This window comes from Solanum dulcamara, chromosome 12, assembly GCF_947179165.1.
Source record: "Solanum dulcamara chromosome 12, daSolDulc1.2, whole genome shotgun sequence".
Taxonomy (NCBI): domain Eukaryota; kingdom Viridiplantae; phylum Streptophyta; class Magnoliopsida; order Solanales; family Solanaceae; genus Solanum; species Solanum dulcamara.
In genome coordinates, this window is record NC_077248.1 from 53,272,949 (window position 1) to 53,345,037 (window position 72,089).

Genomic DNA, 72,089 nt, shown 5'->3' on the forward strand with positions numbered 1-72,089 from the left:
GTTGGAGCGGAAGTTAGGCTTGGTGACCAGGCCATCTAAAAGAAAAGTAGTTTCAAGTACCTTGGGTCTATCATGCAAGGCAGCGGGGAGATTGATGAGAATGTCACACATCGTATTGGGGCAGGGTGGATGAAATGGAGGCTCGCTTCCGGTGTGCTATGTGACAAGAAGGTGCCACCAAAATTTAAGTGCAAGCTTTACAAAATGGTGGTTAGACCGGCTATGTTATATGGGGAAGAGTGTTGGCCAGTTAAGGTCTCTCACATTCAAAAGATAAAAGTAGCCGAGATGAGAATATTGAGATGGATGTGTGGGCATACCAGGAGTGATCGGACTAGAAATGAGGCTATTCGGTACAATGTAGGACTGGCCTCACTGGAAGACAAGATGTAGGAAATGCGACTGAGATGGTTTAGGCATGTGAAGAGGAGAGACACAAATGCCCCAGTACGGAGGTGTGAAAGGTTGTCCATGGATGGTTTTAGAAGAGGTAGAGGTAGGCCAAAGAAATATTACGGAGAAGTGATTAGACAGGACATGGCACAGTTACATCTTAACGAAGACATGACCTTATATAGGAGGGTACGGAGGACCCATATTAGGGTGGAAGGTTAGCGCACTATAATTTCTTATGCTCTGACTTCTGTTATTATCTCTCTATTACTTTCTGTACTTTGATTACTCTATTTTATCTGTGTCGCTTTCTTTATTTGCATTATTTGTTATTTGCTTTCCTATATCGTTTTGAACTTCTTAGCCTTATCTGATCTCTTTTTATGCTTCTTTTGAGCCGAGGGTCTTTCAGAAACAGCCGTCCTACCTTGGTAGAAGTAAGGTCTGCATACACTTTACCCTCCTCAGATCCCACATTGTAGAATTGCACTGGGTTGTTGTTGTTGTTATTGTACCTTTGTAATTTCTACCTAACTAAATCATATATAAATAATAGGCTAAATACATAAACAGACCCCTAAACTTGTTTGCATATTTCACTTGAACACCTCAATTAAGACTTGTACCTATTGAACACCTATACAACAAAAATTTGTACCTGTTAAACCTTTTTTGCTGACATGTCAAAGTATGTGTAATACACACCAGAGAGGCGTGGAAAGGGCATTATTTAGCCAAAAAAGGTTTTATCACTTCTTCTTCTTTGTTTGAACCAATTCTCACACCACCATTTTACCATCGTAATCATTGACGCCATCACCATCCACTACTCATTTCCCTTTTTTCTCAATTTCCAGCCATTCTTCTTCTCCACACCACCTTATTTTTTCCACCAGATCTGTCATCATTATCGATAAGTCTACCATCATCAAGATCTTCTTCCTTAGCCTTTCAAACGACCAATGAGAATATTTAAATCTGCCATCTCTGATTTTTCATCGGAAAAAATGGTATCACCGCTGCCCCCATACATCTCTCCCTTCTTCATCTCTTTTGTCAAATCAAACACAAACACAAGTTAAATCTAATTCTGAAAACAAAAAAATGCAAAAAAGAAAAAGAAAAAAATGGGAAGAAGATGAAGTGGGGGATGTCTTTCGTTGACATGGAATATTAAGCACAAATCCTAACATAGAGGTATAAAAAATTTTAAATAACAAGAAACCAGTGATCGATCGTCCCTTCACTTTGGTGTTCATTATTTATGGTGAAACTCTATTTTTTCCGACAAGACTAATACGAATATGAAAATTTTCTTTAAAATTGTTGATGTATTCCAACTATAAAGAGCTCACAATACAAGAAGAAGAAAAGATATCAATAAATCTAATATGTTTGAGGAAGAGAGTAACATTGGACAAAAATGGAAATAGTGCGTGTGGTGTTTGAGGCGAGGGAAGGATTCTGACGAAAGACGAAAAAGGGGAAAGAGGGTTTTTTTCTCTTTGTAAAAACATAATTTTTCTTTTTAATTTATTTTTTAATTGTTATTCTGGGTTCAATGCCACATGACTTCTTTTGATTAGTTACTATGCCACATCATTCGCTAGTGTATGACACACACTCTCATTTTAGCTGATTAACCAAAAAGTATTCGATATGTATACTTTTTGACTTGTGTGGGTGTTCAATTGGAACAAGTCTACATTATGGTGTTTAAATAAAATATGTGGACAACTTTAAGGGTCTGTTTATGTATTCTGCCTAAATAATAATTACATAACTAATACTTGCATAACTAATATACCTGCATAAGTAATACTTACATAACTAATACTTGTATAAATCTAACTAGTAACCAAACGACCCCTAAGGAGTTGTTATAGGGTGTGTTTGGTATAAATTTTTTTCCTTTTTCACATGTTCATTAGTTAAAAATTAAAATTTTTAAATAAATTTAATTAATTAGTGGATTGCCCATTTACTTAATACATGAATTGCTTATATTTATGTATACATATTTTATAGGTTTTATCAATCATTTTGGATAAAATGTATCTATTAATTTAGACATTTAACATATTAGCTATCTTTTGATCTGTTCAAGTTATTAGATGAGGGTTGATAACCTTAAATCTCATTGTTAATCCTTTTGCCCCTCTGTTACCTTCTTGATCCGGTAAGTCAGGATAAGGCAAATTCTAATGCAGTTCCTCATTAGAAAGCAATCAAAAGTGAAAGGAAAAAAATGCATGCATGCACACTATTCAAGAATTACGTTTTATTAGTTGTACATCGTTAATTATTCATGGTTCCACAATCTTAGTTGTGAATTTAGCTACTCATAATCACGTAATAACAATTCATAATAATGTAGTTCAAATAATTCATGTGCGTACAATAAAGAGCAAGAAAATCTAAAGTCTTCAATTGAATCAAAAGTAAAGGTCGATAATAAAAATCCACAAATTCAGGAATTAAAGCCAAAAGTAGTTTAAGCTTAATTCCTAAACTCAAAAACGTGCATGATACCATAAAAAATCAAGGAATCTATTTATAGATAATTAATCCTAAATAAACCAAAACTGGAAAAATTAGAAAAATTAGGTCGGTTATATTCTACTACCTATGAGTCATAGGTGTTTGCACTGCTCGTGTGACACCACTCATCAAACCCAGCGACTAGTTTATCTTCAGGACTCCTTCTACGAACAGAACTTACGGGTCATAAGTCCATCTACAACTCGTCCTGCTAACTCACAGGTTCAGTCTTCAAATTTCAGCTTTTCTGAATCTCAATGCATGAACTCAGTCTACAGCTCGTAGACACACCTACGACTCATCCTGCCAACTCGTAAGTTCAGACTGATTCTCAATTCCTCACACCCTTACCTACGAGCTCAACCTACGGCTCGTGGAAAGACCCATGGCTCGTATGATAGACTCGTAGGTTGTCAAGAACTTATTATCACAATTTCTTTGTCTATTTCTACTACTGAAACCTATTTTCCTGCAAATCAAACACAAACAACATCAAATCTACTAACATATTCTTAAAAGACATGCAATTTCTTAAGTTTGAAGCATTAAAAGTACGGTATTTTTACGGTACATTACCTTTCAGAGAAAGTTATCCAACAAATTTGATTATGGTCCTTTCCCTTCACAATAATAGCCTTGATGGAACAATTAATTGTGAAAAAATTGAAACATTTGCGATCTGTTTCCCTTGCTTCTAACATGATTCAAGGAAGTTTTTTTAAAGATTTACTTGTCTCAAGAAACCAACTCTCAAACCTACACATCGATTTGTAAGTTTTATCATCTTCAAATTCTCTTGATCTTCGTTTTAACAACAATTTTGGAGGTGAAATTCCAGAATATCAGTGATAATGAATTTGCAATTCGAAGAAACGTTCAAGAAAGGAAATGATGTACAAGTTCTTTTGCGATTGTAGGAGGCTACAACTTCTGGAATAACAACATAGTAGACTCATTGACAAGTTCGGAATTACAAGTTCTTATGCTCAATTACATAATAGTTAAATAATTAGATCTATATCAATGTAATAATAATAATAATAATAATAATAATAACAATAACAATAATAACAATAACAATAACAACAAGAACAACAACAAGAAGAAGAACAACAACAAGAACAACAACAACAAGAACAACAACAACAAGAACAATACTACTACTACTGCTGCTGCTGCAGAAGAACAACAATAACAAGAACAACTACAACAATAACAATACTACTACTACTGTTGTTGCTGCTGCTGCTGCTAAATAATGAATATCATGAAAATTTTGTGGGTTCCATATATCGTGATGTAACTAAGACGACAACAACAACAACAACAACAACAACAACTAAACAATGAATATCATGAAAAATTTGTGGGTTCCATATATCATGATGTAACTAAGCAGAAGGATACAATAATTAAACTAATCAAAATGACTAAAATGACATCAATAAATAGGACAATGATAATAAGCACACATGTTGATATCATAATCCTAACTCACACTTCACTCTTATGACAAGAACCTTACTTCAATGATTCAAAATAAAACTCATGAGGAAAGAAAATATAAGGCATAAGTTTATTCAACGGAGGATCAAATGAATCATATTATTGATGACTTGAATATGCTAAAAATATTTATAAAAAGAAAAAAATTATTATCCGTTAGATGTAGGGAGAAATTTATTTATATTTAATAGCAATAAATTTCTTACAATGAGAATAAAATTAAAAGTTCTATTCTCACATGTTTTGATTCCAAATTTTGTACTCCAATGACTTTATTGAAAGAATTTATTTAATTTTTCAGAAGTTGATATTTATAAAATGATAGATTTGAAATTTTTATTAGTTTTTTAAAATTTTTTAAAATAGATCGATTTTATTATTCTGTTCATTTTATTTTACGTAGAGAAACTTGAGTAATAAGATAAAATCTCTTAATTTTCTTTTGTATGAAAAATAAAATAAAAAGAATTTGTGATGATTAACTGCTAAAGAAGGGAACATAGCATATTCAAGTCATTAGCAACAATAATATGCTTCATTTTATTCTCCATTGAATAAAATTAGGACTTATATATATTTTTTCCTCATTAATTTAATTTTGAATCATTGAGGTTATTGTTCTTTTCATATGAGTAATTTGAAGAAAACGTAACGGCGAGAGAGAAACAACTGAAAGATGGGTTAAATATTTTTTCTCTTTATAACAAACTCTTTTTTCTTTAGATACCTTTGTTCTCTTGAAGAAATTGACTCTACATCGCATTTTTTTTGAAAAAAAAAAGAAAAAAGAAAAAAGAAATTTACATCACATCTCCTAGGGTTTTACCATCTTATAGAAAGGGAAAAAAAGAAGAAAAAAGCAACCTTTGATTGTCTTAAACAATTGAAATTTTACTTGATTTAGTGATTCCATAAAAGGACATCCTTAACACACCCATGTCTCAACTTCAAGAACAAGAAGAAGAAGAAAAAAGGGGTTACTTTGATTTTTGACCTTGTAGAAACAAATGAGCTAATGGGTATTTTTTGTTTTGTGCAAGAATTGTGTCAGTTAGATGTCTATATTGCTAATCTTGCAGATTAATCAAGAGTGCTTAGTTATGTTATTTATTTTTTCTGTTTTTTGCAGTCTTAAGGTTATTATGTATATTGGACAACTTCGGTCATTGATGATTTTTGGACTCTAGGCTAGAATAACATAGGGTGTTACATGTTTTCAGCTTATACGTTGCTTAAAATAAGCTAAGCCAAAGAGATACTTAAAAGACAGTGTTCCTGTTTGCTTAATTCTCATGGTAGCTCACTCATAGCATTGTTTATATGTGCAATTTCCTTACTTTCCTTGAATCTGTATATGAGTTGTGTCTCTTCATCTACCTGAGTTTGTTCGTGCAGTTTGTGCTGATTTCGAGTTTATTTTGGAATCTTCTGGCTATTCAACATTGGATCACCTTTAGTTTTTACTTTTCAGGAATATATTTCAATGGCAAGTTGATTCCTTTGTGTTCCATATGCATTTTCTCTTATAATTACATCCTTGTGTTATCTATTCTAGGTTATCCATTATTTCTATGGTCTTCGGGGTTCAAATCAAGTGTCAAAGCTTTTGATCCGCCAATGTGTTAGAGTCAACTTTGAGAAACGGCTACCTCGAGAGAGATCTTCATAGCAAGTTAGAAAATTTAGGGATACTTTGATACTTCGATAAAGCATTTGTGCATTGTGATTGTAGAATTTGAAAATTTACCCCACCAATTTTTGGCATAGAAAATTAATTCAAGACTGGTGTGGATAGGGTGAGATTGTCTTCAATCAACTTCAAGAAACTCATTCGATAAGGTCTTTCAAAATTATCAAGATTCCATGAGAAGTGAAATTAGTTTTTTTTTTCAACTTAGAGTGAAAGAACATGTATGAGATAATTTGGTAGGATCATCTTCACCATGATATGAAGAGAACCAAAATTCTACGAAGTGGGATTAGATTTATGGAATTACAGTGAACAACATCAATTTTCATAAACATTATTTTTTTCTTTGTGTAAAATTATATATGAAAATGTCCTTCCTTTCAAAAATTGGAGTGCCTGATTAAGAAAAAAAATATGATTTTAGAAATCTTTTTATATAGCTGAAAGGACAAATTATATAGTATTGGAGCGAAATTGACCTGATTGAATTGATATATACAAAGGATTCACGTAGTCGACTCGGACTGATTTGGAGATGAGCCTAGTTTTTGCCCACTCTGTTGATAAGATCAATTCCTAGAAGAATGGTATGCTGTAAATGTTATACTTATTAAGGACAATGGGCTTCTTTGAGAAAATTGGGAAATAGTAATATAGTAGAATTGTTTTTTCCCAAGGGGTTTACTGTTGACTCAAGTTCAACATATATTTGTTGGATTTATAAGGTTGTTACTTGGGAGGAAATATGGATTTTCTGGGAAGTTTTCAGCAAGAAGTTGTGTTGCAATTTGGATAGTTCTGCTAGAACTTGTAAACCATTTTTCAAGAGATGCGTTTGTTGCTTTCATACAATGTCGAGTTGCATGTAGAGGGAGTAAAACATTTTCCTCAGTTACTATTAAAGAGTAAACAGTACAAATTATGTTTGAATTTTGAAGGGTCTCATCTCCCAACATTGTAGTCTTTCAAGATTTGATGGAAATGTGTTTTTCTTGTCAAATTGGGTTGCTAGACAAGGTTTATTAGGAAAAAACTAAATTATAAGATGGAGTAATGTTCCATAAAAAACTATTTTTTATATGAAGGATCATATTATTTTGAATTATAATATTACTTCGTCTAAAAAGATCATATTTTTTTGGAATAAACTTTGATAGTGTCTTTTGGAGATTTATAAGATGTTTCTTTTTCAAAATATACTACGAAATCATAAAATTTCATCATTTGTTATCAGATTTAATATAAAATTAAAATTCTTCGGTATTTAAGGCAAATATCTTTTTATTGAAATTTCAAACTAATTTCAAGGTACTCTAATTAGAAAAATAATTACTCCCTCCATTTTAATTTATTTATCTGATTTTGATTTGACACGGAATTTAAAAAAGTAAAAAAAAAATTTGAATCTTGTGGTCTTAAACTAAAGATATGTAGAATATACCAAAATATCCTTTAATTTTGTGGTCTTTAAACATGTCATATGAAAAGTTGAAATTAAAGAGTTGTCAAAAAGAATAGATATTTTATTTGAAAGGATTAAAAAGAAAAGTAAGACAAACAAATTGAAAATGAGAGAGTATAAGACATAAAATATAACATAAAAAAGATGAAAAACATAGCCAAAGCCATTGTGTAATCGGAAAAGGGTCATATTTGCCCCTGTACTCTCTAAAAAGGGTTATATTTGCCTTAGTCATACTTTTTTGATATATTTGCCCCTGCCATTCAACTTTAGGCACATATTTGCTCCTGGACCGTTAAGTCTATGTCCTATTTTTATTATATCCTATGTGACGCCTACGTGGTGTGCCTACATAGTTGTAATTGCTTCTTCTCTTAACATTAATTTAGCAGATAATACAAACACACAACGTGTAATCCTGTTTCTTTCTCTTCTCCTAATCCACCCCAACCAAATAATATTAAGTTGTGTATAATAATTAAATTAGGAAAAAAATTAAATGGAACAAATATATATATCCATGTGGGCACGCCACGTAGGCGCCATATAGGATATAATAAAAGTGGGATATAGACTTAATGATCTAAGGAGTAAAATTGGATGACACAAGCAAATATATTTAAAAAGTATGACAAAGGGCAAATATAACTCTTTTCAGAGAGTACAAGAGCAAATATGACCCTCTTTCATTGTGTAATTGTCACCAACATATGCTACTTTAGTTAAATGAGTACAACTTTTCAGAATTTATCCTTGAATGTAAAATGTTAGTAGTTAACCCAATAAATAAGACTACAAATTGAAAAAAATATCTACTGGCGTCAATGAGAAAAATGTACCAACTATTAGGTCTTCCTTTCTTTATCAATGAAAAGGTAGAGGCCTTTTACCTAATCCTTCACCCCTAAGGTGGATTTTACTAAAAAAATAGGCCCCTTTTTAGTTCTACCTTAGAGATATCAATGCCCTATTGCCCTGTCCTTTGTTGTTTTTTATGATCTCTTTGAAAGTTGATTTGTTGCTCCTGTCAATATCTATAGTTTGTTTGGAAATTCGGAATTAACAATTTATTAGTACTTCATGATTTTACAGATGTGTTTGGACAAAGACGGAGAAAACCACTAATAACTCCAGAAAAGTGTGGTGACAGAATATAGTGAGTTAGTGAATGATTGAATGTGTTTTCTACCAATATGTAGCAGAGTTAGTATGAATGTAAATAATACTTTCGTATATGAAAGAAGGGTAATTAGTAGTTTTGGTCCTTGGATTATTGGCTTATCCAACTTAGATCTCTCTGAGGGATTGTTTGGTAGAGTGTATTAGCAAAATTAATGCATGTATTAATTAGGTGTATTACTACTAGTATCTTGTTTGATACACTTTTTCATGTTATGTATAAATAATGCCTGTATTAGTTATACACTCTATTGTGTATTAAGATGTGTATTATTAATACCATGGAATTTTAGGTATTAGTAATGCAAAGGGATTTAATGCATGCATTAACATGATTAAAGACCTAATTACCCCTCAAAATCCTTTACATCTTTTCCACCATAATTGTTGAAGATATTTTCGTAAATAAATATTTTTATGTAATGCATGCTATTTTTAATACGTTAAACCAAACAATGCATAATAAATATTTTATCTATAATCAATGCAAGCATAAGTGCATAACTAATACAAGTATTACTAATGCAAGCATCACTAATACGCTCTACCAAATAATCTTTTAATATTATGCATTAATATTTCTTCTCTACAATTTCATATAAGAATAAAATTAAGCTTTTATAATATAATATTGGCCTGTGCTAGCAAGGCAATCACCATTTAGTCTTACATATATAAGGGAATATAGTGAAGAGAGAGTTTGGATTGAAATAGATGGGTTTTGAGATTTAATTTGATATAAATATTATTTACTTTAGTAGATTGGGTTTGAGTTAAAGAGGAAAATGGACAATTTTAATTTAAATTAGATAATTTTGATTGATTTGGAAATAATTTTTCAATTAAAGGATATATTTGTTAAATTTAATAACGACAAAAGTATAAATAATCGGATAGTATAATGAAGAATAAATTTAACTAATAAATGAATTTAAAAATATTTTTGATCCTTTTCCCTATTTATTAATTTTACATATTTTTTTTCCATTGGAATAAACATTGAGCCATGCGAAAAAGTTCTTCCGAGCACGAGTGGAGAGTTGAACCGCTAGACAAGCTTTTCACTTTCATGTTCCTATTTCTCGGCATTTTTGGAATGCTGTTTAAATTTGGAGGTTGCCCACTGTGCCATATTCTCCTACTATCACCGAAGCGCAAAAATTATCAATCCTTTTCGATACCTATCAGCACATCTCCACCCTTAGGCTGCCGCTGAAATCTTCGAAAAGTCCATCTATGCTTATTGCTACCTTATATTTTCCACCGCATTACACAAGCCACGTCTAAATTTTCACCATAGAAGACCTACCACTCACAATTACAACATTCTCATTAGTTTTCTTTTTTAATCTAACAACTCAAATCGACATGGAATTGTATACGGAAAATGGGTATCTGAAACTTTGGAGTTTTTTCGATCAGATTAGAGGTCGTGGTTCGAGTTCCGCTCTACGATTTTGGTCTCATTGGAGAAAAGCAAAAAATCAAGTGAGAAGAATACTTTATTTGAAGGTGCAGTTTTATACTGTTAATTCAGTTGATTATTGTGTATATGAATTCATGATTTTGAGTTATAAACTCTTATGGAAAAATTAAATTGCTCTGACTCTGATTTTTCGGGTTTTGATTTGATATTTTTTGCTTAAATTAGCAAGTCGTATAGTATTTACTTTAAATATATCCTTAAATGGTTAGAAGTAGGTAGACTGTTAATTAGAAAGAAGATAGAGATGAGCGGAACTTCAAGTCTCCTCCAGCTATGGCAAGTTCCGTCCTCATCACTGTTTTTCGGACGTTCCAAGCTTTCTAAAGGTACTGTTTTGTGTTTCTTAATGTAATTGAACTTTTTTTTTTGTTTGTCTATTTCTACAATAACAAATGCGTTGTTGCTGGGTGCAGGTCTGTATTTGGTTCCTGTGCGTGTTATGTATCCAATGTCATGTTTCTGTAAGCAAATGCAGACTACTACTTATGAAATTGTTAAGGGAAGCTATGTATCAAATCCACAGAACCAAAAAGAAAACGAAGTATAGCTACTCCTTTAATCTCATTTTTGGATTTCTATTACCATCATAATTAATTTTTATAGTTGGATACTTACCGTGAATTACCTCTATCCTGTTCTATGAATGCATGCATTATTCTTTTATTGTTCACATGAAAATTGAATGCGACTTCTCATTTTCTTGTAGGAAAAATTGACACTTAAGGTAGAAAATGTAGGTGCATTTCAAATATTACCCATGGTAATGCCTGTCTATAGATATTCTACATTCAGCACTGAGAAAAGCAAAGAAGGTCTCCCCAACAAAGGGTAATCTCTCGCTCTGCATCTATTTACCACCTCATCATTGTAGTATCAATTATTGTACTTGACTCAAGCATGCACGAATGAAAGGAATTATTGCATTTAGTTAAAATGTTTAACAGGCATTGCTAATGCTGCAAAACGTGAGAGAAATAAAGGCGCAAAACAACTTGACGCATTAATGAAGGTGAGATTCTTGAACAGACTAATGCTTCTCATTGGAGGAAACATCTATAATTTTTGATTTTCTCATACAAAACAGAATTTACATTTATCATTCATCTTATATATGCAGGAGTTGGCTGTGCCCTTGAGGACATACAAAGAGAACTTCCCAAACAAAAAATATTTGCGCCCTTATGAACGATCTTTGATTGAGTTAATTGGAGACGGAAACTATGAAGATGTAGATTTCAATCACTGGTATCTTGTTCCAAATGATGGTTGTTCAGGGAAATTGAGGTCATCACTAACTTTTCCTACAGGGAAATAGCTTTTAACTTTGAAAAATGATTTTTTGACTCTTCAGAGAAGTACGTATAGTTAAATTGGAAGTTTTAAATGTCTCTCTGTCCTGAAAAATTAAAAGATAGTAAAGAAGAAAAAAAGGATCAATTCTAGGAGCATATATCTTGATAGTGTTTTATGGACAGTAGTTTTTATCTAATCTAAGTAAAGCTCATTTCGCACGTCTGTTTGACATGAAATGATTCTGTTGGGCCCTTTAGTTGGATGGACTGATTTTAAGGTGCTGGATTTATGTTTCAATATTCATCGAAATTAGCATTTTGGATATCCTCAACCTCTCTCAGGAGGTTTATGGTCTTCATTTCTTGCGTGTGTTAATAAAAGGTTCAACTGTTGTAACTCTAAATTTATCTGAAGTTCTTTATCTTTATTACATTTTGTTCAGCATATGGGACATAATGCTGGCACCATGCTAGTTTTGAGTTAATGATTGAAGAAGACAAACTAATGTATGTAACTTAGTGGTTTTTTTTGGTGAATTGAGTTGTCAACATTTAGTGGTACATCAATTTTTTCTCCGTTCTTGTATGATATTATTTCCTATCAATAGAGCTATCTTCTGTTTTCCTTCTCAAAAAAGACAAAAAACAAGAACATGCGTATCTGTTTTTCCCTTTTTCTTCTCTACCCTAGGTATTTATTTCAATATTTTTGGTTTGTCCCCGTCACGTCTTCCATCTAAGTTACTACTGCAGGTATTGGGAAAGCTAGAAGCTTCAAGGAAAAAAGTGGTATCAGTTGGAAAGGAACATGCATCATTATGTGCTAAGGTTGGAAAACTAGTTGCATAAAATAGTAACCTACTTTCTAACAGTATGCTGCTATCCTTCTCACCTCTCCCCGTTCTCTGGTTTTTTATTTTGAAACATTCTTAGGTAAAATAGCCTTCTGGGTGACATTCTTCTTTTTGCCCTGATAAGTATTCTATGTTATTAGAAATCATCCATAGGAGCTATCGGTATACTTTGACTTGCATAAAAGATTAGGTTCCCATCCTGCCACCCTTTCTAAATTAAACAGAAGTATCTATTCCTAGGCAGGTCAGATTTCTGTCTAATCTCCTTAATTTATGCATGTGGCTGGCTTCTTTTCTTTCAGTCTGACCCATTCACATCTGTACCCTGCAGTGGCCTTATTCAACCTCTGTCCACTTTAGCCAACATTTTTAAATCAGACAGATGCAACAAATAAAATAGACCTCTACTGTTTCAATTGTGGTGGAATATTGAGGAGAGGAATTAGGCAAACTAGTCAAGGATGTTGGAAGTATTTTCAATTTGTTATCTCATTTATGGTAACATCTATTGCATGAGCAATAGCAGCACAATTTCTTAATTTCAACTTGACTAGGTCTTATATTGGTTTGGACTAATGATAAAAAAATGAAGGCTATGTCAAGTATGCAAGAATAGATGAACAGGAATTGCCCAGAGAGAATTCTGAAGCTCCATCCTCTCCTGATTGCTTATTTTCAAGGAAGGTAATAAGAGGAAAGACCTGTATTAAGTTTTTGTTGAATGAGCTAGAAGATTTGATCATAATCTGCTCCAGAAATGAGCTGACTGACTTGATTGTAATCTGCTCCACTAAATATGGGATAGCATATTCAGGAAAAGCTGTTAGGAGTTGTTCTAGGAAAAATCCTTTAGATGAAATCCCTTGATTCAAGGATCTCCTAAGAATTTAGGGCTGGTTAGTCTATTTTGGTCATACTTGTTCTCTTATAAAAACCATATAATTCTATGAATAAAGTAACGCTGTTCTGTATCTAAAACTTTCATGGTATCAGAGTGAGATTTCCCCCCTAATACTGAATGGTTAAAACAGCCTTTCATGGAGAGCATCATTCTGGAACATCAACAGAAGACAAAAGTTCTTCTCTTGAAGCTTCGATAAAATCTGATGACACAAGGAGTTGATGCCTGTCACATGCCCTTCCAGCTAACTTCTGATCGATTAAACGGGAAGAACTATCCGGAATGATGGGCATAGTCTGTAAAGCTTGCAATCGATTGCCGTGGAAATTTGGGACATTTAATTGGAGAGACAAGAAAGCTTCAAGTCAGAGACCTAGAGATGAACACCATGAGATCAGAGAAATCACTCGTGATTGCCTGGCTAATAAGTTCCAGGGAACTAGTCATATAGGTAAACCTTATCTATTTTTTACCCACTACTAAGGATGTGATGTGAAACTGTTAGGGAGACATACTCTGATGTAGAAAATGCCTCGGAAATTTTTGAGTTAAAAAATTAAAATACGGCCAGCTAAGTAGGGTGAGAGGGAAGTTACTGCTTATTATGATGAACTGGTGTCTCTATGGTAGGAGTTAGACTAGTGTTACAATGATGAATGGGTCCTATGGATAGTGTGAAAGCAAAAAAAAAAATGGGAAGAAAATGAGAGAGTTTACCTGTTTTTAGTAGGATTAAATGGGGAGTTTGATGAGGTTAGGTCACGAATCCTAAGAAAAAACACTTTGTCTTCACTTCATGAAACCTTTTATAAAGTTAGGAAAGAGGAAATTAGGACGAAAGTTATGTTAAAACATGGTTTAAACCTTGAACTAAAACTGGCTATAGCTTTTAGTTTGTATAGTGAAATATAAAGATGACAAAAAAAAGAAGAAAAAGTCATGGTGCAATCATAGCAAACAACACCGACATACTTGTAAAACATGATGGAAGATCTATGTGAAATTACCAAACCGGAAAGAGAAAGGAGTTGGTAATTGTGGCTTTAATCTCAACATAGTCAGGCCCTTCAATCTATTTATTTTGATCAGAGGCAACAACCTTCTCAAGAAATGCCTCCATTCACAAGGGAACACAATTGGAAATTCTGCACAAACTCCTTCAATCTCCATAATTTCTACCTAATGTATCACATCGTTCTAATTCCTCTTGTTCTTTTGTTGAAATAGGTAGTGTACCGTCTACTTTCTTAGCGTTGACGTCAACCAAATAGAATCCCGGGTCATAGATTTAGGAGTCAATGATTACACGACAGAAAGTTCCCATATTTCTCTACTTGCACCTTTGTGTATCTTGTGGAGGGAATAAAAATATCAAGATAGCTGATTGTTTTTTCTCTGCAATCACTAGAAAAGGAACTGTTTAACCATCATCATCTCTCAAACTTTATGATATTCTTCAAGTTTCAAAACTCTCATGCAGTTTGATTTCTATTAATAAATTAACACGTTCTCTTAATTGCTGTGCTATTTTTTACTTTGATTTTTGTGAAATAGGAAGAGAAAGAGGGACTTACGTATGGTGTTCATCGACCTAAGAAAAGTCTGAAAAGTCCCAAGTGAAATTCTATAGAGATGCTTGAATGCTAGAGTGTATCCGTAGCATACAGCATGGAGATCAAAGACATGTACAATGAAGTCAAGACTCGAGAAAGGATAGTGGGAGGAGACTCAGAACACTTCCTTGTCATGATGGGGTTGCACCAGGGATTGGCTTTTAGTCTGTTTCTGTTTGCTTTGGTGCTGGATGAATTAACACGACATATTCAAGGTGAGGTGTCTTGGTGTATGTTATTTGCGGATGACATAGTACTGATTGATGAGACTTGAGATAGAGTTAATATTAGGTTGGAAGTTTGAAGGCAGACCTTTGAGGCTAAAGGATTCAGGTTGAGCAAGACCAAAACTGAGTACATGGTGTGCAAGTTCAACAATGTAACGAATGACGTTGGTGTAGAAGTGAAGCTTGATACACAGATCATCCGCAAAATAGAAAGTTTTAAGTATCCAAGGTCTTTAATCCAAGGAGATGGGGAGATTGATGATGATTTTGCACGTCGTAGTGGTGTGGGGTAGATGAAATGGAGACTCATCTCTAGCGTCTTGTCTGATAAGAATATACCAGTAAAACTTGAAGATAAGTTCTAAAAAGTAGTAGTTAGGCCGACTCTGTTGTATGCGGCGGGTGTTGACCATGGATGGCGGAGCAACTTCAGTTAGAAGTTTCGCTTAAGTGGAATGGTTGTTGGTACTCTCTTTCATATACTCCTCCACTTGGTGATTGACCTCTTCCTTTCTATTTAGAAAGTGGAACAAAATTAAGAACCCTCATGTCCAGAAGATTGGAGTTGAAAAAATGAGGTTGCTGAGATGGATGTATGGAGATACTTGGAGAGATAAGATCAGGAATGGAGATGCTGGGCAAAGTAAGAGTGGCCTCTGTGGTGAACAAGATGAGGGGGGTGAGACTGAAATTGTTTAGACATGTGAAGAAGAGATGCGCAGATGCTCCAATGAGAAGATGTCAGAGGTTGGCAGGTAGGGGTGGGTGTAAAGAAGGGTAACGGTAGGCCAGAAAAAGGATTGGGTAGAGCTGATAAGCTAGGTCATGCGCATCTTCAGCTTATCAAGGACATGACCTTAGATAGGAAGATGTGGATGTTGCGAATCTGTGTAGAAGGTAGTTAAGCGTTGTCTCGCGCTCCTCCGGGGTAGGCTTAGTAGGTTGGTAGATAGTGTTAGTATTATTTTCCTAATTTCTTGTTCTTCGAAAACTGCTACTACCTGTTGTTTCTTGTGCTTCCTTTATCACATGATTTTTCTTTGTATGGTATGTTGCACTTTCTCTATTATTTGTTCAGCCTTGATTTACCTCTGTTTGGTCTTTTTCAAGCTGCCTTGTTATCTGTTACTTGAGTTGAGGGTATTTCAAAAACAACCTCTCTATCTCCACTAGGTAGGGGTAAGGTCTGCGTATACTCTACCATCCTCCCCATACCCCACGTGTGGGAATACGCTCGGTATGTTGTTGTTGTGTGAATTTCAAGACAAGGTCTTAGGGAAGACGATCAACAATGCTAGAGAATCTGGAGGGTTTGTTTTCTTGAAAATGGGAAGAACTCACTACAACTAAACTATTTGTTTGAACTTTACTTCTTTTTTGAGTGAAGTCATGTTTTGGCACTATAGGCTTGGACATCCCATATTTTATTAGTATTTAGGACATTTCTTATCTCAACTATTTAGAAATAAAAAATCCGTCCTTGTTCCAATGTGAATTCTATGAAATGGCTAAGCATCACCGATCTTTTTTCCCTCTCAAAAGTATGAGGCTTCAAAACCTTTGATGGTGATTCATAGTGATGTTTGGGGATCGTCCAAGATTTCAACCATGTTTGGAAAGCGGTGGTTTGTAACTTCCATTGACAATGTTACTAGATGGAGTTGGGTTTATTTGTTTAAGGACAAATTTGAGGTTAAAAATGTGTTTGGAACTTTCTATGTCATGGTAGAAACATAGTTTAATGAGAAAGTCTAGATATTCCAAAGTGACAATGGTTGTGAATTTTTTATGAACAATTAGGAATCGTGGATCGGGTAGAAGGCTTGGTGGTCACACTTGGACCTTCCTTTAGCAGTAATATCAACACTATTCTCGTAGTTTCTTAATCTTCAATATGAGTTTTTCCGTCCTCTGATATTGCAAGTATTTTATTGTCATTACTATTCTTTCTCCTTGTGGTGTATTACTCTCCATTTCACATTATTTTATTGTTGTTATTGCTCCCATGTCTGTATTTCCTTTTCAAACTGCTTGGCAGGCTTTATTTAAGCTGAGGGTCTATCGGAAACAACCTCTCTATCTGTGTGACAGTATGAGGTAAGGGATCACACTGGGTATGTTGTAATTAGGATGGTTTTTAGAAAAAATGGGGTAGTACACCAAAGCTCTTGTCTGGATACACCTCGACAAAATGATAACACAACAAGGAATAATAGACATCTTTTAGAGGTAACTAGGGATATAATGTTTGCTAATCAAGTTTTACCGTTTCAGAGAGGTTCTCTTGACTGGTATTTACCTTATTTTGATAGGATGCCATCTCAAATTCTGAAGTTTAGAGCACCTTTCAATGTTTTCTGAAAGACGTTTCCTAGTCTAGGTTAACTACAATATTCATAGTTCTAGGTTAACTACGGATCAATCCTTAAAGGGTTTTGAGTGTACGACATTTGTTCATGTTTATCCTCATAATCGTAGTAAACTTGAACCGCAAGCTAGAAGTATGTTTTTGTAGGATATGGTCCAAGTCAATTGGGTTCTAAGAGTGTAAGTATTATAATCCACATGCTAGGAGGATAATTTTCACAATGGATCTAACTTTCTTTGAGTCTAATAAAGAAATGGACCTTGGGACTAACTCAACCCCTCCATGCCGAAGCCTGGACATCTGAAGTGTGGACAATATAAGATGGAATCCAATAGCGGAAACAATGAATTGGGATGGGCCTGACTATGATACCATGTTAAAGGAATGGATCTTGAGCCTAACTCAACCCCAAAAGCTTGCTCAAGCTGAGGATTGCTTAATCTATATTAGAGAGACCACCCATCCCTTAGAAGAGGCGATGTGGGACTCTTCACACCCCCTCGCCTAGGGCTGGACATCTAGTGCATGGACAATTTAATATGGGGGCCCAACATCAGAAACAATGAATTGGAAGTCCTAGCTTTGATACCATATTAAAGAAACAGACTTTGTGCTTAATTCAACCCAAAAACTAGCTTATGAGGGATGGATTGTTCAAGCCCATATAAAAAGTTCATGTTCCCTTCCCAAAGATGATGCGGGACTCCAATAAGTCTCAACTCAGAAAAGTTTACTACTCATTCAGGGGAGTATTATGTCTGTGAAAATTCATCTTTTTGGGATATTGAGTTTACCAAACATCTCACGAATAAGTAGCTAGATTTTACAACTAATACTGATGTGAGGGGTCTCGGATAAAATATAAATTAGTGTGATCCAATAGATGAAAGGGACTGTGATTCGAGAGATGACAGGGACCTAAGTGACTTAAATGATAAAAATTAGGATGTCCAAGCCTATAGTACCAAAGCATGACTTTATTCAAAACAGTTGTAGAGATCAAACAAATAGAATGTAATTGTAATGAGTTGTTCCCCTTGTCAAGAAAATAAATTCCTCTAGATTCTCTAGCATTGTCGTAAATCATTGAGATATCGATCGTATTGAGCCTTTAAATGACAAAATTAAAAATGGGAACGGAGATCAAACAAAAGATATAAAGGTGTATTCGAAACTGAATTGAAAGCAAAAAGACTGAAGATTCTCTACACTGTCAAAAATCAGTTTGCAAGAACTTACTGGAACGTAATCTTCCAACAAAGTCTAATTCTTACTAATTCTTATTCCTTCTCAGATCTGGTCATACTATTACAAAATGTTGTTAGAAATGCTCCTAAATAGCCTATTTTTATGTTTGTGTTCTATAACAAGTTATATCTTAGTTATTCAGCCTTTACTTTACAACTTTCTAGTGCGGAAATTCCAAAAAATGTGCAGGATGCTCTATGAGTTTCTGAGTGAAAAGAGGCTATTTTTGGAGGAAATGCTCTTGAAAAAATGGGACATGGAAGTTGGTGGATATACAAAAGGGAAAAAACCAGTGGGCTGCAAACGGGTGTTCACCACCAAATTCATATAAGTCGGATCCTTGGAGAGGTATAAGGCTTCCCTAATAGCTAAGGGATTTATGCAGATATATGACATTGTCTATCTCGAGACGTTTGCTCGACTAGCTAATATAATTCAATTAGATTTCTCTTGAAAATATCGGTAAATCTTTATTGATCTCTTAAACAATTGGATGTAAAGAGTGCTTTCTTGAATGGGAAACTAGAGGAAGAAGTCTATATGGATCCTCCACAAGGTTTTGAAGAGAAGTACAAGTCAAGGGATTTATAAGTCGGATCCTTGGAGAGGTATAAGGCTCCCCTAATAGCTACAGGGCATATGCAGATATATGACATTGTCTATCTCGAGACGTTTGCTCGAGTAGCTAATATAAATTCAATTAGATTTCTCTTGAAAATATCAGTAAATCTTGATTGATCTCTTCAACAATTGGATGTAAAGAATGCTTTCTTGAATGGGAAACTAGAGGAAGAAGTCTATATGGATCCTCCACAAGGTTTTGAAGAGAAGTATAAGTCAAGGGATTTATAAGTCGGATCCTTGGAGAGGTATAAGGCTCCCCTAATAGCTAAGGGATTTATGCAGATATATGACATTGTCTATCTAGAGACATTTGCTCGAGTAGCTAATATAAATTCAATTAGATTTCTCTTGAAAATATCGGTAAATCTTTATTGATCTCTTAAACAATTGGATGTACAGAATGCTTTCTTGAATGGGAAACTAGAGGAAGAAGTCTATATGGATCCTCCACAAGGTTTTGAAGAGAAGTACAAGTCAAGGGATTTATAAGTCGGATCCTTGGAGAGGTATAAGGCTCCCCTAATAGCTACAGGGCATATGCAGATATATGACATTGTCTATCTCGAGATGTTTGCTCGAGTAGCTAATATAAATTCAATTAGATTTCTCTTGAAAATATCGGTAAATCTTGATTGATCTCTTCAACAATTGGATGTAAAGAATGCTTTCTTGAATGGGAAACTAGAGGAAAAAGTCTATATGGATCCTCCACAAGGTTCTGAAGAGAAGTACAAGTCAAAGATATGTAGACTCAAAAGATTTCGTTATAGTATAAAATAGTCTCCAAGGGATTGGTAAAAAAGGTTTACTCGATTCATGAAGAAGCAGGGGTATGTGCAAGGACAAGCATATCACACAATGTTTACTCAACATTCACTAGAAGGGAAAACAACAGTTCTTATGGTATATGTCATCTATATCATCCTCACAGGAAATAACGTGGTTGAAATAAAAAACCTATAAGAATGTCTTACCTCAGAATTTGAGATAAAAGACTTAGCGCGTGCTGAGGTATTTTCTTGGCATGAGGATTGCACGATCAAGGAAAGGAAAGTGTCACAACGGAAGTATGTTCTTGATCTGTTAAAAGTAACAGGAGTGAGCGGTTGTAGACCAGCTGAAACTCCAATTGACCCAAATCTAAATTTTGGAATGGAAGGAAAGTTGATTGATAGGGGCCAATATCAGAGATTGGTAGGCGTTGATTTACTTGTCTCATACTAGACCTGATATAGCCTTTGCGATATGCCTAGTAAGTCAATTCATGCATTCTCCACGAGAAGTACATGAAGAAGTTGTATCGAATCCTAAGGCATCTAAAGAATTATCTTGGGTTGTTCTTTAGAAAGAATGAGCAATGGAGTTGAGGTTTACGGATGTGAAAGGTAGATTTGATCATAATTCCTCCGCGAATGAGCCGACAGATTTGATTTTAATCTACTCCTGTAGATATGAGATAACAGATATTTTTAGGAAAAGTTGTTAGGAGTTATTCTAGGAAAAATTAGTTTAGATGAAATCCCTTGATTCATGGATCTCCTAAATATTAGAGATTGGTTAGCCTATTTTGATCGTACTTATCCTCTCATAAGTACTCTACAATTCCATGAATAAAATTAGGTTTTTCTGTATCCAAAACTTCCAGTTTAAGCGAAGTGACAATAGAGGATAACAACACTATTGCTTTCCCACCCTTTCTGAATTGATGCTCATCGTCGATTGGTGGTTAGGGTTCCACAATCTCTCCTGCTTTCAGTCAGCAGTGTTCAGTTAGATGCAGCCTTATTGCAAACCCCCCCTCCCCCCCCCCCCCCCAGGAAAAAACTGATTAGCAGAAACCATTACTCTCAACGGAACATACAATTGAATGAGTCTTCTTATAGGGAAAAAGGTGCCCCCGTCAAGTTAGCCGTTCCTTGCTGCAAGCGTATCCTCCATTCTCTTCACTACCGTCATAACAATTAACACCACATTTCCATTACCAGTTTTATGTAACTAATGGACATGGTCACAATCTTTTCTTTCGAATACATTTAACGGATACAAAGGTCTCAACAGTGCATCTGGATCCCTTGGGCTGTGTTTACAACCAATACAAATTTGGAGTAGAGAAATCTTTGGATTTCAATGCAATAAATTCCAAATCCTTTTTTTGTATCTATATATTACATCAACCAAGATAAGAAGATAATTCAAGATTAAATAGTGAATTCAGTGAAAGAGTTGATTCGTATTTTGTACAGACAACAGAGTCCTATAGATATGAAATGGTATACTTGAGAGCAACACAAATTTTCAATCAATGCAGAATGGACTTTGCATCCATCAAGCACTAAAAAAGAAAGCAACAAATAAAAATGAAAATGAGACCAGACCATACACGATCTTGAGAATATGGCATGCTGACAACTCATGTTTGTTACAGATGTTAATATGTTCTATTTTCTCATTATTGATTTGATGAATATTTAATAAGTGGTTACTTTCTACCTTTATAATTCATATATCTATTTAAGATGCGAATCAATTAATTGATGCAATTTCTGCCAGTTATTATCTAAACGAGAAGCAGAGGAGCGACTGAATGAGGTAGTCTGATAGTTTCATTTTTACTGAATTCTATATTTATCTGATATAATCCATAAGTTGATCAGTGAGAGAGCATCTTTGTAGGGATTGAAAAGAGTTGAGGAAATATTTGATCGTGATGGAAAAGCCCGTTGATGAACTATTGAACATTGCCAAGGTAAGGCCAGTTAGGGACAGCCAACCTAGACAGTATGAGTCTTGTAGATGAACTAAAAGTAGAAAAACACGTGGTTAGATCTATGCTGACATTAGTATACTGAAAACTGGAATGAAGTTTCAAACAATTATCATTGCATACCTTCAATTTACACATCAGAAGGATGTCCCAGAAAAAGGGACATGATGCAATTAAGGTCTGTTGGGGCTTTAAGCGCGAATAAAGTGTGGATTTTAATGAAAAAAGGTGCAACTGGAGAAAACATACAAATATATATATGTTTAGTCCAAGAATAATAATTATAAGCATGAACAAAAAATATATGGACAAAGAAATTGAATTTTTGTAAAGGATAAATTGAAATATCAATTGTTTAGTGTCGCCTCTTTGGGAAAGTTTGTCTTAGAGACTTGGTGACGACACTAAAGCACACATTAAGCGAAGCAAAGCGCTCAACATGTTTTGAGTCTCGCTTCAACTTAAGCACGCTCCTTTCACAACACTAATTACATCAAAAATCTGTGTCTATGGTTTTACAACAAAATAAAGTAACATTACATGTCACGATAGCTAGATTCCTGATTGTGTGGTTTTAGTTGGACTTCCTAATAGATGATTATTAAACAATGATTTTTGCTTTCGTAATTAAAGAAAGTTTTAGGGGTTTCTGTCAGTCTCTGACAAATTTTACTGGTGGCAGACATTACGGGCAATGCCAGTTGTCGATCTTGAAACACCAACTCTATGTCTTGTTTGTGCTCTCAATGTCGGAAAATCATCTTTGGTTAGCGTACTTTCGACAGGGAAGCCTGAGGTATGTACTAAGTTGGTTAGCTTTCATTCCATTTTTACTTGTTAATTTTTATCTGGGATAAGGGATTTCATTCATCATTCTTTACATAGTTACACATAATAATATGTATGCTCTTGTGGAAGGCAAATTTTCCAGAATTGCCATCCATTGAGAAAAAACTAGTGCTAGTTTTTAAAACCGTGGTTTTAACTTAGGTGCGAAGAAACTTCTTATTCTGAAACTTGGCTTGCCTTCAAATGCTTTTCTAAAATCTGACCCTTAGTTTTGCTAACTCAAGTCTCAAATGTTAGTATCTGTAAAAGTAATAGTTAGGAAAAAGTGAGGTGGAAGATAAACAATGAAATGGAAGCTTATGAAATGACCAGATATGATCATAAACTAACAATTACTACCAACCAATTTAGTTTCCTCTTTATCTAATCACTATTTTGTCAGTTATTTTATCTGGCTTATGATAAAGATGTTTCTTATACTAGTTTGGCAATATCATAGGCATGGATGCATTGGCAGACAGGTGAATTTTGAGACTTGTCTACAGCTTTACGAAGGAGTAAAAGGAATTTGGTTTGATGTTTTGACTAGAACTAAATCCTAACTATACATACTTTCTTGCATGCCCCTGCCAATAGAAAGTTTTCGATGTACTTTCTCCAGTTGATTGCATCTTTTCGTCACATACTTTTTTTTCCTCGATTGAGTTCCCAGTAATGTCACTGAATATTATCAGATCTGCAACTATCCCTTCACAACTAGAGGAATTCTGATGGGTCATATTAATTTGAGCTACCAGAATTTTCAGGTTAGTCTTTATTTCAAAGTGAAAATTTTATCTCAAATGTTTCTTACATCTTTTTTTCTTCTGCTATTTTACTGATTAAGCATTTTTATCTTCAGTTTACTGGTACCCCTGGTATCTTAAGGAGATCTGATGGTAAAAATTTCTTCTTGATTACCATTTGAATAACGTGGATAATTTTTCTCTGAATGCATTTACTTTCTCATACATAATATAAAGAAGCTGATGACACATCGTCACTTTTGTTAGTGGAATAGATTGTTGTAGGATACGAGATGTACAGATTCTCTTGGTTTATTTGTGTATAATAACATGTGTTTATGGGGAAGTGAGTTAGTTGGACTAGAACTTGGTATACTATTGACAAAAATTTAACCTTCCTTGCGTGCAAAAATCTTTTGGTTAAGTGTACTACTTAGACGAAAAATTATTATACTTACAGCTGCAATTTTGCTTGTCCAAGTAACAGGCTAGTTCTTCAAAAACTAAATAAAATTGGCGTGTTTGAGATTAGAAGGTATTGCTCAATTTCTTCATTAGAATGAATCTAATGATGGAAAGTTGTCTGGAATGGGTGTAAATATAAATTCCCACGTTTTGACATAAAAGAAAAATAATGAAACTATAGTCTTCTTTTTGCTAGCTGCTTAGCAAACAGTGATAAGATTACTCATATTTCTCTAAATTTCTTCTTATAATCTGGACTTTTGTGTTCTGTTGTCATGGATTACATCTCTTATCGTTTTGTATTTGTTTTTAACAATTTTTCCTTATTTTGATTGAACCTGCAGAGGACAGGAATAACTTGGAAAAGTTAACACTTGCTGTTCTCACTCATTTGCCAACTGCAGTACTTTATGTTCCTGATTTATCTGGAGAATGTGGGATGTCACCTTCTGATCAGGTATCTCAATGATTTCTATGTTTCGGTTTTTCCTGGAACTTTGATCTTCGCGTCCACTAGTGGAGAGATGGATTCTTTATTGTTTTATACCGGAATGGTTTAACCTGGAGGTGGGATCTATTATATATCTGAAGTATAATTGTGCACGTGTTAGAACTTGCATATTCATGATTTTGATAAACTATTTGATTTGATTCTCCAAATAATGAGAAGATGGATAAAGTGAGAACGGTCATGAACTAGTAGTGTATATGGACAAAACGTTGACGTACTAGAACTTGCATATTAGTGATTTAGGAAAGCTATTCTCTCCAAATAATGAGAAGATGGATCATATGAGAATGTCACGAGCTAGTAAAGTGTACATATTATATCTATCTGGAGCTAGTAAAGTGTACATGTTTTATATCAGGAGCTAGTAAAGTATAATAGTAGGCAGTAGCTGTGCTATTTAAGAGATTAAGAGATTCCTGTGAATACCTACCGTCACTTTCAAACTGTTTTATTGATTATAAAACTGTTTTCTTGTTTCTTCTATCTTACTTGGGGATTGGCTGTTCCTACATAAGAGCTTCTGTCTGCTATACAAGAAAGTGTTTTCTTGTTTCTTCTGTTTGATTTGGGGATTGGCTGTCCCTCCCCAAGCATGCAAGAGTTGTAAATGTTCATCAGTAATCTGGAAAGTTTAGGAGAATGTCAATACACTTTGTGATACTGGTTTTTGCTACAACCAATTTTTAGTCTTCTCTATCTTTTCTCATAGTATAGAAAATGGTGATTGCTGAGTATGGTTTATGAAGTTTGTGATCTATAAGGAAATCAGAGAGAGATTCAGCAGCCATATTTGGCTTGATGTCATGTCCAAATGTGACTTACTGCAAGCATCTCCTGTCATCTTTGCAACAGATGATTGTAATGCTGACAACTTTGAGCTGGTGAGATATAGGAAGATGGGACCTGATGGATCCTTAAATGTGACGGTAAAGAATGAGATTGGTCTTCATGAGGTACCTTTCTGTTCCCCTTTATGCTATGATTATAAAGGAATGAGCAGAGAGCTTAACTTAAACCTGCATGAGTTTCCTAAGTGTCACGAAATGCAAGTGTCAGAACTTAATACAGAATTTGGGAATTCATTTCGCAGTTGAGATAATTATTGCTTCTTACTGGTGATAATTTGGCCATCTATGATCCTCCGGGAGATTCAAATTGCCCCTCTAGATCATTCTCTATGTCATTTGATATTGAATGACACATCTAAGAGATTTGACAAGTTCACAGTTGGTTTATGTACCTGTTGAGTGCTGTTGTTTAAAAATTACATGTATTCAAGAACATCTCACTAATTATATACCTCACAAGGGCTTGGAGTTTTCTCCCTCTTAAAAAAAATGTTCTCATGCACTTGCTTCGAGGTACATTTCTGACTGATGTTTTTTGACTTCACTTGGTGGTTTTCCGGCAAAGCTTTCACTGCGGTGATTTTCATCAATCACTGCTTAGTGATTGCTGGAAAGCTTTGGCTGAAGGCATCAAAATAGTTAACACAATTTATCTTATTCTGGGGGTTAAGTAGATATAACCGAACGTCACACCAAATCCGAACAGTGGTTTGAATAGGTAGAACCTAGTAAGAACCTGATGAGAAGGATGATGATTAGCAGGAAGATTCTCTTACGGATATGTCAATGCGTAAAGTGTCAGAAAATCAAGGTAACATTTTTAAGAGGTGGAGAAATAAGGACCACTTAACGAATTTCTTCTGCTCTCTGAAGTTCAATAACTATGGTTGATTTATTAGTCTGATGGCGTTCAAGGACACATGATGGCCGTTATTATTTTACGAGAGACATCATTTAATGCTGGATGGAGTGACGCAGCAGCGAAAATAGGAGGACCCATCAACAAGATAATAGCTATTACAAGTGAAAAACATGATGCAAAGGCTGAAGGCACTTATGTTGAGTGTTGACGCATTAGCAAGGAGTAAATGGTTTGAAAGGACGCAGGTGAAGCCTATAACAGGGAATTACATTAGAGTTGAGGGAGATCCATATCCTTCGAGCTCAGATCTTCTGAATAGATGTATGGTTGGCAAGTTCATCGGAGATTATGAGAACCCAAATCGCAATGAAGTATGTCGATGTATTTACTGCACATGGAAAGTTGCCAATGGATCCACCACTGCGACCCATCTGCGATCACTGCGACTCATCGTAGGTCACTGTGTGCCTCCATTTGCAACTGTCGGCTACTCATCCTCGATCACTGCTCGTCATTTTTCTCCTCCCCAATTTGCTAGGGTTTTCACTACAATTTTTCGCATCCACTACACACGCACCATCGATTCTAACTGACCACCATTGCTGGTCGCACACCAGCAATTCTCACCGACCATCACCTCTATTCTAGAGCCTCAGATCTGTTGCTATCGTCAGAGCTTGCTCTGAGGCGATCTACTCTCTAACGACTTTCTTTTTTCTTGGTTCTGTTGCGTTATCGTGCTTCCTCGTTCTCTCACTGGCAAAGCCCTGTCTGCCCGAAAGACTGCCCACCGCCATTCATTCTCACCGACAACCACCAGTTGCACTTGTTCCCTCTTGTTTAGCTATTTGTTTCACATTTCTTGACTGTTTTTTTTCTTTATTCGTTTGCTATTCATGTTTCGTTGTCTCTCCTAGCTAAAATTTGGTCAATCTCTGTTCCATTTCTTTATTTTGCTTTTATGAGTCCCCTTACTGTTTGCTGTTTGTTGTTCATTTTCTTGTTTCATTTGCTGTTCGTGTATCGCTGTTCCTCCTAGCATATATTTTAGTCAATCTCTGTTCTATTGTTCTTGTTGGGTGGTTTGTTTTGAATTTCTTTATTGTTTGTTGTTCATTTTCGTTATTTCGTTTGTTGTTTGTGTTTTTGTTGTTTCATTGGATTGTATGCCTTATTGATTCTCGTCTTTAGTTGTACTTGTATTTTAGACTCTTTGCTTGTTTTAGTGTAAACCTTTGTCTAGTTTTTATTTGCTTTAGTGGCTCTAGCGATAGATGGTCATGTTCTCAGGTGGGATCAGAGGTGTGGGTATGGAGTGGTAAGTGGGTTAAGGGAGTTTTAAGGCTAAGAGTAGGATCCTGAAACATAGGAATGTTAACGGGGAGGTCCATAAAACTAGTGAATATTCTCAAGAAGAGGAAGATTAATATAGCGTGTGGCCAGAAAATCAAATGGGTAGGAACTAAGGATTGAGATGTGGACGGGTACCAGTTGTGCTACTCAGGAGGTGCGAGGAATAGAGATGGAGTAGACATTCTAGTAGATAGGGAGCTGAGGGAGCAAATGGTAGAGGTTAGGAGGGTCAACAATAAGATGATAGGGGTTAAGTTGGTTGTTGGAGAGTTCACTTTGAACATTATTAGTTCGTACACAACACAAGAGGGCTTAGACGATGAGGACAAGAAACACTTTTGGGAGGATTTGGACAAGGTGGTGAGAGGTATACCAAACATGGAGAAGCTATTTTTAGAAAGAGATTTCAATGGACACATCAGGTCAATCCCGATGGGTTATGGCGATGTGCATGGAGGTTTTGATTCAGGAAAGGAACGAGGGAGGAGTCATATTTTTGGATTTCTCAATTTTTTTTGGGATGGTGATTAGCCAATTCGAGTTTCCCAAAGGAGGAGGAGCATTTGGTAACGTTCTGTAGTTCGGTGGCTAAAATTTAGATATATTACTCGCTTACTAGGAAGGATGATAGAGGTATTTATAAAGATTGCAAAGATATCTCGAGTGAGAATCTCACAACTCAACATAAGCTCCTGGTGATGGATTTGGAGATCAAGAGTATGAGGAAGATAAGGGTCGTTCATAAAAGGCCAAGGATCGAATGGTGTAGTTTGACTATGGCTAATACCCAGGAGATGGGGAGAAGTTGTTGGCGATTGGGGCGTGGGGAAGGAGTGAAGATGTGAATAGTATGCGGGATAAGACTATTAGTTGCATTAGGGGAGCAGCTAGAGAGGTGTTGGGAGTCTCGAGATGTAACTTTGGTGGGCATTGACGGGATTAGTGGTGGAATGGGGAAGTCCAAGGGAAAGTGAAAGAAAGAAGGTGGCGTATGTGAAGTTGGTGAAGAGTAGGGATGAGGAGCAACCGAATAGGGAAATGCATAAGATGGTGAGAAAGGAGGCAAACTTAGCCGTTAGGGTGGTAAAAAGCTATCTTTTGAACACTTATATGTAGAGCTAGAGGACAAAGGCAGAGACAAGAAGCTGTAAAGTCTAGCCAAGGCGAGATAGGACGGCCCAAGAGCTGCACCAAGTAAAGTGCATCAAGGACTAGGACGACAATGTACGGGTGGAGGAGACACTTATTAGATGGAGATTAGTGTCATACTTACATAAACTCTTGAATGAAGAGGACAAAGTCATTGTGTCGGGAGACTTGGAGCACTTTGAGAGGCGTTGCGGTTTTGGGTATTGTAGGTGTATACAGGTTGAAAAGGTTAAGGGTGCTATTCGTTGGATGCACATGGGGAGAGTGACTAGGTCAGATAAGTTTCTGGTGGGATTTTGGAAGACTGCAGATAGTGTCGTTGGGGAATGGATGATTATGTTGTTTATTATCATTTTTAAGGCAAAAAATATGCTAGAAGAATGGAGGTGGAGTACGATAATTCCGTTGTATAAGAATAAGGGTGAAATTTAGAGTTGCAACAACTATAGGAGTATCAAGCTGCTATGCCACACTATGAAGGTTTGGGAGAGGGTGATGGAGAAGAGAGTAAGGAGGGGCATGTTTATTTTCGAGAATCAGTTTGGATTCATGTCAGGCCATTCAACTACATAAGCCATTTATTTGGTTAGCAGTCTAGTTGATCAATAAAGGGAGAGGAAGAGGGATCTTCACATGGTGTTTATCGTCTTAGAGATTGTCTTATGACAATTTTGAGGGAGGTCCTATGGAGTTGCTTGGAGGCTAAAGGCGTTCCTATGGCGTACTAGGGTGATTAATGACATGTATGATGGAGCCAAGACTCATGTGAGGAAAATTAGTTGGGCAGGAGGGGGGGGGGGGCTCGGGCTCAGAGTATTTCCTAGTTGTGTTGAGGTCGTATTAGGGTTCAACTCTTAGCCCATTTTTATCTGTCTTGGTGACGGATGAATTGACTCAGTGAATCCAAGGTAAGAGGTAAGGTGTTATGGTGTATGTTATTTGCAGATGACATGATTTTGATTGATGAGACTCATGATGGAGTTAAAGCTAAGCTTGAGGTTTAGCGACAAATCTTGAAGTCTAAAGGGTTCAGGTTTAGTAGGACCAAGATAGAAAACTTGAAGTGCGAGTTTGATGATGTAACACTCAAGGATGATGTGGAGGTGCGTTTGGATAGACATGTCATCCATAAGAAGCAAAGTTTCAAGTATCTCGGGTCTATTATCCAAAGTAATGGAGAAATTGACGAGGTTGTCATACATCTTATTGTTGAGTGCGGAGCCGAAAGGGTAACTCTTTTTTGCAAAAATTCCAAACGGACATTCAATTTTTGTAAGAAACCAAAAGAACAAAAACTCACAGTAGCGTGTGACTTCCTTTTTGTCAGTGGACGGTGTTAAGCCCACCATTAAAGGAAGTCGCACGACAGCATGCGACTTACCTTTAAGTCGTGGGCCATGCCCCTCTTCCCACCCCCATCACCCCATTCCGTTGCTCACCTCCCCCATGACCACTCCCAACGTTTTATATTAATTAAGTAGTTTATTTTTTATAAATTTGTATATTTATATTTTAGCTTAAATTTACAAATTAGGTTTTATCATTTTTAACGTTAATTTAATTGATATTACAAATCTTTTCTCTTTAACTTTCATTCTTTATTTCATTCATTCTTTATTTTATTTCTTATAAATTTACTATCATAATTTTTTTAAGTTTGCGTGTTTCTGATAAATTAATAGTACTTGTAATGTAGGATAGAGATTCTTATTGCATTGTTCGACCCATAAATGTTTTTATATTAATTAGATTTACTCATCTAGCTAAACAAAAAAAACAAAAGTTGGGAGAACTATATAGCAAAAGAGAGAGGGAATGAAAAACCATGCGTTTGAACCAAATGATCCAACACCATGCAAGGCAATTACCTTTGACTCACCAAAAACAACATTCAACAAAAATGTGCAAGAAGATTCTACAATCAAAGAATAACAGGAAAAAAAACAACTCCATCACTTCTTTACAGTGGAAACAAATTAACCATATAACAGATAAATAAAAGAAATAGAAATCAGATTTATACATACTCATAATCAAGACTCTCAATAGGGAAAACATTGGCTTCAATAATTGCAATTTCTGAATTTTTTATAAATTTGTATAATTATATTTTAGTTTATATGAGATTTGTTTCTTTTCATAGTTTTAAGTACTATAATTTGAGTAGTTTTTTTTTAAAAAGGAATATTAAATGCTTAAATTTAGTTGGATATCAACAAATTTAGTTCTCTTTCTAAAGCAAAATCACTTATTTATGACGTGTGAAAAGCATTTTTATTTTTTGCTATAGCATAATGTTGCTCAAGTAGGGGGAGTTATTTTCGTTCGCATTGATTTCTCTAGTAGGCAAATATTGAAAGTTCGGTCCTAATTGATTAAATAAAGTTTAGACTTATAATTAAGAGAAATCAATTCATTTCTTCAATTATTGAGTCATATTGTACAAACCAAAATTTAGGACATGAAAAAAAAGAAAGGACTAAACTTCTATACATTAATAATAGAGATTATCGTTGTTTATGTGTACCCGTACCACACATTGTTGGTACATGCGACCTTGTAGTTCTTCGCGGATTGTTTATGTTTGCAAACTTAATTATTATGAGTTTTATTTTTAATAATGTAACCCTGTTAATATTGAAGTTTTCTAAACTAAAAATATTACAACATACGTATTGTTGTAATGATTCATCTTCATCTTCATCATTTTGAGTTTCAGACATATCCTGTAATATGACGATAATTTATTATTATATAATTTTATTAAAAGTTATTTATTTAAATTTTTTTAGTAATTACTGTCGAAAAATTCAATCTCCCAGCCTGAAAAGGTGAATTTTGGAATTCACGTTGTTGTGTATTTTTGACAAAATTAAAATTTCCAACACTGAATTGCTCATAAACCCATAAGAACATTGGGAGTATGAAAATCGCTAACTTCTTCTTGTGTATGACCGAACACACTTGAAGATGCTCCCCTATAGTCAAAAATCAGATAATACGGAGTGCCGGAGTAGCCTCCGAAAATTCTGTATTATGTTCTTGCATATGAATACCTCTTATATTCTGTGGATCGGTTCTATGAATCGATGGTTGTGGTTGATATTCATACAATGGAGTATGTTGTTGAAAGTTCAACCGTATGTCCAGATAGGCAACATTCATTGAATCTCTAACATATCCAGTCATTTCACCTGCAAATTCCCTTGTTTGAAATTACTGAGATTCATCATTCTCAACTATTTGAGTCCTTCTGTATATTCTTTCATGTCCTCTTGCCTAAAAATCGTTAAAATCATAAAACATATTCAATCAAATATGTAAATCTTATTTAGGTAGTATAAAATAATAATAAATTTTTACATACCAGTGCTTCATATATTCCTCTGATTGGTTGATATCCAGCTCGCACAACTGATTGCGGATTTGCAATTAAGATGCGCGTATGTTGTAGATACCAACGGAAGTACTTCAATTGCGTTTGCATTTGGATTTATACGTACAATATGTTCATTGCAGTTATTCCATATTAATTCTGTATGAATAAACATTTCTTGTATATCATCTTTTAATCTATTGCGCTTATCGATCTTATAATGATCTATTTGATAAGACACATTTTCTAGTAGATGTTGTGGAAAACCAAATTGTGTGACCACACGATCAGCCATGTGTCACGCACGGTGAATGCTGAAAATTAGTGGCACTTTGGTCAGCCACATATTGCGTCCCCGTCAACACTGTTCGAGCAATGCATTAAGAACAACTTCAGAATAAGGCTCTCAAATAGACTATAAAAAAATATATTAAAAATTATACGTTTATAGCAAAATATATTTTTATTACTATATTAAATGTTGTTATTAACAAAAAATATTTTTATTATACCTGGCCATATTGTAGATTGTCTAAAATATCTCTAATTACGACCAAATTTTTTCGAATCTCATTTTGATGAATCCTTCCTCGGGACCCGTCGGTCTCTCTGGTTGATTAACTGGCAATGTCCCAGGCTGCAATGGAAGAATATGCTACCATGTCCACACCTATAAAATTAATAAATTTTAGGTGTTTAGTATTAAAAATATAGTCGCTAAAGCAATAACAAATGTAAATCTTACTAACCTGTATTATTGTTGTAAAATCGGGATACATTCTCTGCGTCGCATAGAGATGCACGACATAACGACTGATACAAATAAGAAAGTGTGGCAGCTCCCTAAGCTTGCCTTGACAATGTCTATGTGTCCGCCATTCCAATAAAAAAATCCTAACTAACTCTCTTTCCTGATTTATCAGGAAATAATGTCCCACCGAACAACCAATATAGGTACAACCTAAATCTTTGTTGCACCTCTAACTTACTGGAATCATCATCTATTTCATCTAAATTTTGTGTAAAATTAATTAAATCTCGTGTAGTAATGCTATTCTCCTGGAAAGTATTTTTCGGGGGAAGCCAACCGATTAAATTAAAATTAAATGTTGTCTAGCTCTTATATCTAAGTTTCGTACGCCTTGTAGAAGAACCGGCATTACATCGACAACCATGCCGAACATAACTTCCATGTCCTGCATAGTTATAGTTGCTTCATCAGTTCTCAAATGAAAGGTATGCGTTTCTAGGCGCCACCTTTCAATCAAAGCTGTAATCAAAGCGTTATCGAGAAAAATGTTTCCTACTTTTAGAATACCTCCAAAACTTGTTAAATCAAAAATATTTAAAACACGATAATGCAGCGGATTATTTTTTAAGTGCTGCCTTAATAAATGGTCATGTCGACTCACAGTTAAAAGTTCTTGTCTTTCTGTTAGATCATTATCCCAGATTTTTGTCGAACGCTGTTTATGTTGTAGCACTAAAACATCACCATGAATGGGTCCTGGGTTCACATAATTTTTTTGAGCCATCTATACATTACAAAAAAAAAGAAAAAATATATTAGCAATAATGACAATTAAAAATTAAATCTGTAATTAAAATTATAAATTATTTATAAAGTTCCAAATTCTTTAAAAATAAATCATAAAAAATCTTTCAACAAACAAATTAAATATTACTTTTTTAATTTTAAAGCCAAATTAATATCTTTATGTTTAGCTATGTTGATAATTACTTGGGAAAAAAAAACATAATCATCATATATTATTAAATGTCGAAATGTAATGACCCGCCACTTGATCTTGAAGAAGGAGGAATAACCTAGAGTCTTAGAGAGGCTTGTAGAGGACTCTAGATTCTTGTAGAGAAGTCTTGAAAGACTTAGAGTTCTCTAGAATTCATCTAGAGTGTGTAGAGAATTCTAGAATAGGGATTTCTTTGTAAATATGGAAGGACTTGTATAATAATTTTTATTTACACTTAGGCCCTTAGGAGTAGTATAAATAGATGGAACATTCATTTGTAACAAACAATCCAGAAATCATACATTCTTCCAAGTAATACAAAGCCTTTTTCATAAAAACTCTCTTGTCTTTCTTACAATCTAGCGTTCCCTTAGCGATCTAGTCTCAAAAGCTTACTTGAGCTTGCAAGACCATGAAAGATTCGTGAGTAAGTTGTCAAGTGCCGCACGAAGGTCTTAGTTGAAGTCTAAGTCCGTGAAAGCGTGGTATCAGATCCAGATTTTTCTAAGGGAAATGGTAAGAGAGGGAGACATCAACGCCACTACCGCCACCAACGTCAAACAAAATATTGGAAAGAAGCACCGCAAGGGAAAGAAGAACTCTTAGAGAAATGAGGAGGTGCCGCTTGAGCCTACACCAAGTGAGGCCCTAACATCCTACTCACCCTCGGCCACTAAGGTGAGTGACGATGAGCGAAACGAGGAGCCCGTGGACGTCACGCCCGGCATGGAGTGGATCGCAAGGGTGGATGCTACCCGACAGGCTTTAGAGATATTGGGCAAGCGCTTGCACAAGTTTGACGACAAGTTCACCCTTGAGGAGAATGACAACATTCTGAAGTAATTGGAGGAGTGCAAGGCTGCCGAGTATGAGATGAATGAGGTGATCACTTCCTTGGAGTGTTGGCTCATGGACGCGCTAAGCACGATAGAGACCATGAAGGACGAGATGGAAGCACTCAAGGGAGACATAGAAGCAGGGAGATGCGTGACATCCAGCGCGGACAAGAAGGCCAAGATTGAGGCTCCCAAGCCACCTATGTTCAAAGATGCTTGTGATGCACAAGAGGTGGAGAACTTCCTTTGGCACTTGGAGAATTACTTCAAGTGTAACAAAGTGAAGAATGACGAGATGAGGATCAACACAACCATGCTATACCTTTCGGAGATGGCCATGTTGTGGTGGAAGCGCAAGGAGTCTGAGATCGGGAGGGGTCTATGCACAATCAACACCGAGGAGAAGTTCCGGGATGAGTTTTAAAAGGCCTTCTTCCCCAACAACGTCATCTATGAGGCCAAACGCAAGTTTCGGGAATTGAAGCAAACAGGCAGCATATGGCATATGTGAAGGAGTTCACTACCCTCACGCTTCAAACCCCTAACCTCACGGATGAAGACATGCTCTTCCACTTCATGGATGGGCTGCACAGTTGGGCCAAGATAGAGTTGGAGCATCGTCAAGTTAGCACTATCGATGAGGCCATCACCCAAGCTGTAGCCCTGACGGACTTTAGGCATGACAGGCACGACAAAAATAAGGGCAAAGAAACAAGGAGTAGTCATACCAAAGGTGGGGGAGATCGTGGCAAGGGTAAGGAGCAACACCCTCTCACTAAGATCCATGATACCAACAAGTCCGATGGCAAGAGGTTCGGACGACAGGGCTATGCCGAGAGGAAGGAGAAGACCACAAAGGGCAGCGACTGCTATATATGTGGAGGTCCTCATGGCTATGCTAGGTGTTCGGAGATGAAGAACCTTGGTGCCATACTACAGGAGCGAAAGGACAATGAAGTGGACCAAGGGCAAAGTTCGGGCATGACCTAGCAGGCATGATCGAGCTATGCGGAGACATCAAGAAGCAAGCTGAGAAGGTGGGAGATTACTCCACACAATATGTTGACATATCCATCAACGGACGGCCAACTCGTGCTATGGTGGACTCTGGAGCGAAAGCCAACAACATGACCAAGACGGCGACAACAAGGTTGGGGAAAAAAAGTTATGGGCCAAGCAACACCCGCCTGAAGACTGTCAATGCCCCATTGACTCCCGTGTGCGGAGTCGCTCATGGAGTGGACATCACGTTGGGCAAGTGGCAAGGTAAGACCAGCTTCACTGTCACCTTTTTAGATATCTTTGATATAATACTTGGGCAGGAATTCTTCCAACGACATCACACGATGATCGATCCCTATCTCTAGCAACTCTTGGTGATAGAGCGAGAGGGGCCTTGTATGGTACCCCTAGTCAAGATGCCGAAGAAGAAAGGAAAAGCCCACCTGTCGGCCATGTAGCTTGTGAAGGGCTTAAAGAAGGGGGAGCCGACGTTCGTAGCCACCATTGCGAGCATGGATGAAGACAATGGTGCTAAAGAGGCATTGCCACATTGCATAGAGAAGGTGCTTGAAGAAAACAAGGACGTGATGCCCGAAGATTTGCCGAGACACCTACCTCCGAGGCGCGAGGTAGACCACAGGATCAAGCTGGAGCCAGGAGCAGGGCCGCCTGCATACTCGCCATACCGCATGGCTCCACTCGAGTTAGAGGAGCTGAGGAAGTAGTTGAAGGAGCTCCTCGAGGCCGGTCATATCCGTCCATCCAAGGCACCTTATGGCACGCCGATTTTATTTCAAAAGAAGAAGGATGGCTCGTTATGCCTATGCATAGACTACCGGGCATTCAACAAGGTGACCGTGAGGAACAAATATCCCATCCCGCTCATTGCCGACTTGTTTGATAGAGTTGGACAAGCCAAGTACTTCACCAAGGTGGATCTAAGGAAGGGGTACTACCAGGTACGCATAGCGGTGGGAGATGAACCGAAGACAGCGTGTGTGACGAGGTACGGAGCTTACGAGTGGTTGGTGATGTCCTTCGACTTAACCAATGCACCCGTCATCTTTTGCACACTAATGAACAAGATCTTCCACCCCTACTTGGATCAGTTTGTGGTAGTCTACTTAGACGACATAGTCATCTATAGTTACACCTTGGAGGAGTATGTGGAACATTTGAAGAAAGTGTTCCAAGTCTTGTGCGAGAATGAGCTCTTCATCAAGCGGGAGAAGTGCGAGTTCGCCCAACATGAAGTGTGCACTTCTTGGGACATGTCATCAGCCAGGGAGAACTATGGATGGACGAGGCAAAAGTTCGGGCCATCAAAGAGTGGGAGGTGCCCACAAAGGTAACCGAACTTAGAAATTTTCTTGGACTTGCTAACTATTACCGCAGGTTCATAAGTGCCTACTCCGCCAAAGCTGCTCCACTTATCGAGCTACTGAAGAAGAATAAGCCGTGGGTTTGGAGAGAGAAGTGTAAGAAGGCCTTTGAAGACCTCAAGGCTGCCGTGACAGAGGAGCCGATCCTTGTGTTGCCTGACTTCTCCAAGACATTCAAAGTACATACGGATGCCTCTAACTATGCCATTGGAGGAGTATTGATGCAAGAGAGGCACCCTATTGCCTTCGAGAGCCGCAAGCTGAACAAGATAGAACGACGGTACATCGTGTAGGAGAAAGAGATGACGACTATCGTCCACTGCCTACGCATGTGGAGGCACCATCTACTTGGCTCCAAGTTCTTGGTCAAGACCGACAATGTGGCCACTAGCTATTTTCAATCACAAAAAAGCTCACATTGAAGCAAGCTAGGTGGCAAGACTTCTTGGCCGAGTTCGAATATGAGTTGGAGTACAAGCCAGGCAAAGGCAATGTTGTGGCCGATGCCTTAAGCAGAAAGTTCGAGTTGGCTGCCATCACTACAGCACGTTGTGACATCCAAGATGCAATCAAGGATGGTCTGCAGCACGATCCAGAGGCAAAGAGGCTTATGGAGTTAGCCGTTCAAGGCAAGACAAGGTGCTTCTAGATAGAAAACGGACTCCTGCTTACCGCCGGACGAAGGATTTACGTGCCGAAATTTAGAACCATTAGGCGGCGGATCATGAAAGAAAGCCATGACAATGTAGGCCGGGCATCCAGGGCAGCGTTGCACAAGGGCTTTGATTGAGGCAATTTACTACTGGCCATGCATGCGGGATAATATTGAGTGCTATGTGCAGACTTGTCTTGTGTGCCAGTAAGATAAGGTGGAGCATCGTCAACCAGGAGGGCTCTTGGAGCCTCTACCTGTAGCGTAGCGTTAATGGGAGAGCGTGACCATGGACTTCATCACTTGTCTGCCGAAGTCCGACGGGTACGGGACGATTATGGTCGTGGTGGACAGGTTCTCCAAATATGCTAGCTTCATGCCCGCCACGACAGGTTGCACTACTAAGGAGGCTGCCAAGCTATTTTTCAAAAACATGGTGAAGTATTGGGGATTGCCAAGGCACATCATTAGCGAAAGAGACCCACGCTTCACCGCGAACTTTTGGAGAGAATTGTTCGATATTTTTGACACGAGATTACATTTCTCCACTAGTTCACCCGCAGACAGACGGCCAGACGGAACCAATCAATGCCTTGTTAGAGTGCTACTTGAGGCACTTTGTGAGCTCCCATCAAAAGGATTGCGCGAGGCTATTAGATGTAGCCCAATTCTCATATAACCTGCAGCGGAGTGAGGCAACAGGGCGGACACCGTTTGAGCTAGCCACAAGCCAACAACCACAAACTCCACATTCACTGCCGGCCACGTTTGAGGGCAAGAGTTTGGGGGCTTATCACATGGCCAAGGGCTTTGAGGAGCAGCTCGACACTACCAAGTCTTATTTGGAAAAGGCAGCGAAAAAGATGAAGAAGTTTGCCGACCGTAAGCGTCGTCCCACGGATTACAAAGTCAAAGACATGGTCTTGGTCAAGTTCAACCCAAGGCAGTTTAAAGCATTGCGAGGTGTGCATCAAAACTTTGTGCGAAAGTATGAGGGCTCGTTCAGGATCGGTCCCAAGGTTGGCAAGATCTTATATAGGTTAGAGCTACCATCGCATCTTAAGGTGCATCCTGTCTTCCATGCCAGTATCCTCAAGCCGTACCATGAGGACAAGGATGATCCTAGTCAAGGAGAATCAAGTCGGGCGCCACTCACAATTACCGCCTCCTACGATCGAGACATTGAGGCCATTATGGACTACCAAGCCAAGCGATAACGGGGACAATAGGCCACTACTATGTTCCTAGTCCACTAGAAGGGACAATCTTCGAAGGAGGCTACCTGGGAGAGGTATGAAGACCTGTGGCAGTTTAAAGATAAAATCCGGGAGTACTTGTAGCAGCAGTGTGCCGCGGTTGTCGCCACATCAGGTGGGGGAGAATGTTATGACCCGCCACTTGATCTTGAGGAAGGAAGAAGAACCTAGAGTCTTAGAGAGGCTTGTAGAAAACTCTAGATTCTTGTAGAGAAGTCTTGAAAGACTTAGAGTTCTCTAGAATTCTCTAGAGTGTGTAGAGAATTCTAGAGTAGGGACTTCTTTGTAAATATGGAAGGACTTGTATAGTAATTTTTATTTACACTTAGGCCCATTAAGAGTAGTATAAATAGAGGGGGCATTCATTTGTAACAAACCATTCAGAAATCAAGCATTCTTTCAAGTAATACAAAGCCTTTTTCATAAAAACTCTCTTGTCTTTCTTATAATCTAGCGTTTCCTTAGCGATCTAGTCTCAAAGGCTTACTTGAGCTTGCAAAATCGTGAAAGATTCGTGAGTAAATTGTCAAGTGCCGCACGAAGATCTTAGTTGAAATCTAAGTCCGTGACAGAAAGCTCCTAACTTCAAAGTTGGATTACCATTAATAGTCTAATAACTAATTAGATAATCAGTTTTAAAGTATTAGTTGTAAATTATGTAATAAAGATATAATTATAGATAGAAAAGCCAAATCCTTCAAAACTCTCCCCAATTTTAGAATTATAACACTATTTTGAACTCATAAAAATTGTTCTACTTTCCGAGAATCAGCAAAACAAAGTAAACACTTTCAGCACAACCCCATAAAGCCAAAAGTTCAAGAAGTATTCACAATTGACTAAAAAACAAATAATGACAAATCTTCTTGATAATTATTTCTACTATTCTTAATAAAGAATGACAAATTTTTTCCTAATCAAAATGTGATATGAACTAGTTCCCTCATAGTGCAATTTTTTCCCAAAATTTTTCCGATCGAATTCTAATCCCGTAGAAAATAGCTAGGATAGAATTAAGTCCAATTCGCGGCAAGTCTGCGACGCGGACCATTCACCCACTTCTCTGTTTTCGTCGCTTTACTCCGAAAATTTATCTTTTGATCCGGTTGACCTAAAATTTAACCTAGAGCATTTTCCCACAATTTTCACCTTGATGAATATTCTGGCCTAAGATTGATTGAAAAAGTTAAGGAAGATGCGTTAAACAAGCAATCTATCATCAATGGGTATTTTAGTAATTTTACCGGGTGTAACATTATCTCCCCCTTGGAATCATTTATCCTCGAATGAAGAGCCATTAGAAATGGACTCAAGGCATGAATAACAATCGAGACTCAATCAAATCAAACAATCTAGACAATCAATTATTCAGAATCAAGAATAGACAAATCAGTTCAAGTGAAGAATAGAGATGTTATATTACCTTCATCATTCTCATCATTAGGCACGAATAGATGCGGATATCTAGTTTTCATATCTTCCTCAGCTTCCCATGTGGCTTCCTCAACAAATTGATTCCTCCAGAAGACTTTGACTGAGGCAATCTGTTTGGTCCTCAACTTGTGAACTTGACGATCAAGGATTTGAACCGGAATCTCTTCATTGGACAGAGTATCTTTTACTCCAATACTATCAATGAGAACTACCAATAAAGGATCTCTGAAGCACTTCTTTAATATCGAGACGTAAAATACTGGATGAATAGCGGCTAACTCAAAAGGTAACGCTAACTCATAAGCGCACTTCCAATCCTCCTCACAATCTGGTAGGGACCAATGTATCGGATGGATAGAGTATCTGGAACTATGAGCTTCATCCATAATCCTTTCTCGGACATCATCAACATCCGGGACACACAATCTATTCTGGTACCTCAACACACCATCTCCCCTTTTGGAGAAAACTTTTACCTTTTGTTTGTGAACAACTTCCTTCAACTGAAGGAGGACATGATCTTAGTCTTGCTTCTCTTTCACCTCTGCCACAAGGGATGATGCAAACCCATTTTGAACATTAACTCCACCTTCATTATTCTCCTCAAGTTGAACTCCCAATCGAGCTAATCTAGCTAGTGGATCAACATATAGCATAGTTGAGTTAAGTTGAGTTACTTTTGGAGTATGCCCTGGTAAGGTAGCTTCCCCTGTTTCGATGTAGGATTCATCGGCCTGTCTCGATGTAGGAGTCATAGAATTTCATGTAATAGCCCGAATGGTCTTAGTTGTCGGTTAATGGTCCTATCCCACACAAGTTAGAGTTAAAGTTATGAGATGTCAAGTTATGAGTTTATGATAAAGTTTGATGATAAGCATTGACCAAGAGTTTCTTATGATTTAAATTTCTTTTAAACTTTACTCTGTTTAATATGATTGGTCATGCGTCTTATGGCGTATTGATTACGTTTTTTTACTTTTTCATGCATACCTTACATACTTAGTACATTCAAACGTACTAACTCATATTTTGCCTATATTTTCTCTTAATGTAGGGTTGGACGACGCTCGCGATCATCGCACTCGTGGGTTGAGATTTCTTTAGATTTCAAAGTAGTTGGTGATTCCTCATTCTATCGAGGACAAGACTTTTATTCATGATTAGTATTGTCTTCATTTTCGTCTTTTGTTAGGGTGAGCTAGGAACTTGTCCTAAGCCCTCGTCAAGGGTTAAACTAGAGGCATGTTTAGACGGTAATTTGATGTAGTCCCTGTGGGCGTTGATTGGTTGATTTTATCCCTTAGTCCCATACCCTTTGAGATTATTACTTCTACTTGTCTTTATCGTATTCTTTATCTTATGTATGCAATGTATGATATGATGGCTTATGGTTGGGGTCCCTCGCATCTGGATCGCCATGTCGCGGCTTGGCCCTAGTTCGGTTCGTGACATTCTAGGAGGCATTTTCTGAAAATCGCAAAGAACAAACATTAAGGAGAGGAAGTTTTATAGTACACTCTATCGCACGACATAGATTATGAAAGAAGTGAGGATTTCCTAATAATGCCTTATAGCCTCCTATCCATAGATGTGGCGCGCTTCAAACCTATGAATAAGACTCTAATTGAAACGGAATGTTGGACTCCCTAGAACACTCTTAAATCTTTTGCTCTGATACCATATTTGTGACAACCCGAACTAGGGTCAAGCCGTGACACAACAATCGAAACTCCAAAGGGGCCCAAACCAAGACTCTTGACATATCGTAAGCATGCATAAGGTAAAGTAAGGCGGAAATGACATAAGAAAATCTGAACACATGGGTCATGAAAGTATATGAGTATGACAACATAGAATCTAGATAATTAGTCTAAGATGTCTCTACTAATAAAGATGGACGAGGGGTAAGACATGTCCCTAGCTCACCCCCATATAAAAGTAAATAAAGTCTATAAAAGGAACAAACTCAGAACTCACCCTCGATAAGATGAGGACTCACCAATCTTCGTAGGTTAGAAACTTAACTAGCCATGTGTGGAATGATGGATATGATCTTCGACCCCTATATTATGATACATTGTAGGCAATAAAATATGTGTTAGTACATTTGAATGTACTAAATATGTGGCATTCCATGCAACATAAAGCATAAGATGCAATGATCAAAATAATAAACAGGATATAGAAGAGGATAAGTAATGTTATGAGAGAAACCGTAATGATCAAGAATTAAGGATTTGACTTGTGGAAAACCGTAATCATCAATTCTTAGGATAAGTAATGTTATGAGAGATACATATAATATTTCATCATGTCCGATTTTTCTTTCCACATAACACTCTCTACTTGTTGGTTCTTCCATAACACTTTGACGGATACAACGTCTTTATTCCTTAACCTCTTCACTTGACTGTCTAAAATGTCAATCGGGATCTCCTCATAAGTCAAACTCTCTTCAATACTCACATCCCCTATTGGCACAATAGAATTTGGATCACCCACAAACTTCCTCAACATTAACACACATACCTTAGGCTACTACACCTCTATAGGAAAATTTATCCGAAGAGTACTACTCCTTACTACCCGTATTCAACAAACCTTGAAACCTAATAAAGAAACACACAATTCATTGTACATTTACCCATATGCCATCAACACTACATTCAAGACTAGTTCTATAACAACTCTAATACACTCACTTAAAATCCTTAACAAGAAGTCATCAATATACTACTATAATCATTCACATATATACAACCACACATTAAAGCCTACTATTCTAACCAATTTATGGCTCCATTGAAGTCAACATCACTTAAGAATTTTCATGTCTATATTAGAATCTCTAAATCTACATTTACATTAACTCCTACTAGGAGACACACCAATATACTCTTACCTATATATTGTACATAACAAGATCCCATTTATCTCTTCCTCTATGTCCATAGCCTTAAATGGCATAAGCATACTTAAATTATCACAATTAGGAACAACTACTCCTTCTCTAAATATCTTGACTGGTCTAATATCATCAACCTCAGAACACATAACCGACCTTGATAACTAGGTACTCTATCTCCCCCTTATGAGAGATTTTCAAATTTCTTATCAACCACCAATTTTTTTTATTTAACTAAGACTGGACCCATGTCTTGCCTTACCTTTACATCCGCTACCAATTATGATTCCGAACCATTTTTTACAAGAAAAACACCCTCATTAATTTCAATCCCCATTTGGATTTGAACTCTTCTTAAAGGCATCTTTTGAAAATTGCAAAGAACAATTGTTAGGGGCAAAAAGACCTAGGGTATGCTCTATCGCACGACATGAATCATGAAAGAAGGGATACTTTCCTAAGACGCCTTATAGCCTCTTACGCATAAGTGTGGCGCGCTTCATACCCATGAATAAGACACTACTTGAGGTGTCATATTGGGCACCCTAGGACACTTGAAAAACCTTATACTCTGATACCAAGTTTTTCACGACCTGACCTAGGGCCTAGTCGTAATACGGTGATCTAAACCCCAAAAGTCTCCAACCAAGACTCGTTTACATATCATAATCATACATAAGGTAAAGTAAAAGTGGAAACATCATAAAAGAATCTAAACCATGAATAAAAAATGAGGAATGTCACATGACAACATAGAGTCAAAATATTTGTCCAACTAGATCCCTCTACTTATGAATATGGGCGGGGGCTAATACATGTCCCTAACTCAACCTCAATATAAAACATAACAAAAGTCCTTGAAAATAGTAAACAACTTGATGACTAGTCCCCGATGAATGAGGACTCACCACAAACAATGCTGGATAGAAAAGCTTACTAGCTACATGGACGAATATGATCTTCAACCTCAACCCCTACATTATGAGACAATGTAGGCAAAAAGTATGCATTAGTACATTGGAATGTATCAGAGCACAAGTTTTCCATCATTTGTATTCCATGTTATAGCTCGCATGTTCTTATTGTCGGTTATGATTCCTATCCCATATATGTATGATTTCTTAAGTATTTTATGACTTGAACTTATATTTTTAAATGTTTTGGTCAATATAATTTTCTCATGACTTTACGTATTCCAACTTATCATGTGTTTTACTTGAGCTTCGCATTCCATGATTTATATTGCATGTGACGCCCTCATACTTAGTACATTCCAACGTACTAATGCATACTTTTTGCCTACATTGTCTCATAATGTAGTGGTTAAGGTTGAAGATCCTTATCATCCACATAACTAGTAGGCATCCTCTCTTCGAAGGTGTTGTGGTGAGTCCTCATTGACCGGGGACTAGTTTCAAGTTACTTACTACTTTCTTTTCAAAAGACTTTTGCTTATATTGTATATTAAGGGTGAGCTAGGGACATGTTTTAACCCTGCCCATACTCATGTTTAGAGTCATCTAGTTAGACATATATTTGAGTCTATGTTGTCGTAAAATATTTTCAGATTTCTATTCATGGTTTAGACTCTCTTATAATGTTTCTGCTTTTATATTTTACCTTTTGTATGCTTATGATATGTACAAGAGGCTTGGTTGGAGCCCTTCGGGGTTTTGATTGCCGTGTTACGACTAGGCCCTAGGTCGGGTCGTGACAAACTTGGTATCAGAGCACAAGTTTTTTTCCCAAGTGTCTTAGGGTATCCAACATGCCGCGTCAAGTAGAGTCTTATTAATGGGTGTGAAGCACGCCACACTTATGAGTAGGAGGCTATGAGTCATTTTAGGAATTCTCACTTCTTTCATGATCAATGTCGTGCAATAGAGTTTACGTTAAGACTTCTTCTCCCTAATAGTCTTTCTTTGCGTTTTTCAGAAAAGAAAATGGCTCTAAGAAGACCACCATTTCTAAGGGGAGAGAATGTTAATAAAGCCCAAGCTCTCCCGGCTCCTCACGACAATGGTCCTCTACCGGACCAAGTGACTAATGCGGAGTTTCGAACCGCTATTACTATGCTAGACAGAGTAGTGACCAATCAAGGTGTCGTGGCTCCTCCTAATGTTCTTACCCCAGCCTCAAGAGTAAGGTACTTTGCACGAATGAATCCTCCAGAGTTTCATGGCTCAAAAGTCAATGAGGATCCTCAAGAGTTCATTGATGAGGTCTACAAAATAGTGAGTATTATGGGGTGACTTCGGAAGAAAAAATGGAGTTGGTGGCTTACCAACTCAAAGGTGTTGCTCAACTATGGTACACTCAATGGAAGTTTGGGAGGGTGGATGAAGGTCCTGTTGAATGGAAAACTTTCAAACTTGCTTTCCTTGATCACTTTTTCCCTCTTGAGTTAAGGGAAGCTAAAGTTTTGGAGTTTATAACTCTTCGACAAGGCAATATGGGGATGGGGGAATATGCCCTCAAGTTCACTAAGCTATCCAAGTGTGCTTCTTTAATGATTGCCTATCCACATGCCCGAATGAGTAAATTCATATCGGGGGTGTCCAACTTGGTTTCTAAAGAATGTCGCACTGCTATGCTTGTTAAGGAGATGGACATATCTCGGCTCATGACTTTTTCTGAATAAATTGAAGGGGAAAAACTCAAAGAAATGAGGATGAGGGATTCTAAGAGGGCCCGGTATGAAGGTGGGTTCTCTAATGCTAGGACCGTTGGTAGCAGTGGACGCTCTCATCAAGGCCAAAGCTTGGGGAAGAAGGTTGCTAAGGATAGGGTGCCATACCCTAAATCTCAAGGTGAAGGAGGAGCAAATTCTAGTAACCCTTCTCTTCCAAAGTGTGTAAAGTGTGGAAAACGTCATGGAGGAAGGTGCCAAATGGGAACAGATGCTTGCTATGGATGTGCCAAGATGGGCCATAAGAGATCCGAGTGCCCTCTTGTAGCCAACCAGGGTGGAGATGGTCGTCCTATAGGGTGCCAAGTGCAACAAGGCGCCCAAGCTCAACCTTAGAGTGGCCAACGCAACTACCGCTTCTATGCCTTTCATGCTTGGCAAGAGGTTAATGAGTCTCCCGATGTGGTCACGAGTATGTTACGAGTCTTTAACTTTGATGTATATGCATTTCTTGATCTGGGTGCCAACTTGTCTTTTGTTACTCCTTACATTGGTATGAGGTTTGATGTATGCCCTGGAGTGTTAATAGAACCTTTCTCGATTTATACTCCCGTTGGTGGCTCGGTATTAGCCAAGAGAGCTTATAGAAATTGTCCCGTATGGGTATTGCACAAAGTCATTCCATGTGACCTTGTTGAACTTGATATGGCTGACTTCGACATCATTCTTGGTATGGATTGGTTACATGCCTTTTACGCATCTATATGTTGTAGAACTCGTGTGGTTAAGTTTCATTTCCGTAATGAGCCTATTCTTAAATTGAAGAGTAATGATTCAGTGGTTAAGGGTCAATTCATCTCATGTATTAAGGCTAAGGCTCGAAGAATGATTTCCAAAGGGTGCATTTATCATATTGTGCGAGTTAGGGACATTGACTCCAAAACTCCTACTCTTGAGTCGGTCCCTATAGTTAATGAGTTCTCCGACGTGTTTCCTGATGATTTGCCTAGTGTTCCTCCCTAAAGGGAGATTGACTTTGGCATAGATCTCCTTCCCGATACCCAACCAATCTCTATTCCTCCTTACCGTATGGCTCCGACGGAACTTAAGGAGTTGAAAGAACAATTGAAGGATTTATTGGATAAGGGTTTTATAAGACCAAGTATTTCACTATGGGGTGCTCCCGTGTTATTTGTTAGAAAGAAAGATGGGTCACTCCGAATGTGTATAGACTACCGGCAATTGAATAAGGTCACCATAAAGAACAAATATCCAATCCCAAGGATAGATGACTTGTTTGATCAATTACAAGGAGCAAGCTATTTTTCCAAGATTGACCTCTGTTCCGGTTATCATCAATTGAGGGTAAGGGAGGGTGATATTCCTAAGATGGCCTTTCAGACAAAGTATGATCATTTTGAATTTGTAGTAATGTCGTTTGGGTTGACAAATGCTCCCGCTATATTCATGGATTTGATGAATCGCATTTTCAAGCCATATTTGGACATATTTGTAGTGGTGTTTATTGATGATATCTTGATTTACTCTTGAAATAAGGAAGATCATATGGGTCACTTAAGGATTGTGTTGCAAACGTTGAGGAAAAAGGAACTATTCGCTAAATTTAGTAAATGCGAATTTTGGCAAAGAGAGGTTGTATTTCTTGGCCATATGGTGTCTGATGATGGGATTAGAGTAGATCCAAAGAAAATAGAGGCAGTTAAAAATTGGCCTAGACCATTATTTCCTTCAGACATTAGGAGCTTTTTGGGTTTAGCCGAATATTACAGAAGGTTTGTTGAAGGATTCTCATCTATTGCTTCGCCTTTAACTAAGTTGACACAAAAAAGGCAAAATTTCAATGGTCGAAAGAATGTGAGAAAAGCTTCCAAATATTGAAAGATCGTCTTACGTTGGCTCCTATTTTGACATTGCCCGAAGGTTCAGATGGGTTTGTTGTTTATTATGATGCTTCACGTGTTGGTTTGAGTTGTGTATTGATGCAACATGGTAAGGTTATAACCTATGCCTCTAGTCAACTTAAAGTACATGAAAGAAACTACCCAAGCCACTCTCTTGAACTTGCGGCGGTTGTGTTTGCATTAAAAATTTGGCGCCACTATCTTTATGGGTGCATGTTGATGTGTTTACCGACTACAGAAGCTTGCAATACGTGTTTAGTCAAAAGGACTTAAACCTGAGGCAAAAGAGGTGGCTTGAAATCCTAAAAGACTAAGACATGGGCGTATTTTACCATCCGGGTAAGGCAAATATTGTAACCGATGCTCTTAGTCGATTATCTATGGGTAGTATTGCACATGTTGAAGAAGGTATAAGGGAATTGGTCAAAGAAGTCCATAGATTGGCACGTTTAGATGTGCGTTTGATTGATTCCAATGATGCAAGCATTCTTATACATAATGGTTCGGAATCGTCTCTTGCGGCAGACGTCAAGGCCAAAAAAGACAATGATCCAATTTTGGTCGAATTGAAGAAGTCGGTTGCTGAAAAGTCCGTTGAGGCTTTCTCCCTAGGAGAAGATGGGGTATTATGTTACCAAGGTTGGTTGTGTGTTCCAAATATTGATGGAATAAGAGAGGTGATATTGAATGAGGCCCATAGTTCTCGGTATTCAATTCATCCGGAATCCACCAAGATGTATCGTGACTTGAGGGAAGTGTATTGGTGGAATGGCATGAACAAGGACATAGTGGAGTTCGTGGCTAAGTGTCCTAATTGCCAACAAGTAAAAGTTGAACATCAAAGGCCGGGAGGTTTAGCTCAGGAAATTGAAATTCCTACATGGAAGTGGGAAGATGTGAACATGGACTTTATCATGGTTTTGCCTCGTACTAGAAGAAAACATGATTCTATTTGGTTCATTATGGATCGAATGACCAAATCGGCGCATTTTCTATCGGTCAAAATTTCTTATGGTGCCAAAGACTATGCTAAGTTGTACATTCGTGAACTTGTGAAACTTCATGGTGTTCCTTTGTCGATTATATCGGATAGAGGTAATTTAGTTCATATTTTTGGAAGTCATTTCAAAAAGGTCTTGGCACTAAAATCAAGTTAAGTACCGCTTTTCATCCTCAAACAGATGGGCAAGCCGAGAGAACAATTCAAACCTTGGAGGATATGTTAAGGGCATGCATGATTGACCTTAGAGGAAGTTGGGATGATCATTTACCATTGATTGAGTTCGCTTACAATAATAGTTATCACTCTAGCATCCACATGGCTCCTTTTGAAGCCTTGTACGGGAAAAGATGTAGGTCTCCGGTGGGTGGTTTGATGTTGGTGAGATGGCGTTGATTGGTCCAGATTTGGTAATTGATGCAATGAATAAAGTAAGGCTTATAAGAGAAAGATTGAAAATGGCTCAAAGTCATCAAAAGTCCTATTCGGACATTAGGCGGAGAGAGCTTGAATTTGATGTGGACGGTATGGTGTATTTAAAGATTTCACCTATGAAAGGGGTAATGCGGTTTGGTAAGAAAGGGAAGTTGAGCCCTAGATATGTAGGACCGTATAGGATATTGAAGGACTATGTTCCATATGTCATTTATATGCATGCATGATTCATGAAAATGATTTCTCTCAAGGACTATGTTTTATTTTAAGTAAGAAGTTTACACGTCATATGCATTTTTCAAAGTGTCCTCATGTCCATGTTGGGTTTCTAAATCCTTTTTCCATGTCTTTACTATATTAGTTGAATCTCATTCGAGGACGAATGTTTCCAAGAGGGAGATATTGTAACATCCCTCAAAATTTGAATAAATAAATAAATTTATATATATATACCCTAAGAATGCCTTTGAAATAGGCCACTCATGTAACGCATTATCCTTAATATTTTTGGAAGATTCGAGTTTGGAATATCGATCAGGGGGTCAAAGCCTGCGGGAAAATGATCTCGGTGAATTTTTAGAACCCGTAGAACGGAAGATTTTTTTTTGAAGAAACCACAAAACAGTGTGGTCCGCATCAGGACTGCGTCGTAGACCTGGGAAGTCGCACAAGATAGAGTAGTCCGCGATAGGACCGCGTCGCGGACCTAGGGACAGTCTTCTGGCCGAGTTGGTCGCGATAGGTCCGCGTCGCGAACCTGGGAAGGTGAGCTAGCCGAATTTAGTTTTTTTAGGTTATTTTATACTTTTCTCAAATTATTAGTTAATGAACCTAGACGTTCTTAGGATCTAATTCAACTTTATAAATTTACCTAAACCTCTAATTCAATTCATTCTTCTACAAATTCATCTATAAAATATTTCTCTCTCTACAAAAAAGTCTCTCAAGGGTTCCATTGAAGACTTCAAACAAATTCACTCAATTTCTCCATCAAAATTCTCAAGTTTTTCAAATTAATTTGAGTTCTCACTCAAGGTACGTGGGTATTGATTCATGGATCCTTTCATCAACGAAGCCCAATCAATTTTCTCAAGGTTTTCTATCAAATTAAAGTATGGTATTTTATTGGTTTTGTGATCTCCATGCCAATTGCATGAATTTTGATTTAAAGTATGATCATAAGTTTATTTTGATATAAATTGATGGTTATTGAATTAAATTGAAGAGTTTTTCCATGAATTCTCCTACTTTGATTTCTAGGGTTCATGACGTAAATTATGAGTATTTTGATTCATACTTCTAAAGGATATTATCTATATGAATTATATATGGAATGATATAAAGTTTATGATTGTGCATGTTTTCAAGTAAATTTCATGATTTTTAAGTCAATTGAATATGCATTATAGTCATACCAAAATTTCAAGTTCAAGCTATGGTCATGAATTTTCAAAGTATGAATTTAACTATGTATTTCCATTATGATCATGAATTGTAAGTATGTTTCAAATTATGGTTTTTCATGCAAGTTATGAAGTAAGGCAACCTAAGGCTTAATGATATGAATTATGCAAATATGATTGTAATGATGAAACGACAATTCTCACATTACAAGTATGTTATGGAAACGAGCTATTCTATGATTTCAAGCCTATGATCATGAATATGATAGATGAAATTATGATCTTATGTTATGTATGTATTCCTTGGGATTTGACTTAGCACCGAATGTGGACTTGTGGTGGGGGCTCGAAGAAAGGGGTCCTTATATAAATTCTATTATCACATAACTATGTGCCACCGTAGGATTGCCTTTACGGCCTAGCTAGTGGATCCACAAGTAGCACATATTCATGATTAGGAGTCTACCTTGGCAAAATAGCCTCCCCCTTCTCGATGTGGGGATCATCAGATTCCATGTTATAGCTCACATGATATTATTGTCGGTTATGGTTCCTATCCCACATATGTATGATTTCTTAAGTATTTTATGACTTGAACTTATGTTTTTAAATGTTTTGGTCAATATAATTTTCTCATGACTTTACGTATTCCAACTTATCATGTGTTTTACTTGAGCTTCGCATTCCATGATTTATGTTGCATGTGACGCCCTCATACTTAGTACATTCCAACGTACTAATGCATACTTTTTGCCTATATTGTCTCATAATGTAGGGGTTGAGATTGAAGATTCTTATCGTCCACATAACTAGTAGGCATCCTCTATTCGAAGGTGTTGTGGTGAGTCCTCATTGACCAGGGACTAGTTTCAAGTTACTTACTACTTTCTTTTCAAAAGACTTTTGCTTATATTGTATATTAAGGGTGAGCTAGGGACATGTATTAGCCTCCGCCCATACTCATGTTTAGAGGCATCTAGTTGGACATATGTTTGAGTCTATGTTGTCGTAAAATATTTTCAGATTTCTATTCATGGTTTAGACTCTCTTATGATGGTTTTGCTTTTATATTTTACCTTATGTGTGCTTATAATATGTACAAGAGGCTTGGTTGGAGCCCTTCGGAGTTTCGATCGCCGTGTTATGACTAAGCCCTAGGTCAGATCGTGACATAAAGTTGCATGCAAGTCATGTTTAGAACATACTTGAGATTATACTTCTATACTTGAAAGCAACATCATATGATTTAAGTAGTAATTCATGCTTAGTTTGGAGGTTAAATCATAAATAAAACGTAATTCATGCATTTGAAAGAGTAGTTGATAAGAGGTAAGGATCAAATATGTAAAAGGGCTAGTGTCGGGAAGAATCTAGGTGGTGGCGAACTGTTGGCATGGTACCCCAGGCCTAAAACTTCAGATTCCATGGCATGGTGCACTTCCGGCGCGCCGCCCCAGCCCCAAAACTTAAGAGTGATTCCTCTGGGGCATTTGTGGCGCACCACCCCAGTGATTCCCTAAAGAATTTTCAGATTTTTCATCATTTTCAAGCATATTCATCCCTCCATGATGAGATCCTAAGATCTAAATAACAATACAATATTTATATATGTAAAAATATACCAATTTCTATCCAATTATCATCAAATTATAATAGAATAGATTAGAGATTGCACGATACACCATAGTTCATAAAATAGATTCGGAATTTAGAATTCCCAATGTATTTTAGACCTTAATATTGGTGAAGAAGAATTAATTGCTCCATGGATGAAAGGTAACCATGGATGAACACCATATATCTTGGATGAATTTCTTGAGGAAAATTGAAGATCAATGGAGATTTTAAGAGGATCCAAGCTTGGTCTTCAATGGAGGTCTTGAGAGCCTTTATATAAAGATGTGATTTTTGTAGTAGAAGGATTGAGAGAGAATAAGAAGTATTGGGTGTTTTGGGCATTATATAGATTAGGAATGTACTCCAAAAACTGTCTAGATTTATTCCCTACTAAAAATAGAGGAAAAGTCCATAATACCCTTAATGAATATATTAATACATATATACACACACACACTTGGGAAACTCCTTTTATCCATTCATTTTATTAATTTTAAAAATATACTTGACCCAACAATAAATCCACCGAGGTCATTTCGACACTATATTTCCTTCAAACGCTCAGGATCTTACATGAACCCTCCCGAGTTCCTTGGTTTCGAAAGTTGATAAGGATCCCCAAGAGTTCATCAATGAAGTGTATAAGATAGTGAGTATTATAGGGGTGACTTCGGAAGAGAAAGAGGGTTGGCGGCCTACCAACTCTAGAGTGTTGCTCAAATTTGGTATACTCAATGGAAGTCGAGAGAGTTAATGAAGGCCCTATTGATTGGGAAACCTTCAAGCTTGCTTTCCTTTATTTCTTCTTCCCTCTTGAGCTATGAGAGGCTAAGGTGTTGGAGTTCATTAATCTTAGTCAAGGAAACATGGGTATGAGGGACTATGACTTTAAGTTCACCAAGATATCCAAGTATCCTTCTTCATTGGATCCGATCCTCTTGCCCGAATGAGCCAATTTATATCGGGGGTATTTGATTTCGTTGCAAAAGAATGATGTACCGCTATGCTTGTCAAGGAAATGGACATATCTCAGCTTATGACTTTTTCCGAATAAATTGAAGTAGATAAACTCAAAGAAATGAGGATGAGAGACTCTAAGAGGGCCCATTATGAAGGTGGGTTCTCAAATGCTAGGACCGGTGGTAGTAGAGGCCGTTCTCAACAAGGATATGGTTCGGTAAGAAAGTTTGTTAAAGATAGGGTATCATACCCTAAGGGTCAAGGTTGAGGTATGAGTGGTAGTGTCCCTACTTTTTTAAAGTGTGGTAAGTGTGGAAAGAATCATGGGGGTAGGTGCTTTATGGGGACGGGTGCTAGTTATGGATGTCGCAAGCTAGGAAAAAAATCAATCTTAGTGCCTTAGTGTTGCTACAAAGGAAGGGGAGGACATTCTCAAGCCAATTTGCTCAAGGAGGCCAAATGAAACAACTTTCCCAAGATCAACAAAAGGGTGGCTAATGCAACAACTGATTCTATGCTCTTCACACTAGACAAGATGTGGATGAGACTCCAGATGTGGTTACGAGTATGTTATGAGTCTTTAACTTTGATGTTTATACATTGCTATATTCGGGTGCCAACTTGTAATTTGTTATTCCTTACCTTGCTATGAGACTTGATATGTCTCACAAAGTCTTGTTAGAGCCTTTTTCAGTTTATACTAATATTGGTTATTCGGTGTTAGCAAAGAGAGTTTATAAAAATTGCCTTTTGTCGGTCTTGCATAAAGTTATCCCTTGTGATCTTGTTGAACTATATATGAATGATTTTAATATTATTCTTGGTTTGGATTGGTTTTAGAACTATACATGCCTCTTATGTATCTATTGATTTTATAACTCGTAGGGTCAAGTTTGAATTTCCTAATGAGCCTAGTCTTGAAAGGAAGGGTAATGATTTGGTGGTTAAGGGTCAATTCATCTCATGTCTTAAGGCCCGGAAAATGATTTTCAAAGGGTGCATTTATCATATAGTGCGAGTTAGGAACGTTGATTCCAAAACACGTACTCTTGAGATGGTCCCTATAGTTATTGAGTTTCCTTATGTATTTCCCCACATTTGCCCGGTGTCCCTTCCGGAAGGAAAACTGACTTTGGCATAAATCTCTTTTCTCCTTCTCAACCTATTTCTATTCCTCCTTACCATATGGATCCAGCGGAACTTAATGAGTTGAAAGAGAAATTGAAGGACTTGTTGGATAAGGAGGTCATAAGGCCATGTATTTCACCATGGGTTGTAAGAACCCCTAAGATAAAAAGTTTAACGAAAGGAAAATCTCTAGAAAAGTCTATTAACCCTAATTCTATGAGTTGGTCTATGACTCGTAGGGACTTGTACGGGTCGTAGAAATGAGTCATAAATATGATTTCAGGGCTGGAAAATTTTGTAAGGCAAAAGTGGAGTTGACGAATCACTTGACGACTCGTAGAAATGAAGATGACTTGTAAGAATGAGTCATGGTAAAAATTTAGAGACCTTCAACTTGCAGGTTTCTCAGGCTTGCAAGACGAGTGGTTTTTATGACTCATGAGGAAAACTATGAGTCGTAACCATGGCTCATAACCAAAGTTCAAAGGCTCCAAAATTTATAGGTTTTCAGACCTGCAAGACGGGATATTTTGAGGACTTGTAACTCTAACGACGATTTGTAAACATGTCTCGTAGAAGCACTTCAGAGACTTATTTTTAGATCTTTCTCAGGATTTGCAAGATGAGTAGTTCCTATGACTCATCACTGTGTCGATGATTCATAGACCTTGTCGTAAAGTTACCCGATTCAAAATTTAATGAGGGGTAGTTTGGTATTTTTTCTTCATTCTAATAATGTATGTGAACGTTTTTAAGGATTAGATTCATTAAGTAGTGTATCCTAAATACTCCTAAACTCTTTTATTCCATCATTATTTCCTCAAACAAATTTTAAACTTATATCCCAAGGTTCCTCAAGAGTTCATCAAGGTTTGTTTAGGGTTTTTTCAAGACAAAGTCTCCTTTCTCAAATTTAAGTCCAATTTCAATCAAGATATTTGTGGATTGATCCATGGGTCCTTTCCACTCATGGAGTCCAAGGTTTATTTAAAACATCTCATGAAATATCATTACTTTTAAACTTTAATTTTGAAGAATTGTGTTGGGCTTCTTCTATTACGTTTTTAATCATTACGAATGATCATTATAAGTATGTTTCTTAGTAAATTACATGATTTCTAGTTGAATTATGAATGCCCATGCATAAAGCTATTTTCTATGATGAAATTACATGAATAATTATTGGGAAGTTCAATGATTTCAAAGTATTCTAGCTTTCCCTTATTTGATTTGTGGTAGTCATGAACCTGTCATTGGCACCTCTTAGATTGTGGATACAAGTTTCATGGACTAGAGTGTGGATGATTTTGATTCGTTTTGTTGACTAGTTCTTTCATACTAGTTTGTTGATTTGATTGGATAGATGGTTGGCCTTTGACCTTTTTTGAGTAGTTTCTTAATGATTTGAGTCTTCCACTAATAGAATGTGATTGAATGTATATGTGAATGGACTAAGTGGTTTTCTTGAGGACCAGCAATGGTCTTTGAGTGCTGGCCACATCTAGGGTATCCTCTCGGGGCATGACAAACTTGGTATCAAAGCACATAGTTCAAGTGTCCTAGGGTGTCTATGAAGCCATATCTAATAGAGTCTTGCTTATGGGTATGTCGTGTACCACACTTACAATCAGGAGGCTATTGGACGTTAGGAATTGTTTCACTTGTTCATATTCTGTGTTCATGCGAAAGCGTTAAACTCTAAAAGTTCCTTCCTAATTCGTGCATTACACATTTGTAGAAAATGCCTCCTAAATACACTGCTAGCCAGAGGAATGCGTCAATACTGAGGTTCCACAATCTGAGATGCCTCCACCATTTGGAGTGAGAACTAGAGGCCAACCTATAAAGTCTACTAAGGAACCATAAGAGCCTACTACTTAGCCAACTCCTACTTCAGAATCCGAGTTCAGAGATGCCATCACTATGCTCACCCAATTGACAGCTGGCTAGAAGGTTAACCAGAGTTCACTGGCTCCCAGCTCTAGCTCTCTAGAATCGTTAGCTTTTGTGAGGATCCGAGACTTCTTGAGAATGAACCCAACTGTCTTCATGGGTTCTGAGGTTGAGGAGGTTTCCTAGAATTTCATTGATGAGATATGGAAGATCTTGAAAGTGATGCATGATACGGAGATCGAGGGGGTTGAGTTGGTGTGTTATCAGCTCAAAGATGTGGCAAATGTCTGGTACAACCAAAGAGAAGAAATTAGAGGCAAAGATGCAGAGCTTGCTATCTGGGATGAGTTTGAGGGAGCCTTCCTCGATCACTTCTTTCTCAGAGAATTAAGAGAAGAGAAAGTGGAGAAGTTCATGAATTTGAAACAAGAGGCATTGATAGTGAATAAATATAGTCTGAAGTTTATCCAGCTATCTCGATATTCTCCAGAGATGATCCTAGATATGAGATCAAAGATGAGGAAGTTTGTCTACGACATGGGAAAACATGTGAAGAAGGAGTGCAAAGCATCACTGATGGTTTCTTATATGGATATTTCTAGGTTGATGGTGTATGCACAACAGGTAGAGGATGATAAGAGGAAAGACAAGAAGGATCACTTGAATAAGAAGGCAAATTTAACTAGGCATGAAAATTAACAGAGGAAGGGTAAGGGCAATGGGTCCTTCTTTCAGAAAAGGTCTTCCAACTATGCTCCAAAAGTGTACCTGTGTCGCATCGCAGGTATGATTAGCAGGGACAGAGTCACCAGAATCCCAGAGCCTAGGGTTCTTAATTTTAGGCTAGTGTGGCTCAAGGTTGAAAGGGAGAGCCTCCTTGTAACAAGTGCGGTAAGCTCCACCTAGGAGAATGTAGAGAGGGGAAGAATATTTGTTAAAAATGTGGCCAAGTATGTCATTTTAAGAGAGAGTGTCCTACTTAGGGAAACAAAACCCACTCCTGTACCACAATACCCAGGCTAGAGGTAATTAGAGGGGCATTACTTCAGGTACGAGCGAGGGTACAAACCGTCTATATGATATGGGTAGTCGCTAGGATAAAGAGAAATCCCAAGATGTTGTGATGGGTATGATTCAAGTATTCACTCTTGATTGTTATGTTTTAATCGATCTGGGTGCCACTTTATCCATTATATCTCCTTATGTGGCTAGTAGATTTGGTAGAATTCCTGAGTGCCTTTTTGAGCCTTTTAGTGTGTCCACTTTTGTGGGTTAGTCTGTCTTAGCTGAGATTGTGATGTGTCTATCTATCACAAGGATACCATGGATAATTTAGTTAAGTTGGACATGATTGATTTTGATGTGATTCTTGGCATGGACTAACTATATGCTTGTTATGTCTCTATTGATTATAGAACTCAAATTGTTAAGTTCAGTTTCCCGAATGAGCTCATCTTAGAATGGAAGGGTAGTCTTGTTGTGCCTAAGGGTAAGTTTATCTCTTACCTAAGAGAAAGAATGTTGATCTCTAAAGGGTGTATCTATCACATTGTTAGAGTCAAATATGATAATGTTGAATCACCTACTCTTGAGTTAGTCCTGATTGTAAATGAGTTTCCTAAAGTGTTTTCTAAGGAACTAACTAGAGTCCCTCCTGATAGAGAGATTGACTCTGGGATTCAAATGGCTCGCTATAAAGCTCTATATGGGAGATGTAGGTCGCCAATCGGTTGGTTCGAGTTCGGTGAAGCTGAGTTGATTCGACAAAAAATGATTCATCAAGCTATGGAGAAAGTGAAGATTATCCAGGAGAGGTTGAAAACTATGCAGAGTCACCATAAATCCTACACTGATGTTAGGAGAAGAGATTTGGAGTTCAAATTGCATGATTAGGTATACTTGAAAGTTTCACCCATGAAAGGTGTGATGAGATTCAGAAAGAAAGGGAAGCTTAGTCCCCACTACATTGGTCCTTATCATATTGTGAAGAGGGTTGGTAACATAGCCTATGAATTGGAGTTACCCCCATAGTTAGCAGCTATTCATCCCGTGTTTCACATCTCTATGCTTAAGAAGTGTTTGTGAAATACTTTACTTGTTGTTCCAATGTAGAGTATTGGGGTAAAAAAGAGTTTGAGTTATGAAGAGATCCCAGTTCAGATACTTGATCATCAAGTTCTCAAGTTAAGAACTAAGGAGGTAGCATCCGTCAAAGTTCTATAGGGAAATCAATTTGTTGAAGAGGCTACATTTGAAGTCGAAGAAGATATGAAAGCTAGATAACCCCATCTATTCATGCTTGCTAATGATGATATCAATGGTAATGTTCCTTTCCTCTCTTTGATTTGAGGTCATTCTGAATTTAAGTACTTGATATGTATTCCTGAGTTTGATAAATTGATTGTTCGAATGTCCGATTGTTGAGTTCTTGATTTTTCTTCGTTCCTTAAGTAAACCCTTAGTTTGGTCTTCATTCGAGGATGAATGATCCCAAGGGGGAGATATTATAACACCCTGTGTTATCCTAACCTAAACTGGGCTCGACGATGATGAGAAAAATGGAGAAAAAGAGACTAAGCAATAGACCACGAGGGAGGTCTACATTTCGTAGACTGTTCTACGAGTTGTAGGAATGTCTTGTATACCTCCCAAATATTTAGTAAATTTTTTGATGCTTGAGTGTCACCTACGATTGACTTTATGGGTCATAAAGGTTTCTAGGAGTTATAGGAATGACTCATAGAAACACCTAATACTCAGCCAAATTTTAGAGATCGAACGTCACTTATAATAATCGATTCGAAGACTCATCAAAGAGTCTGCAAGTCGTAAGAATGACTTGTATGAAAAGTTCAGAGATAGTTGCTCAAGAAATTCAGAAACCTATAGGACGATAGTATTGATAGTATTGACGAATTGATAGTCCTGAATGTTGTCATAAGTGATTGTCTAAAACCTCTCTTAATGACATGATTGAGAATGATTGGGAAACTGTTTGGTTTGATAGAACGGATGAGTTGAAAAGAGTCCAAAAGAGACTTAGTGATTTGGTTAGATTTGGATTCATTGTCTTTTGATATTGAGTCATGGGAGGAGTATCGAGAGCTAAATTGGATAAGAGTTAGTAATAACTTAAACACAATAACTACGTCGCTAAACATAAGAGAGAATCAAATAGTTAAAGTGGGATATTTCCCAAATTATTATCTTGAAATGATAGGACTTGATTATTTATGGATCCAGGATTGTTGATTTTTTCTTACCCTAGTAAGGTATGGATGGATGGGTCAAGAACGCCGGCTTATTGTACTATCACTGGCTCATAAGTGATAATTGTCAGATGAGAGAAACTCCCATATAGGTCTTATTAGTACACTGAGTTAGATTAGATCAGATTAGATTTGAATGGAATGGATTGGATTGTATATGATTGGTTCTTGACTAAATCTCATTCTTATTTAGACTTAGGACATCTTGATTTAGTTGTTCATTCTTCTGATTTGAGATTCTGAGTTAATTTGATTCTACCTTGATATATGTTTTATTCTTCTATTTTACATACTCGTGCATTCCATATACTAACGTTCATTTGGGCCTACATCTTTTCATGATGCACAGAAAGGTACCAGAGATCATCAACAGGTGCATCGTTGAGGATCTATTAGCTACCACCTAGTTAGTGAGTCCTTTCTATTTCTAGGGGATACCGGCATTACCGTTTCAGCTTTGAGTTAGCTTTTCTTTATTTGATTTGTGGTAGCCATGGACCTGTCATTGACACCTCTTAGATTGTGGATAGAGGCTTTATAGACTAAAGTGTGGATGATGTTGATTCATTTTGTAGACTAGTTCTTTCATATTTATTTATTGGTTTTCTTGGATAGATGGTTGGTCTTTGTACTTATTTTTTTTGAGTAGTTTCTTAATGAGTTAAGTCTTCCACTGATAGAATGTGATTGAATATATGTGTGAATGTACTAAGTGGTTTTCTTGAGGACCAGTAATGGTTTTTGAGTGCTGGCCACATCTAGGGTACCCTCCCGAGGCATGACACTATGCCCTCAAGTTTACTAAGTTATCTAAGTATGATCCTTTATTGGTTGCCATTCCACGTGCCTCAATAAGTCAATTCATATGGGTTTGTATGACTTGGTTGCTAAGGAGTGTCATATCTTCATGCTTATGAAAGAAATGGATATATCTCGGCTCATGACTTTTGCCAAGCAAATTGAAGGTGAAAAGATCAAGGAGATGAGGATGAGGGATTCTAAGAGGGACCGGTATAAATGTGGGTTCTCTAATGCTAGGATCAGTGGTCGTAGTCGTGTCTGCGCTCAACTAGGCAAAAGTTCGGGGAAGAAGTTTTCTAAGGATAGGGTCCCATACCCTAAAGCTCAAGGAGGAAGAGGTGTGAATGCTAGTAGCCTTTCTTTTCCTAAGTGTGTGAAGTGTGGAAAGAATCATGGAGGGAAATTCTTGATGGAAATGGGTGCTTGTTATGGATGTGGCAAGATGGACTATAAGAAATTTAACTCCCCCCATGTTGCCAACAAAGGTGAAGAAGACCATCCTCAAGGAGGCCAAGTACAACATGATGCCCAAGCTCAACCTAAGTGTGGTCAACGCAATAACTGATTTTGTTCTCTTCATGCTAGGCAAGATGTGGATGAAGTCCCGATATGGTCACGAGTATATTACGGGTCTTTAACTTTGATGTTGATGCATTGCTTGATCCAGGTACCAACTTGTCTTTCATTACTCCTTACCTTGCTATGAGATTTAATTTGTGCATCGAAGTATTGTTAGAACCTTTTTTGGTTTATACTCTCGTTGATTCGGTATTAGCCAAGAGAGCTAATAGAAATTATCCCGTGTTGGTCTTGCACAAAGTTATTCCATGTGATCTTGTTGAACTTGACATGACCGATTTTGACATCATTCTTGGTATTGGTTGGTTATATGCTGCTTATGCATCTATATGTTGTAGGACTCATGTGGTTAGATTTCACTTTCTTAATGAGCCTATTCTGGAGTGAAAGAGTAATGATTTAGTGGTTAAGGGTCGATTCATCTCAAGTCTTAAGGCTCGAAAAATGATTTCCAAAGGGTGCATTTATAAAATTGTGTGAGTCAGGGATGTTGATTCCGAAACTCCTACTCTTGAGTTAGTCCCTATATTTAATGAGTTTTTCGATGTGTTTTCCAATGATTTGCGCGCTATTCCTCATTAAAGGAAAATTAACTTTGGCATAGATCTCTTTTCCGATATTCAATTTATTTCTATTCCTCCCTACCATATGGATCCGGTGGAACTTAAGGAGTTGAAAGAGAAGTTGATGGATTTTTTGGATAAGGGTTTTATAAGACTAAGTATTTCATCATGGGGTGCTCTTGTGTTGTTTATTCGGAAGAAAGATGGGTCATTCCGAATGTAAATAGATTATCGGCAATTGAATAAGGTCACTGTAAAGATCAAATATCCAATCCTGAGGATAGATAACTGTTTGACCAATTAGAAGGAGAAAGTTACTTCTCTAAGATTGATCTCCGTTTTGGTTATCATCAATTACGGGTGAGGGAGTGTGATATTCCTAAAACGGCATTTTGAACAAGGTATGGTCATTTTGAATTTGTAGTAATGTCATTTGGATTGACAATGCTCCTTCTATCTTCATGGATTTGATGAATCGTATTTTCAAGTCATACTTGGACGTGTTTGTAGTAGAGTTCATTGATGACATATTGATTTATTCTCAAAATGAGGTAGATCATATAAGTCACTTAAGAATTGTGTTGCAAATATTGAGAGAGAAGCAATTATTTGCCAAGTTTAGTAATTGCGAATTTTTGCTAATGGAGGTTGCATTTCTTGGTCATATAGTGTCCAGTGATGGAATTAAAGTAGATCCAAAGAAAATAGAGGGGGTCAATAATTGGCCTAGACCATTATCTTCTTCGGATATTAGAAGTTTCTTAGGCCTAGCCGGCTACTATAGAAGGTTTGTTGAAGGGTTTTTGTTGATTGCTTCACCTTTGATTAAGTTGACCCACAATAAGGTGAAATTTCAATGGTCAGATGAATGTGAGAAGAGCTTTCAAATATTGAAGGATCATCTTACGTCGACTCCTATTTTGATATTGTCCGAAGGTTCAGATGGATTTGTTGTTTATTGTGATGCTTCACGTATTGGTTTGGGTTGTGTTTTGATGCAACATGGTAAGTTTATAGCATATGCTTCTTGACAACTTAAAGAACATGAAAGGAACTATCCAAACCATGATCTTGAACTTACATCAGTTATACTTGCTTTGAAAATAGGGCATCATTACCTTTATTGGGTGCATGTTGATGTGTTTACGAACCAAAAAGGTTTGCAATATGTGTTTAATCAAAGGGACTTGAACCTTAGGCAAAGAATATGGCATGAACTTCTAAAGAATTATGACATGAGTGTGTTGTACCATCCGGGTAAAGCTAATGTTGCTACCGATGCATTAAGTAGTTTGTCATGGATAGTGTTGCATATGTTGAGATAGGTAAGAGAGAGTTGGTTCAAGATGTCTATAAATTAGCACGTTTAGGTGTGCATTTGGTTAAATCCTATGATGGAGGTGTTTTTATGCATTATAGCTCAGAATTGTCTCTTCTAGCGGATGTTAGGCCAAATAAGACAATGACCTGGTGTTGATTGATTTAAAGAAGTCGGTTGCCAAAAAAGCCATTGAGGCTTTCTCCCCAGGGGAAATGGGGTACTATGTTACCAAGGTCATTTTGTGTTCCCAACATTGACGGATTAGGAGAATTGATATGGAAAGAGGATCATAGTTCTTAGTATTTAATTCATCCGGGATCCACCAAGATGTATTGCAATTTGAGGGAAGTGTACTGGTGGAATGGCATGAAGAGGGACATAGAGGAATTTGTGGCAAAGTTTTCTAATTATCAACAAGTTAAAGTTGAGCATCAAAAGATGAGAGGTGTAGTTCAAGACATTTAGATTCTTACTTGGAAGTGGAAAGATGTGAATATGGACTTTGTAGCGGGTTTGCCTCAAACTAGAAGAAAAAATGATTCTATTTGGGTCATTGTCGACCGAATGACTAATTAACACATTTTATAATGGTTAAGACTTCTTATAGTGCTGAAAATTATGCTAAGTTGTACATTCGTGAACGTATGAAACTTCATGGTGTTCCTTTGTCGATTATATTAGATAGAGGTACTCAATTCACTTCACACTTTTGGAAGTCGTTCCAAAAGGGTCTTGGTACTAGAGTTAAGCTATGTACCGCTTTCCATCCTCAAACTGATGGATAAGTCGAAAGAATGATCTAAACTTTGGAGGACATGTTATGGGCATGCATGAATGATCTTAATGGAAGTTGGTATGAGCATTTTCTATTGATCAAGTTTGCTTACAATAATAGTTATCAATGTAGCATCCAAATGGCTCCTTTTGAAGCCTTATATGGAAGAAGATGTAGATCCCCGGTGGGATAGTTTGAAGTAGGTGAGATGGCATTGATGGGTCCAGATTTGGTAGTCGATTCAATGGAGAATGTAAGGCTCATAAGAGAAAGATTAAAGGTGGCTCAAAGTCGTCAAAAGTCCTATTTGTACACTAGAAGGAGAGAGCTCAAATTTGATGTGGATGATTGGGTGTATTTAAATGTTTCAACTATGAAATGTGTAATGAATTTTGGCAAGAAATGAAAGTTGAGTCCTCGATATGTAGGACCCCATAGAATAATGAAACGTGTTGGTAAATTGGCATTTGAGTTGGACTTGTAATTTCAGCTGGCTATGGTTCATCAGTATTTCATATGTCTATGTTGAAGAAATTTGGGGGTGATCCAAAATCCATTATGTCATTAGAAATTATGAAGGTTGAGGATAATTTGACTTATGAGGAGGTTCCAGTGGAAATCGTATAGCGGCAAGTGAAAATAATAAGAAATAAAGATGTTGCATCTTCTAGGTGTTATGGAGAAATCAACAGGTAGAGTGCTACATGGGAAGAGGAAGAAAACATGATGAAGCATTATCCGTAACTCTTTACTTCCACTCAAGCCTAAGGTACTAAATTGTTCATGATTGCATCGATTAGACTTCTACATATTAAGTTCCATTTGTCATTCATATGTATGCATGATTCATGAAAGTGATTTTCAAAAATCCATGCTTTATGTTGAGTTTGAAGTTTATATGTTATGTGCATTTTAGGGTGTCCTCATGTTCATGTTGGGTTGCTAGTCCTTATTCCATGTCTTATATATTCTAGTTGAATCTCATTCAAGGAAGAATGTTCTCAAGGGGGAGATATTGTAAGACCCCGTAGGATGAAAAGTTGGACTAAAGGAAAATTTCAAGAAAAGTTGTCTGTCCCCAAGTCTACGAGTGGGTCTATCACTCGTGGGGACCTTTATGAGTCGTAGAAGCAGGTCGTGGACAAGGGTTCAGGGATTGGAAATTATCTAAGTCAATATGAGAGTTTACAAGTCGTAGTGCAGGACTTAAACCCTGCAAAGTTACTAACCCTAAGGACTTTTACAAAGATATGACAGGATGAGTCATAGAAAGATTTACGACTCATAAAAGTGAGTCGTGATGAAACTTCACACACTGCCTAACTTGTAGGTTTTTTCACCTACAGGAGGACTCATTTCGATGACCCATAAAGATGTAAGACCCCGTAATATGACTGACCCCGAATCCATGAGTGAGTCTATGACCCGTAGGGATCTTCATGGGCTGTAGAGGCAAGGCGTAGACATGGGTTCAGGGTTGGAAAATTTGTTAAGGCACAAGCTAGGTTGACAAGTCCTTTGGACGACTCATAGGGAAAAGAATGACTCATAGAAATGAGTCGTAGAGCAAGCCTCGAACCTTGCAAACCATTAACCCTCAGAACCTACTTTAAGACTCAACAGGATGAGCCATAGAGGAAACGATGACACATCAAGAGGACTCGTAGCAAAACATCAGAGACTACATACTTATAGGTTTTTCAAACCTATAAGATGAACTGTTTTGACGACATGTATAAAGGATGATGAGTCATAAACACGATTCGTAACAAAAGTACTGAGGCTCGATTTTCAGGCCTTTCAAAGGACCTGCAGGACAAGTCTTAACAACGACCCGTCACCATGTCTATGACCCATAGACTCAAGTCGTAGGGTTTTTCGATTGGAATTTTAATGAGGGGTAGTTTGATATTTTCCCTATGTTCTAATAATGTATGTGGACGTTTTTAAGGACTAGATTCATTACGAATTGGATCCTAAATACTCCTAAACTCTTTATTTTCCTTCAGTAATTTCCAAACAAATTCTAGAGTTCTCTCCTAAGGTTCCTCAAGAGTTCATCAAGCTTCCATTAGGGTTTATTCAATATCAAGTCTCCTTTCTCAAATTTAAGCCCAATTTCAATCAAGGTATGTGTGAATTGATTCATTATCCCCTTCCACTCATGGAATCCAATATTTAATCACAAATTCTCATGAAATCTCATTACTTTTGAACATCAATTTTGATGAATTTTGTTAGGTTGCTTCAATTTTATTTTAAATTATTGTTTATGATCATTATGAGTACGTACGTAAATGACATGATTTTAAGTTTAATTATTAAAGCCCATGCTTGCAACTATTTTCTATGATGAATTTATAAGTTGTGATCATGGAGTCATATGTTTTCAAGGTATTCGTATGGTTTTGAATAAAATTAATTATGTACATGAGTTTTCACTCTAGATTCAAGTATGAATTATGATCACGAATTATGAGCATGTTTCTAATAATGATTTTCATACAAGTAATGGAAAAATGTGACTTAGGGCCCTATGGGGTGACTTAAGGCCTAATGACACGAATTATGCAAGTTTGATTCGTAATGTGGAAGGACAATACCCGTATGACACTTATGTTATGAAATGAGCTACTCCATGAATTACGAACCTCTGATCATGTCTATGATATGTTAACTATGATTACTATGCTATGTATGTATTCTGTAGGATTTGACTTAGCACCAAGTAGACTTGAGGTGGGGGCCCTCCCAAAAGCCTTAGTAACAGCCTCATGTCTCATAAAATACCTTCCACCATAGGTTGGCTTCATGGCCTAGCTAGTGGATACACATATAACATATGTACACGACCCGCCTAACGGGGTAGAGTCTACATTGGTAAGTAGATTCCCCTTTCTTCCGGTGTAGGGGTAACATCAGGATTTCATGTTATAGCTCACATGATCTTATTGTCAGTTATGGATCCTATACCATATATTTAGATGAGTATTATGCTATTTTATGATCTTCAACGATGTTATTTAAATGTTTTGATCATCATGGTATTTCTCATGACTTTACTTATCCTTTTATCATGTAGAATATTGATCATAGCATTTTATGATTTATGTTGCATGTCATTCCCACATACTTAGTACATTCAAATGTATTAACACATATTATTGCTTATATTATCTCATAATGTAGGGATTGAGGTTGATGATCAGATCCACCCACGTGGCTAGTGAGCTTTCTTATTCTGGCAAAGTCTTGGTGAGTCCTCATCTATCAAGGACAAGTTATGAGTTGTCGTTCTTATTTTCCAAAGAATTTTGGTATGTTTTCATATTGAGGGTAAGCTAGGGACATGTCTTAGCCCCCGCCCATGTTAATGAGTAGAGGAATCTAGTTGGACAAATATTTCAAGTCATGTTATCATGTGACTTTCTTCATTTACTATTCGTGGTTTAGACTTTCATGTGATCTTTTCGCTTCTAATTTACCTTATATATGGTTATGATATGAACAAGAGGCTTATTTGGATTCCTTTGGGTTTTGATCGCTGTGTTACAACTAGGCCCTAGGTCGGGGTAGTGACAAAAGACGACGACGAGTCGCGGAGACTCGATTTTTAGGTGTTTCTCAGGACCTGTAGGATGAATCATATTATGACTTATCACTACTTTCATGACTTGTAAGATTCAAGTCGTAGGGTCAAAAATCCATATTAAATGATGGGTAATCTTGTATTTTCTTAAGTTTGGTTCAATGAACCTAAACACTTTTATGCCCAAGTTCAAAGTCTATAAATACCTAATTTTTCAAATTCCCCTCACATTCAATTCACTCTTCAAATTTCTTCTAAGGAAAGAACTTACATTCTCCCAAGGTTCCTCTCCAAGTTTCAAGCTAGGGTTTCAATCCTACTAATGTTTTTCATCAGTTTTGAGGAGAGTTAACCAACGTATGTGTGGATTGATTCATGAGTCCGTTCCACTCATTTATTCCAAGGTTTATTTTAAAACTATCACAAAATTTCATTTTTTAAACTTCAATTTTGATGTATTGTGTTGGGCTATTTCAATTTCATGTTAAATCATTATTTATTATTGTATGTTCCTATATAAATTACATGATTTCAAGTTGTATTATAAAAGCCCATGTATGAAACTATTTCCTATTGTTGCCACCAAAGCACATACAAGTCTACGTGGTCTTACAAGTAATAAAGTGGCTCCTTTCAAAACTGGATTGTCAAACCCAAAGGACTTCAATCAGGCGTAAGTAATATTTCCAGTTGACTAAATTGTTCGCATGTGTTGGAAAAAATTGATTTCAATTATATTGTCTACTAAGTTATTAAAACTACTATTAAGAAATAGTTCAGAAATTTAGAGAGTTGTGATCAAATGAGTAAGTAATTCTACGGTTGTAGCACTTTAAATTTTACGTCTAATATACTTTCACTTTTGCATTCAATGTGTCTTTAATTATAAATTTACAAGGTTGATTTTACAATCATGGTCTCTCAACTTCTAATTGTCTATCTATGTTGATAGCCTAACTATATCGTTGAGTGGGGATAGGCATGAACCAACACAAATGCTTTAATCCTATCATCTTATATATTAACCAATTATGGTTTATAGGTATGTGTCACGGGCATCCTATACATGAATCACCCTAGGCATTCTAGAACAAACATATTCCTTATATTCTAGTGTTCTATCTCTTTTCCGCCTGTCGAGTTTCGAGCAGACAACTAATGTATTTTAATGGTGATCAAGCATTAAAATAGTATAAATGAGAATATAAGAGCAATTATATGAAAGACACCATTTTCAACCAAAGCAAACTATATTAAAACCTTTATCTTGTGGCTACAATCCTAGAACAAAGGATTTTAGCCACTAATAATGTTTGAAAGAATTTAAAACATAATTAATTGCATAAAGAACCAACTTACAAATGAAAGAGGAGAATAAATAAAACCTTTTTCCTCATGCTGACATTTGGAATGCCAAGAACCTAGCTAGCTCTTTACCTTCCGTACCGCATTCAATATATTGACCCATTAATACTCTTTATAAGGGTATTTTGCTAAAATGCATTGAGCTTCCACTTCCTTATCGATGACAGTTATAGCAGACACCTCTTCATAGGGTTTAGGCAAGTTCAATGCCTGATATACATTAAAAACCTCAACGTTTTCATGTGCTCTCATAGAAAATCTCCCTACAGCTACATCAATAAGTGCATCTCCTATTGCTAAGAAGGGACATCCCAAAATAAAAGGAACCTCTGGATTAGGCTCAAAATATAATACAACAAAATCAACAAGAAAGATGATTGATCCAACTTGAACTAAAACATCCTCAACAATACCCTCATGTCTAGCTACAGAATAATCAGCCAAGTGTAACAAAATGGTAGTCGGTTTAGGTTCTCCCAAGCCTAATTTCTTAAGCATAGATCTAGGCATCAAGTTTATACTTGCACCTAGATCATAAAGACCTCTTGCATTACTACACTTACCAATGGTTACCTATACCATGAAACTACCTGGATCTTCTTGCTTAGCTGGTAGCTTTACTTTGTTTAAGATCCTTGAACTACAGTCTTTAGTGAGTTCCACTGTTTCAAACTCAGCTACCTTGCTCTTATTGGACACAATATCTTTGAAAAACTTAGCATATTTAGGAATATCTGCAACACATCAATCATAGGCAAGTTAATTTATACTTATTTAAGCATATCTATGATTTTTCAAAACATTCCTCCTCCTTCTTCTTTTTAAATTTTTGTTGGAATGAGGGAGGTGGTTCTATCTTTATCTCTTTCTCCTTCTATGGTAAGTTAGGCTCACTAGCTTCAAACTCCACAACTTAACCTTTACCTTCACTACCTTTGCTTTGTGGCGCTAGCTCACCTAGTGGTCGTCTACTTCTTATGCTTGCAATATTTAACTACTTAGGGTTTCGATTAGTGGTACCTAGTAAACCACCTTGTGGGTGAGAATTTTGAGCACTAACTAGATGTCCCACCTACTTATCTATATTTTGAGTAGTGATTTGATACTGACGAACGTTTGCAGCTAGCTTAGCTTGTCAGCCATGAGTTTTTTTAGCATGTCTTCCATGCTCATGTTTCCTTCACAACTTGATTGTTGACTACTTTGGCTTTGCTGATTGTAGTGCTGGCCTCCTCATTGTGGTCTATACTGACCTTGTCCTTTGTGTCGGTTCTGTTGGTTCCCACCCCAAGTAAAGTTTGGATGGTTCCTCGAACTGGGGTTATAAGTGTAGCCATAATTTTGTTGGCCTCCACCCCTCTGTGCATTCCCTACAAAATTCACCGATTTAGGATTTGCTTCATAATATTCTGACGTGTGTTCACTACTGCCACATGCTTCACACCATACTATTGCTGCTGAACTACATTTACTAGAGCCTTTTCTACCCTAAAGCTAAGTTTCTCAAGTGAGTAGACATTATGTTTTGCATTACTGCAATCTGCGCTGTCAAAGTTGTCACAACATCTACTTCAAGCATACCTGCCTAATTTTGAACAACAGGCCTAGAGTTTCCTCCATTTTATTCGAGATTTCCTTGAGGTATATGGTTCAACAATGTGTAGAGCTATTCATATGTATTCTCCAAAGCCTGTCCACATGTAGGTGAATAAAGAATAATTTTTGTGCTGGGTTCCAACCCTTTAATGAAGGTATGGACCAACACCTCATTATATTGATGATGATGAAGACAACTAATGAGTAGAGATTTGAACCCATCCCAGACTTGGTATAAATTTTCACTAGACTTCTGCTTGAAGCTCAGTATTTTGACTCTTAGTTTTGCTGTCTTCCTTAAAGGAAAGAACCTGATCAAGAATTTGCGAGCCAAATTGTTCCATGTATTAATGAAATTGGGTGGTTCCGACTTCAACTACCTTGTATACTCTCCTAATAGAGAGAAATAAAATAAGGTCAGTCTCACATAATCAGGAAACACTCCAGTTGGTGTGTAAGTGTCACTGATTTCCAGAAAGTTCTGAATATAGACTTGGGGATCTTCTTGAAGCAACCCTATGAACTTCCTATTAGTGTGCAACAGTTGCATCATATTCTATTTTAGTTCAAATCTACCTTCAGCTAGCAGTTTCTGAATACTGGAGGTGACATTCATGCCATATCACGTACTGTCCTAGCTGTCATAATTGTAGGGACCTCTAAAGGCACTTCATTAATATCACCTAGATTGACCATGGTACTGGATATAGAGCAGCCGCTCTCATTATTTGCTGATGTAAAAATCTTTCAGGCTCAGATAGAGGCTCTACAATGTTTCCACATTTTCCTAGTGTGCCTTGCAAATTTCTCTGCAAGAAATCACAGCTAAGATCAAGTTGTTAACACTAACACAAACAACTAAGAAATGTGAAAATAAATAATTGCCAAATTTAAAATTGCTGGCAACAGTGCCAAAAACATTTTGCCACCAAAGCCCAAACAAGTGTACATGGTCTCACAAGTAATAAAGTGGCTTTTTTCAAAACCAAATTATCGAACCCAAAGGACTTTAATTAGGCATGAGTGGAGACGTGGAGATGTTCCTGCATAGTGTAATTTTTCATTGTCTCCTTCGAGAAATTTTCCTTTATCCAGAACCAGGTCCACAACGCAGACCTTGCATGTAAAACACTGTTACATCCAATAAATTTCAAGTATTGGAATTAAATTGCTGAAGCTTAGTGCACGGCCTGGACATACTCTAGAGTAGTGCATTTTCCTCACATTTGTTCCCAACTTCTCCTTTAATCTCTACTTTCAATCCAATCATCTTTTGAATGTCCATTTTCCTATATTTAGCCCTTAAAGTTTCTAATCATGTTGATTAGCTCTATTCATACTCAAGTATTCTAAAAATGAATTAAACTATAAGAATTTGCTCTCAAACTCTACTATGAACATGGGTTATTTTGGTTATTGGATGCATAAATGCACCCAAGATCACCTATGATGAATTTATGAAGTTTGATCATGTAGTTCAATATTTCCAAGCTATTCTTATGATTTTCAATCAAATTTATTATTTATTTGAGTTTTACTTTAATTTCAAGTATGAATTATGATCATGAGTTACAAGTACGTTCAAGTTAAGATTTTTATGCAACTTTGAAGATAGGTGACTTAGGGCCCTATGTGGTGACCTAGGACCTTATGATGTGAATTATGCAAGTATGATATTGTAATGATGAAGGACAATATTCACATTTCAATCATGTTATGAATGAGCTATTCTATGAATTA

The 72,089-nt window shown here is 37.0% G+C and overlaps 1 pseudogene; it reads left to right on the forward strand.

Moving 5' to 3' along the window:
- Window positions 1-9,785: 9,785 nt before the first annotated feature.
- Window positions 9,786-30,950, forward strand: LOC129877752 (nucleolar GTP-binding protein 1-like; annotated as a pseudogene).
- Window positions 30,951-72,089: the final 41,139 nt, after the last annotated feature.